The sequence below is a fragment of the Epinephelus lanceolatus genome, chromosome 9 (assembly GCF_041903045.1).
Source record: "Epinephelus lanceolatus isolate andai-2023 chromosome 9, ASM4190304v1, whole genome shotgun sequence".
Taxonomy (NCBI): Eukaryota; Metazoa; Chordata; class Actinopteri; order Perciformes; family Serranidae; genus Epinephelus; species Epinephelus lanceolatus.
In genome coordinates, this window is record NC_135742.1 from 26,736,464 (window position 1) to 26,794,713 (window position 58,250).

The window sequence follows — 58,250 nt, forward strand, 5'->3', positions numbered from 1 at the left end:
TGGAGCACAGAGGCCAAGTGGCACACTGCCTTTCTTTTCTGGAATATTCTAATGTATAAAAATCCCAGCCAGTGTGTTACTGCAAATTCGTGCTCTCTGTGTTCAAGCCACAAGACTACCGCAGTTTCTCCCCAATACTTTAATTACTCAGACCAGGGGCTCTCTTTTCATTTCACTAATTCATGAAACATGTTAAGTTGAGCAGAAAAACACAGTGTTGAAGTCTAGTATTTCATTTTTCTTCTTCCAGCGCCAGCCAATGACTCGCAAGTGGTGAGTCAGTGAGTCGATTCATCGTCTGCCTCCCCTTTAGCTCTACCCTGACATATTTTATCCTATATATACAGATGACACTGATCCAGGGTACTCCATCATGAGATGTTTCTGGATATGACAACCCCCCACAATGAGCCCAGGTAATGAGGGAGATGGTAAAGGTGCCCTCTGAACCATCAATGCTTCAGACTTCAGCTACAGCACTGAAAGATGCCAAAGTACTCTCATGACTCAAAGTTATCACCGGTCATTGAAGTCAAGAACTATCAAAACCTGGATGCAGGGGCGTTGCAGTGGGAGGAAAAATGGAACTGATTACCCAAGGCCCCAATGGGAAGGTGGGCCCTCAAGAACCTTGATATAAAAAGTTTGGCTTTGTTTGCAGTTTTTATTTATTTATAATATAAGTTATTAGAGTAAATTAAAATAAGCTGGAGCTCCTTCTGACCCCTTAAAGACGAAAAATGGTTTAGTCCACTCTTGCAATAAGCCCTGTGAAATGCAGCTAGAGCCAAGTGAATGACTGCCTATGCTGCTGGAGCACCAACGTACACTGTCATTTCTGTCCCCAAGAAAGAGAAATCAGGGCTCCAAAAAGAAAAGAAAGAAAGAAAGCAAACTGACTTTGCAAAAAAGAGAGAGATGGAGAAGAGGAGGAGAGATGGATCAAGAGAGGAAGGGCGGGGAGCCCACAGAGAATGCCTAGGGCCCAGACAACCCGGTCTCACTCCGAAGTCGTCGAAATCTGGCGCTTGGGCAGTGACTTGCAGCGTTAGACACTGAAGAAAAAAGCCGTCTTATAACATCGCCATGATACACAGCCAGGTGCTGTTATAGTTTAGTGGCGCCCAGTGGCGTCAGGGGGAAATGCGGCATGACAAGAATGAAAGTTAAGGCAGCGAAGGTCTGAGTAGGGTGGGCAGAAGGGGTGGTGGATGCGTCCAACAAACACTGTCTTTCACCCGGCAGAGTGATGTTCCAGACCTGTAAGATTATAAAGCCAAACCCTGTTGTTTTTTCCTGAACCTAACCACATGCGTTAGACGTTGGAGGGAAAAAAAAAGTCATTTGCATTGTTGTACTGACGTAGTGCGTTTATTTTGAAAGAGACTGTATGTAAATGGTAAATTTCCTGTGAAAATGGAAGTGTATTTTGAAAGAAGACAATGCATGTAACAGGCAGAACTTGACACAGTGTCCCAGAACGTCAACAACCAACGCACCCAGGGTACCTTTCACGTCTTATCTGGACGTGGAAAGTCCATGACCAAAGGTTGATATATGACCAGGTTGGAGTGAGAATGTGTTGGCCCAGAATTTGGTCCTACACCCCTGCCTGAACGTACATATATATCAACAACAAATTGCAGATTAGTGCAATCACAGAAGCACTGTATAGGAAGACTTTATTTGTTGAGGAGACTCATTCAGGGCCCATCCAACCAATTACTCCGAGAAGCCATACTCAGTATCTTTTAAATTTTACATGGAGGGGTTCTGATGTTAGTTTAATGCTAAAGTCAGTGGAGGGGTTGGACCCATTGGTTCATATACATGCTGATTGCACCAACCTTGGCACAAATAAGTGTTTTTGTTATCTTAAAAGGTAACACCCACAAAGTGTATCACCCACTGTGTGTTATTCAAACACATTTGCACAATTGTTCTACAGAAAACAGCCTCGGCAAAGCAGTCTGCTTTATATAATAATATAATATATAATAATTTATGTCATAATATAATAATACTCCCCTCTGTTGTTACTCAACAGAGGGGAGTATTATTTTCATTGCACAGCCTCAAACCCTGTCATCAGCCGAGTGTGAAAATCGCCCCCTACAACGTCACCGTTATGTTGCGTCACTGCTGTTGCCGTCATTCAGCCAAAATGTGGAGGTCCAATAAATAAAATCAAGTGACACACATGTAGAGTAATTAGAAACATGTCTTTCCTGTTAAAGTTTCCATCTGTCTTATGAAGATGTTTATTCTCTAATTCCCTGCAGACCCGTGGCATTGTGTACAGTCTCTGATATAACTGATTATTCATGTTGTTATTTCTCAATTTGAGGTTACACCCATGAGTGTGGCTCTCAGATGGGCATCTGACAGAAACTAATGATTTCAAGCTCATTGGCATGTTTACATTGGCCAGATGTTCCTCTCCACGGCTCTGTGAATAGCACTGCTGTCATACGTGTTGTTGTGCCAGGACGCGCCTGGCGATGTCAACAACTGTGGGCACACGATGCATTAGTCCAACATGGATTATAACACTGCACTGCCTCTGCTTTTATGGAGACCAGCAAAGCAGATGAAACAGTTAAAGTCAGTTAAACTTAGTGCAGACTGAGAGAGATGTGTCCCTGCAAAGAGGATCACAGACTAATAAAGTGAGTTATGGTTATGAGGGTGGGTTGTGATGAATCAAAGATGTTTACAGAGACTGTTTTTGTGGAACAAGGAAAAAGCTAATTGCACTATATGATATTAAACTGCCTTCTACACTGCACTGTGGAAACTCTTTAAATTAAATGATCAAAGTCTGTTGCTACTCAATGTTATATAGCCTTTAGACTGAGAATGTATTGCAATTTAAAAGTGATTAACAGAGGATACAGAATGACCACATGACTCTGACATGATATCTTGCCTGCTATCCAAGAAAGGCAATATGCTATAAAGGTAGTTTAAAATGACTCCTGACAGCCATAAACTTCCCTTGCAGAAATAGAGGAGAAAGCCTGCAAAAACAGTCAGCTGTCTCCTGAGTGAGTCTTTTATTTTCAGAGCAGACCACTCCCTATTAATATCAGACTTATATGAGCTTATATGATTTCATCCTACAAAAAAAAGGAGCTGCAGGTGGATTCAAGAATAATTTCTAACCAGCTGGTGTAGAATAAATCTTACTGTCAGTGCTTACAATGTCATTCTTTTTCACTTTTGTTTAAATACACACTGTCACTATATTCTGAAAGATGCACCTGAGACTCGTTGAAAAAGTCATGTCCCACCCAGGTTTGCATTTCCCTCTTGCTACTAGCTGCTCGCTAATTCCTGCTATCAGCTGTTTCCTGTTTATCCACCGCCAGTGGGTCGCACGTGCTGCGTCATCAACAGCTCCTCCCACAAGTTTAAACTAAAAGGGTTACACCAATATGACTACCCTACGAGGTGGAAAATTGGGCACCTCGGATCGACTCATCAATCCGGCTCTTTGTGTCTAAATGCTCACAGCTTGCCGGCAAAACGGCCCAACATTTGCTGAAAATCTGGCAGTGTAAAAAGGGCTACAATTGTCAATCATGTTAATCATTGCCCCTGAAATGCGGTTGAAATGGTCAAATCAGGTAACGCCGATCAAATATGAATCAGGGTTTTGTTACTGCAATGCCTATTTCACCCCTCAAATGTTTTCAGAAACATCTTTAATTGTACTGTTTAGCTGTAAAATGAGAACATTTGCGACCTGGTCAACTGCAGTATTAGGCACCGCCCACTGGCCAGACCAGCTTTCTCATTTCACTGCTAAACAGTACACTAAAGTTTGTTTCTGACAGCATTTTAGGTGAGAAAGATGTGATGCCGTAACAGAATTTTGTCTCATATTTGATCAGTGCTGCCCAGTTTGACAGTTTGACCGCAGTTCATCGAGCAATTGACTTGCTAGACAACTGTGTTTGAGACTCCTCGGCTCTGATTAGTTGTTTTCATTCACGTGTGGTAAAGACATCAGAAACGAGACACTAGAACAGGCAGAGGAGTATATATGTATATATTTTTTCACAGATTATCTGTCTCATTTAGCACTGAGACAGTTTCAGCAAACATCAGCATTTATTTTCCATTAAAGTTGCCAACTACAGCTTTAATGGACGATGCACGTTTATTTGTCTTTGGTTTCCCAGAGGTGGAGCCTGAACTGAAAGCCTGATGAAGCAGTCTGGAGGAGAAACACTTTGCCAGAGAAAGAGAGGTGATGAAGCTTTACAAAAGAAATTTGTTGTCCACTTTGATCTCAACGTGTTCACTATTGTTTCCTGTGGCTCTGAGTGACGAAGCAGAGGAGTGCATGTCCCAGCTCATGTCTGTGGTTGTTACCTGCAGGTAATCACAATAATAATGCACAAGTATGTAATTTTGAAAAAAAGAATCGACATCAAAGTAATTATATAAAATGTGCTCTAAGTAAGTAAGCCCAAAGCCCAAAACTGGTTTGGATGTTTTGTATACGCCCTGAATTGCAAAATCGTAAATATCATGGGAATTTTGGAAGACAATGACTAAACCACGCTTTCACATGGATTTATGTGCCAAATGTGCGTGATCATCAAACAGTTACTAAGAAACTGTGAGTCTGTTTATGGTAGGTACAGAACCTGTACAAACCCAGCATGGCTTTAATGACACACCGATTGAGTTCTCACGCATCATTGATGACATTTGAGAGAAAGAGCATGTCGGTGCATCTGAAGCCAACGTTTCCTCTCATTCAGAATTTGAGAGCTGCAGCTACAAGAGTCTATAAACTCTTCATGATTGTATTTGGGGTTGTAATGACAGTGCTAGACACACATCTTGACCTCTGGTTGGGGTTCTTGTACAGCAGAGATGTTAAGTTTTTTATTTAAAGAACTGTGTATGAAGCAATTATGTAATTTGAGTGCTTAGCTTTGTCTTGACAGAAAAGCAAACACCAAACACTGCATTAACACATTAAATAGATGCATTTATTTTAATTGAATTGAATTGAATTTATTTTATCTATTTAAAGGTATTAACTCATACCCTGCACAGCAGCTGACATGCTGTTAAGACATTTTGTTGACCATTACCATGTCAGTATCGTCTTTTCAGAGTCATTCCTTTGAAAAACCACCAACAGTATTCCCCAGCACTTCAGCCATTGGAGTCCGGATGTTTCCACATACCTGCATATCAATACGTGCGGTGTCTATGTGTTCAGTGACAGAACCTCAACATGCTCACTATTGATGCCTTATAATACTGTACCTCATCAGCAGGCTTCACTCAGCTCTACAAGCGCAAGCTGTTACTGTATGTGTGTTGTTCCATCAACTGCACGGTTCCTATGGCAGCTCCGAGAGATGAAGTAAAGGAGAGCATGTCCCAGTTCATGTCTGGAAGCCTGCCTGTTGGACTCGGGTGGCCATCTGAGCTGCCAAAGTGGAAACAATCCCTGGTCTTCCTGGAAGTGATAGAGGAACTTAAAACTCTGATAGTCAGAGACGCTTCCCACAACGGACTCACACATGCATGATAAAATGTGGAATCCTTACATAGCCCTGCATTATGAGGCGCTGAGTCATATTAAAAGGTGATTAGATTAAAAGCAAAATGATTTTCATCTTCTTTTTACCTTCAATTAATCCAGGCAACAACAAGCAAAACAATTTAAATACAAGAATTAACAATTAAATGATTAGGCTACATAAAATGTGCTCTGTGTAAGACTGGGACTTAGGTAGAGGCCAAAACCGGTTTTGAGGATTTGCATACACCTTCCCTGCAGATTTGAACACATCATGAGATGATCAGAAGATAAAACGATGACTCAAACCAACCTGTTAAGACTGCCACACTTTCACATGAATTCAATGCCAACAGTTTACAAGAAACTGCTACTGTGCTCACAGACAAGTTAAGGACCTGTACAAACCCAATGTGGCTTCAATGACGTGATGGAGTACTCACTCATTATCGGTGACATTTGATAGCCAGAGCACGCCAGAGCATCCGAGGCCAAATTGTCACATTAAGAAAGCTTTGTCTCATTTGCCTTGGTATCAAGTCATATTTCAAAGCGTCTACATTTTGACTCAGGGTCATCATTAATTCAGATCACAGTAACTTTATATCTATTTCTACTGCAGACATATCCCTGCTGGCACAAACCTGAGGCTCTCCAGCTTTGTGGAACTGCCTTGTTATGCAGAAACAACTCTTGCCTTGGGCTAATGAGCATGGAGTGAGATGTCCTCTGAACAAACTGCAAATGCCACCTTCAAAGGAAACATGCAGTGCCCCAGTTTTCGTGGCCACAGGGAGCTGTCTGCCAGGACCAAGCTTCAAAATTTCTCTTGTTACCATAAAATTCATGGTAAAAGATTACATGTGGAAGGAGTTAAAGCAACCTAGAAGGCTGGGGTCTCAGGGTGCGACTAAACTATCGTACAGTGTACACGTTTAAACTATCCAGCGTCTAAAGTCAATCACACGCATTGTCGTCAGGCTCGCCGACCCAGACTTGCCCTACACGGAGGATATTGGTGTCTTTCAGCTTGCGACATTATTCTTGTCATTTGTTCCATCAAAGGCTGAAAACAAAGGTTGCACTTTCCTAATGAGGAAGTGAGGACAGAACAAAGGCTTTACAGTATGAATGTGATGTGAAGCGTTTTCAATCTATCATACTGTGGCCTTTGTAAGCCTCTAAAGAGGAGTTTGGGCTTGCGGCTGAAACCAGGAGCAGCCACAAGAGAGGACTTGCGCTATCAGTAAACTAAGACGCCACAAGCTCTTAAATAAATAAATAAGCAAGGAGCAAAATATGAGGTCACTGGGAGGTTGATCACTGAGACACAGCAGTGGTGTAATAATCCACTCTATCCATGTATTTTTCTCTCCTCTTTCTCTGTCTCCTTGTCATTATCACTCTGTCCAGGTATTTCTTTTCTTCTGTTAATCTTTCATTCCCTCCGACTCCAAAAACGTGTGGTGATTCAAACAGGCTCCACTGATCATTTAAAGGGTCAAGGTCTATTTGGACACTTCTAGTCCGCTCAGCAGGAGACAGCAGAGACTTTATTAGCCTGATTGCCTTTGAAGTCCACAAAATGACTGCAAGAGACTCTCCTGCCTGATCAAAGGAGGAAACAGACAGGAAATCAGAATAACGTGCTCGCCTGCTGGAACTGTGCAGCTGCTGGTGTATACTGCATAAATATACTGAGTTATTGTGGATATTATTGTCGTATCTTACAGTGTAGAGCTGCACAAGGAGCATTACAAATTTCCAGTTGCCTGCTGAAGGAACATGTGCAAATACATGAGCATGTCCTGAGCATTTGGTTTAACCTCAATGTAAACATCCTTATGGCTCATCTGAGAATTATTTCCATCATTGCTGCAGGAGGAAAAAAAAGGCATCAGGAAATTAAACTGAATGAGCTCAGTATTGTGCCAATCAGTGAGATCGACATGATCCCCGACTATCTGCATCCATCATACTCACCTCTTTATGACACAGCTGACATTTGCTGCAATTACTCCTGCAAAATTAATGATGCATGAAACACCACACCGTATTAGATGAGGTGTTTTGGATTAGATGTCTAAATTTCATGCCACCTCATGCTGTCACATCTTTGGCTGGTCCTCTTATCCCTGCAAAATTAAAGGTTCATGGAGAAAGGCTCCCTGCTGAGTCTCAAATGGAGCTCGGTTATGAAAGATGATCGACATTTTTGCATGAAAAATAACAGGGTCATAGCCGGGATTTTAGAAATACTGAGGTCTTGAGTCCGAAACCACAGAAAGTTTTGAACAAACACCAACTTTTCATATTTTATTAATTTGGTTAACTGTTAAATTAGATTGTCTGTGAATGTTAGTTTCCTCAATGAAGGCCGAGATGGTGTTTCAAATCCTTCTTCACACTGCCAGGAATACAAATCTCGTGGGTGGAATATTGATTCCCTATTAGTTGGCATAAAGGTAGTCAAATGTAAAGGGACAGTTCACTCTAAAATCAAAAGTACATATTTTTCCTCTTACCTCTAGGACTACATATTTATCAATCTCTTCTTTTTTGGTGCGAGTTGCTGAGTGTTGGAGATATCAGCCATCTCTCTAATATAATAGAACTAGATGGCACTTGGCTCGTGGTGCTCAAAGTGCCATTTTTTTTTTTTTTTTGTAAAACTCAATAGTCATGTGTCTTACCAGAAAACGTGACCTGGTAATCCACAGACTTTCGATTGAACTACACTCACCAACCGTATCACCACACAGAAGGAAGTGTGCATCTACTCTAGGGCTGCCCCTGAATTTTCCTAGTCGACCAATAGTAGTCATTTAGGGCCATAAGTCAACTAGTCACCTGCATGTTGACGATATTGATTTAATTATTAAATTATATATTTGGGGTGTGGCAACACAATGGTTTGAGTTGAAGGTGTGCGAAAGAATAGTATCAGTAACATTGTTAACACTGTGCTACATTACAGAGAAATACAAAACCAAACAAATGAACCTTCATTAATATAGGCCTATATTTTATCTACATGTGCACGTCACACACTGAGTGAGCCGCCTGTTAATGACGCTGTCAGCAAAGCAGTGATGATTGTGCTAAGTGGCTAATGGGCATGTAGCTACTGACATGTTTCAGATGATACGACATGTTTGTAGCCAATGAATGATAGGCAAATGTTTGCCTGCAGAGATTACATATCAGCTTGGGTTCGTCCTTCACCTTCTCAAAATGATCCTAGACTTTGGATTTCCTGCCTGACATATTATTAACTAGCCTGTGGAATAACCGCAGGTACCAGCTCTGTAAATTAGGGGCCGTGCAAATGCCACGTCTTTAACCACCTGGAAAACATGAGGTCGGGTGTGCCTTTTTTGGGCCAGCTTTCAAGAGCACAGTGGCAAGTTGCGTCAAGCACCATATAGCCTATTTACCTGAAATCCTGAGTGCAGAGCTGATCTTCTTCCAGGCGCTGTTTATAAGTGTGTAGGCCTATCGTTGGTGGGACAGATGTAAAGCTCTGGGTAGCCCTGCACTAACATGATCAACTTTTCCGTATTCATCAGACTGAATATTTACAGAAGAAGGGAAAGATATCTGTCGGCTGTGATTGGTTTGTAACCTGACTAATGTCTGCCTACAGAGTGTGGCCACTTTCTGTGTCTGTCCTTTCAGGTCAACTAACATTTTATCGACTATTAGGGGGCAGCCCTAATCTACTGCTAGCTCAACAGGCACCAGTGAGCTAGCTAATGTTACAGCTCAGCCTCTCATCCATGAGCAGATGCACGCTTCCTTTAGCATGGTGATACAGTTGTCAGGTCCAATTCAGTAGAGAGAAACTAGTTCCTACATTCACAACAAGGTCTGTGGATTATCTTGAGTAAGTGGATCATGACTTCTGGACAGAAACGTTGCTGCTGAGTTTTTAAAATTTTATTTATTTTTGGTACTTTGAGCACCACAAGTCAAGCGCCATCTAGTTCTATTATATTCAAGAGAAGGCAGACATCTCTACGGCCAATATCTCCAACACTCTACAACTCACACTAAAACGATCTAGATTGATAAATAGCAGTACAGGTAACAGGAAAGATATGTATTTTTGATATTGGGTTGAACTGTCCCTTTAAGTGTTGTTTTTAAATTGTGACAAATTAAACAGTAGTAAAAAAAGAAGACATATTTGACATGCACAGTGCACATCACACTTAATTGGGAAGACCATTTCAAAACCTGTGGGACCCATGAGCAAGAAACAAAAAGGATGAGGGTAATAACGACATGTGTAACAGTGTGCTGACACACTGAAAATAAAAGTCTATATGTCGTTAGCCATTTGGCATTCACTTCACTTTTTGATCAGCCAACTCAAACACAGAAATCAGGACGTGCATCCAGTCACTTCAGAAACGGCAGGAACAGTCCAAATGTTGTTTTAGGCGTGCAGTTGCTGACTCACCGCCAGACAGTCTTTGTCATTGCAACTGCGCCCAGAGTTTAAGGGAGATTAGGAAAATTCATTTTGATTCAAAAAGTAATCGAAGTTAGTCAGTTTGACTTTGTCCTCAAAAAGCCTCTAAGCAAGGCCGAGGACGCTGCAGTTTCCAACCACCTGTTTACTTTGTCATTATTTTGTAGGATTATTATTCATCACCGCACTAAAAATGACTCAATATTCTTAAGTTTGTTAATTTTGTGCAAATAACCAGACCGGTGATAACAGCTGCTATCATCAGCTGGAGTAAGTGACTTCAGGTCTTCCGTATCGTTTTCCTTTCATCATCACCCAAGACATTAGCTTGGTTCATTGACCCAGTCCCTCCAGTTCACCAGTATCTCTGTTTCCCAAGATAGCAGCAGATGACTGAGAGCCTCCTGCTCCTCTGTGTCTCCTGTATCTGCGTCACTGCCTGATAATCACAGCTTTACCGGCAGCCTTCACTTGATGCTTTATCTTAACCTGGGAGAGCCAAAACGGATGCACACCAATATGGGATCCACGTTCCCTAACAAGGGGCTGTGTGTGGGGGTGTTGGGATCTGGACACTCATCAGTGATCACAGTATCAGAGGTGAGTGTGTCAACAAGTCACCTCCTGTATTTAAATCTGTGCCACACACAAGACAGAAAAATGTATGTGGGATTGTTTTTATCCTGAATAACAGAGTGTTTACCTCTATGAGTTTCCTTCCAGCTCCTCATGACAAACCCATAATGCAGTTGTACTATTTCCTCAAAGAGCACATGTCAGATTTGATAAATTGGTCATTTTTTGTGGCTGACCATATAAATCAAGTCAGACATTATGTTCTGTAGTCAAAACTTGCCACAATGCTTTCATAGGAATCATATAATTTAAGCTTGTTAGATGTGGTGTTTGAAATAATGTCCCATTATCTGGAATTCTGCTTTTATGCTGCCACAGTTGTCCACAGTTAAAATATGAATTTGAGAGGATTTGTCATCTAAATTAGCAATTACACATGGTTGTAACGTTTCATAAACATTCCTCATGTCCTCCAGTCTCCTGAATTTCGTCCAATACTTCAAGGCATTACATCAATGGTCTGTAAACCCTGTTCTGAATTCGAATACAGCTTACGCTACAAGTGCACATAACAGGAAATAATACCAGACAGTATCTGGGGATGTCATGTTGTGTGGTACAATCAGCTAACAGCTCTGTGCAGGAAACCCTGTGAGGATGAGTGTTGACTGTGAGGTTATAGACGAGGTTATCGTAAACTCTTCACTGTCCAGCTCACTTCATGAGCACTACACTGCGGATGTGACCCAATGCACCGATAACTTAAAGGTCCAGTGTGTAGGATTTAAGGGGATATATTGGCAGAAACTGAGTATAATATACACAACTAGTTTTTCATCACCTGAAACCAAGAAGCCTTGGATTTTGTTACCTTAGAATGAGCCGTTTATGTCTACATTGGGTGCGAAGTCTGCCATGTTGCACCGCCATTTTTCTACAGTAGCCCAGAACGGACAAACAGATGAGACCTCTGCAGATAATCTGACTCCCTGTAAGAACATCCTGAATACCTGCATCTTAAGTTATCAGAGGAAAAAAAGGTGGGCACACATTAGCAGGTGCTGGGCTAGCCATCCATCTGAGACGCGCCGAACAGTGTCAGAAACACATTTGTAACATGTTTTTGATGTTTGTACCGATTCTGATCACCTCGCCCATTTGTTTTGAAGTGGAAGAGACCTCTGGATAATTTGGCTCCCAGTAAAAAACTTTCTGAACAATAATCACTGAAGGGATCCTAACTGTGAGTTCATGCTTGGCACATGGGAGTTTAGGCTGGCTGCAATCTGCAATCCTCACCACTAGATGTCACTAAATCCTACACACTGTTCCTTTAAGGTAGTTTCCTCTTAACCTAAAAATAATCAAGAAATACTTTGTCTAACTCTGCAGTAGCAGTCACATAAGTACGGTATGTGTAATCAAACCCTTAGAGAGAGAAGATTGACAAAAGTTTGACAGGTTATCATCATGTATTTTGCATGTTCAAAGTCATTATCAATGACACTTCATCTTACAGTGTAGCATTATGACAACAGACATAAACAGGTGTCGACAGCAAAAAATGACAAAAATCAGCCTTCTCAAACCAGATTTCCAAAAAGGTTCTTTAATAAATAGTGGCAAACTGACTGACTTTAAAAAACATCAGTAGCTCTCTGAGGCAATTATGCAGGACAAATATCCACCTGAAGAGCTACACTGTCACTTTTTTTGCTGTGGAATTTGATCACCATTTCTAGATACAACAAAGTGAACAGGTTACAAAGAGGGCGCTGAGATGATCTGAAGTCACACCTCATTATACCTCAGTTTACAAACAGCCTCCATGTGAGCGCAAAACAGTCATGAGCATTTATGAAGGTCCTTTTTTGGAGAGCATTTCAAAGTGTTCCATGCAATTGTGACAAACTCGAGGGGAAAACATATCAGTTTGAAATGCCTGGACAAACAATGTATTATTTTGATCCCACCAATGATGCCAGAATGTGACTTCTTTCCTTTAAACTAAATGGCAGATAACAGAAAGCATTGCCCCCCCAACACACACACTTGCATACATCCGGAGTAAACATTCCACATTAGCAAACAGAAGGACAGACCTGGGAAGTCCGTGGAGGGATCTAGACACACTCTGGGGCTATCAGCTCATCCCTCTCACTACACAAGACACATTCTCTCTCTCTCCGTGGCTCAATGAGTGGCGACGGGTCTCCGTTTTTACATTATCTAAGTGACAACCACCAGAAGTCCTGTTGTGCTTCTAGGATCGTACTGTCCATGCCTTGTTGTCTGTCCATTTCCCCGGTATTTCCTTTCGTCGTTCTCTTTGGACTGTTACTGTAGAAACAGTATACTAAAAGCCATGATGACACAGCAGCAAGCCACCCAGGGACTCTTCCGCTCACCTGGAGAAAAGAAAATATGTTAAGCTCAAGGCTACATCGTGAAGCAGCATATTGATCATATTATAAGAAAAAATATGACCTAATGTCAAAGAAAAGAAAATGGGGCATTCATAAGCTTACCTATTCTGGCACACTTCCAGAAAATTCCTAGAAGCCTAAAAGATAAAATAAAACAAAAAATTACACGCTTGAACAGTTGCCTCCATTTTTTAGTGCTTTGTAAAAGTTAATTGTCCTTTAACTGCAATAAAATACAAAGACAGAAATTACTCTTGTGGTGATATTAAAAGCTAAAATAAGGGCTGTGTTGATAAGTCAAGGTCGTAGCTATAGTAACTGTTAGTCTGACCTCTTATAATTTTACAAGAGTACTGTAATTGCTCTCCTGCAAAACTTAGGCAGCCATCAGATGTCCATTTCCATGCAAGGGGGTGCACACATTGGAAGAGAGGGGGACAGCAGGCACGTCTTATTATCTAATGACAGCTGAGGCGAATGTGGCATTCCAGGCCTTCACTTTTCTGATGTGTTTGTCGGCCTGTGTGAGGGTGTGTGTATATGTGTGTCTGCAAGTGTACATGTGTAAGAGCCAACTTTCTTCAAGTTTCAAACTGACCAGATGGTGTCAGCATCCCATTGTGAAATCATCTTTGATTGACTTATGATAGGTTTTAAAGTTGCATTTTCTACAGTTAGAGCAGACTATTTTTTTCCAACAAAATATTATTTTCAAACAACATACAGATGTTTTTTCTGTACAAAACACAAATTCTTCCCCTCAGATTTGAGGCCTATCCCTACCACACAAGAAGCATTTGCATAATATGTGGCACCAAATCAACACAAATAACAGCTCATGTCTCAGTCAACAAATCAATCAAGAGGGAAAACTATTAAATCATCCCATCTGCCACACTCACTCTCATGTGTTTGTCTGAAGAGGATGTCCCTCCCTGCTCTAATGGTGTGTGTGTGTGTGTGTGTGTGTGTGTGTGTGTGTGAGAGAGAGAGGAGTGTAAGTGTGTGAGAGTGTGTCTGGCTGTTCATGGGCTGTGCCAGACTTATTAGAAGTGAATCATGGAGTTTCTACATCCAAGAATAATAATGATCCAGTGATGATGAACATTTAGGCATTCTGCTACTTTGCTTGCCTCAATAAGGAGCCTTTCATTTGCTGAAAAAATAAGCAAGAGTCCCTCGTGGCTACAGAGAGTTACAGAGACCCCTTACCCTTATATACACACACTCCATTCTGATTCTACACTCCAGCAGAATCAGCTACATCACAGACATTTTTTGTTGGTAAAAAGTAGGTTTTCTACCACAGAAACTAAGCAAACAGCTCCAATAAAAGTTGCAATACAGAAGTAAACTGCCTGGAATCAACTGGTGAAAGTGGAAAAGTTGATGGTGACAGCAAAGGAGCACAATGTACAGCGCTAACAGGAAACACAAATCATTTGTGTGTCTTAGAACTGCCTTAGCATTGTCAGTAATTGAGGTGCCACTACACAGTAGCAAGCTCTGACTGAAATTATAGGGACCATGAGATTGGGATGTGGTCTTTTCCAATGTCCTTTCCCACCCAATGTCCCACCCTGAGGCTTTGTCTTTGATGGTGAGTGTATTAACACTCCAATGATTTGTTAACGCAGTCTGATATAACATCGTGTCCCATTCAAAGAGACAATGGAAGGTATTTGAGGCGTCAATTAATCACTCGGAAGACCCCACTGGCAGCTTCATTGTAATAGTATCTGATCATACCCGGTCTTGTTCTTGTCTAGCAGGCTGGGAGCCAGTGCTCTGATGTAGGCACAGGTACAGATCAGGAGGAGGATCACTGTTAGCAGTGACTGGAAGTTGAAAATGGCCGACTGCAGGATGAAAGAGAATGATACATTTAGTACAGACACGATCTAGTGCAGCTTACAAGCAATACGTCAAAAAATATTAGAGATGCTGCCTTCACTGTAGTTAATTTAATAACACTGATGTTAAGCTACTTGTCACAAATAATGTTATTGTACAAGCTATTAATTCTGTGTGACAAAAAAGTGGGCTGGCAGTGAAGACCCAGTTAGTCACAGAACTGTCAAAGACTTTACAACAGATTGCAGATAGCATGTTTTTCCAGACTGACAGTCAAAATTATCTTACAATACTATACATACAATTTACAAGATCAACCACCTGCCTTAAAAAGGTACTGGTGCATAAGATAAATCACAATCTCATGCTGCCATGTAACAAAACAGAGACCTAAGATTGCCCTACATGGCTTTAAACTATGTGGCACATTTAAAAGCTGTAGGACCCCACTTTATTACACTCACAGCACATCAGACTGAATTGTAGATTTGTGATTTAGAGTTTGTTTTTTGTATTAAAAGCATATTGTTTCAGCTTTTTGGTAAGTAAATGGTGCGTAATTCTAAATGAGGATTATAGTGAAATCATAATTCATCCACTATATTGGCTAATTTATCCCTTCCCTGTTTGGGTATAAATGCGTGGCTCTGTTGTTACACAGATCGGTCATGTGAAGTTTTGAAGAGTGGTTAAAATGCTAGGTGGAAACATCACTGGACACCTCAGAGACAGAGACAAGGATGCTGATAGATTTTATCAACTACCTGTACAGGCACTCTGAAGCTACCAAGGGGCTTTGTAATGATTTGATGCAACCCCTTCTGGCATCTTCCCTTTCTACGTACAGAAATGTGTGATATCTTGTGACAAACATGCATTTTCGGAAGGATAATGCAATAAAATAAAAAAATAAAATGATATAAAGTAGAAAATAGTAATTACAGAAAAAATAATTTAAAAAAAGCAGCAAGGACATAAGATTTATATTGGTTTTGTCCCCATATAGCACTAATTCCACTACTGCCACAGCAAAATTATTACAACGATTTTAATGTTGGCACAACTGATGCATTACAACCATTTTGAACCTTAAGTGCATGTACTTTTGCATCATAATTTTGCAAAGTGAGATGTACATATGAGTTCTGCCTGCAGTGATTATCCAACTTCCTTTGCTGTGTTTGTTGTTGCTGCATGTTTTGATCAGGAATAACGTTCTAAAAAACTGTCAGCTTATCCTTTATTTTTCAGCTCAGTAAGGTAAATTATTAGGCGTAAGTTACCTACTGACTTATACACCTTTGTTTCAAATACTTCCGTTATTGCAAGCTTATAAACAACAACCTCATAATGCCAATCCACAGTATGTAGCCGCACGGCACACACATGCCAAAGCATGCTCCTTGAACTATAGTGCAGCTACGTGGCACACACCCCTAAACATTGCGATGCACGCATTCATCTTACTCATTAATTTATGATAATAACTTAAGCCTTAGTTATCACACGACTCGTGTTGATACACGACCGCAACTTACGTGATGATATAAAAGTATAATGCAATGATGTTAATGGGCAGAAATATGCATGTGATAGCTAAGTTGGCTAACCCTTTATCCTATTTCAGCTAGCCAATGCTAACAAGCTAGTTTAGCATTAACTCTACGTCCGGCTTTAAAACGAATGCAAGCATGTGTTGTTGCCATAGTGTTGTTCCGAGACAGATTAGATGTTGAATTAGTGTTATAGATATTGGTCAAAATACGCTGTGAAAGAGAAAAAGCACTTAATTAGTAAAAAAACACCGCTTACCATTTTTGTTGTGAGTCAAAGCCACATCACACTTCCTGCTCTCCGGAACATACGTAACGTCACCGAACAGTTTTACGTAACGTCATCACGCACTGCGTCGCGAAACCGCGTTTTCTGATTGGCTGAAAGCACAACAGTTGAATCTGTCAAAATGTGTCAACAGAGAGAGCTGCAATGATTTCAGTTTTAGACAAAAATGCCTTCGTTTGGACACCGCAGTAGTTAGCCCATACGTAACCGTAAGTGTTTTGAGGAAATATGTACGTTGAGTGTTGTACCCAAAGCAAACATAGAGTGAAATTAGTCCGACTGTAAGAGCTGCACGGACCCAAAGGCTCGGCACCTTTCTGTCAAAGGCGTGTTAATCTGACTGTACCGATAATTTACCATGCTTTGTTCCACTGTGGTGCACCAGAAAAGGTAGTTAGAGGATAGGTAGACAGCACTTGCAGAACCCAAAGTTGCTATAATGTTATATTAGGGTAATTAGGCTGTGAATAATAATAAAATCTAAGGGGTAGAAGAAGGAAGTGAACTTCCTTATCATAAGGCAATTGTAGGCTAGTGCTGAAAGTAACTGATAACTTGAGGTGGACACAGGCTATATTAAAAAATACTTAGTTTTAATCTTCTATATAAAAATCTTGTCTGATATTTTTAGGACTATAGATTAATAGATCCTAGTCTATTCTATGGTGACGTAAGACTGACATTTTTGTGGTCCACTTTTCCCTCAGAGTTTTCACAATGAAGTCTCCTCCCTCCAACCAGCCACGACAGCATCTTGATTGCATTGAAACCATGTTTCATAAATCCCCCTGAACCCTTCCTACTTGGTGACTCCTAGGGAGCTCTTCATGTAAGAAGAAATCTGTCAGATTGTAAACCACTCATAAATAATGTTTTGTGGATGAAATCTTGTAAAAAGAAGGGATGGAGAGTCTGGTTTCTTAGAGCAGGCGATGAGCAAGTGTACTTTAAACAGAGTCAAATTGCCTCTTAATGTGATTAAGTTTATCATTTACAGTGCACTGACCAATTTAGGCTACAGTAGGACATGCATGCCTGATCCCTGCAGTCAAATCAAGGCTTGACGTAGCCTCAGTGTGCAATATTTTTAGATTTATACGAGAATGGACATGGGGCCAAACTCAGAATAACAATTAAAGTTTAAAGCCAAGAGTAAAACTTTTGTCGGAGTAACTACGTTGTCACATGGTTGTGACCTTTAAAGAAAATATGACTTCGGTAAACTGCAGAGCAGATGAAAAGGAAAGTCAGGCTAATTACACCCCCATTGATGTTGTGCTGTCACAAGTTGTATCATGCCTGGGTCTTTATACTTGTACACAGCCATAATCAGTGAAAGTTGCCTTACATTTGTAACAGAGCTCAGCGTAGTTTTTCACTATTGTCACATACTCCTGTGTGAATACTGGAGATGTGAAAATGACCTGTTACAGTGCGGCAGAATCCAGACATAACAAGATGTTGTATACAACGTTATGAGAGCTGAGATCAGGAGGGCAGCCCTTGCAGACTAGCAATGTATGTGTGTTTAAAAGGACTGCACTCTTGTTGAAATTAGTCATCTCTGTAAGGCTTTGGGTGCAGAGCTGAAGTCGGTGTGATCGCTGTTCTTGTTTGGTCCAGTAGATTGCAGATTACTTTTTCTTCTTCTTCAAACAACCAGTGTTGCAGCTTCTATTCTGAAATGTGTTGTTAACTGAAGTTATGTTTATTCCTTGTGTGATTTCAGTGGAATTTAAATTACTGCATTACAATATCTAGCGTAGATTTTTCGGTGTATAACTTATTCAGCTAAATTAAGCTGCCAGCAGGAGTACTTTTGTGTTTAGTTTCTGCTCTCATTTAATTTTTTTGCCTAGTGTTTTAAAAGTGTCATCCCAGCTAGCAGTAGAGTTAAAATTATACCAGGGAGAATTTTCAGTCTAAGGAGTAGGGACACAAATGCATTGTAGTAGTGCTGTTTTGACCACATAATCCATTAAGAACACACATTGTCACTGATATAAGATATACAGTATGTCTGAAACTTGTTGTCACCGATCTCAAATGCCTTTGCAACCTTATGAGGATATGAAATCTTTAAATCTGCATGTAAGAGAGGGCGCATCCTGTTGTCATACAGGTTGAGAAAGAGCATGACCCAGACCCATCACCACTACATCACAGTCACCTTTACAGACAGCAAGAATATGAGTCATAAAAGTGTCCATGGTTAAATACACTAGTTTTTTAAACCTGGTCTTTATGTTGAGGCATGCGTGAGTCAATTTATGGCGACACACACACACCAGCCTTTAGCCCATGATTCATTGTATTGATTTATTGCATTGTAGATGACTGTGTTTTATTTGCTCATACTGTTTCTATTTGTCAAGTGGCTTAAGGTAGCCAATACCTGGAAAGAACAACGAATAAAAGGCAGTGTTGCAGTACTCCAAATCAGTCTTTGTCTCAAGACCAGTCTCAAGACCACACTTTGAAGATCTCGGTCTTGTCTTGGACTCAACTGAATCCTTACTCTGTCTCAACGTCTCGGAGTCTGCGAACACCTGGTATCAACATGCATTTTGGGTGCTCCAATCACAAGTGGACAGTGCTAAATACAAGTGTAAATGACCACCAAGACGCATTGTGATCCGATCACTTAAACCACTTGCTGAGGCGGTTTGGGATGTATGTGACCACATATCTTTTGTATTGCAAACACTAATCCATCCCCAACTAGGACTATGTCATCAGTGCAGCATGTGGTGGTTTGGCAACAGCGGCTAATGCTGTATTTTATGTTGAGTTGGACTAAGTGTTGCGTGACCATCCATAGTTTTGTCCCATGGAAGGACACTGCTGTACCAGCTGTACTGACACAACTGCTAACGTGACTAGCAAGCAAGCTACAGAGCAGCTAGCAAGTTTGTGGTTGTTATAACTGTGCACGGGGGTGTAACAAAATTGGAACACACATGGTCAGTTAGAGACGCATGATAGGCGCATGATAGGCACAGGTGTGAACAGCGATGTGTCTTGGCTTTCCACTTGTGTTTGGATAACCGAAGAAACTCATGTTAATACCAGGCCTTTCCAGGGTCTCAGTCTTGGAAAACAAAGGAATATTCTCACACACAAAAGTCACATCTGCAATGCCTTTTGATTATTTTATTAAGATTTTTCTTGTGGTACACTCAGAGTAAAGAGATGGATGAAGGGGAATCTACATTTTTTTTCTGTGGGTGTTTTTATGGGAATGTGGATGTTTCAGATCAATTTGAGGAGTGTCTATGGTTTGCATGTTCCACATTTTATCATAAGTGTGTCATGCAGTGTGGGACTCCCTCTCGTCTGGTCTTGGTCTTGACTTGGTCTCACCCTGCCTGTGTCTTGGTCTTGATTGGTCTCAAACCCTCAAAGTCTTGGTCTTGTCTTGGTCTTGATACGCTCTGGTCTTGGGTATGACTTTGGTTTTGGTGGTCTTTCTTGACTACAATACTGATAAAAGCCTATGGCAGAGCCTGCTGCTGTTTAAGGCAGCTCTGCTTTAGTCCCTGACTGATCATGATATTAGTGGACTTGCTAAAGAGTTCTCCTTTTCATCTTGAAACCACTGTTTTGGGGAAAGCGTGAGGGGAAAGTCCAGTGAAAGGACTGTGAGAGGACTGGCTTAATTGTCCAAGCCCATTAAAGAGACAGTTAACTGCTTTGGCTTTTTCTACTCTGCATGAACTCCTCATTTCGAGACACAAGATGCATAATTAGAGGCTTTCTTTGTGACTCATTTGCCTAGTACTTCCTGCACAGTTATGTCTTGCAGTTTTCATGTGCTGAAGAAATGACAATGAAAAGGTTGAGCAAAAAAAAATTACAGAGGGAGTTAGAGAAGAGGATAACGGCTGTGTGTCAGAACTGTATAGGGGAACTTTAGTCGATGATTTAAGCGTTCCAGTGATTGTTCACTGATCGAGTAACTGAACAGGAAGACTTTGGGAGTGACTTTTAAGGTTTTTGCGCGGCTCTCCATTCCTGACAGACAGCGCTGTTTATTTAATTGGAGTGTCCTTCTGTCATTACCACAGGGTCATCGTCCCTGCACAACAGATGTTACAGTAACTAATGAGTAGCTGGGCTCACTTTATGAGGTTAAAGTTGAACCTTTCAGCTCCCTCATCTCGTTCGGCCCCTTCGTCCAGCCACACCCCTTTTTGAAGCACAAAGGGTCAACTTGTCTGCTGCAGGGTGCTTTGTGCGTGTGCACATGTACGTGCTCTGGTGTGTGTGTGTGTGTGTGTGGAGAGTGCACATGTGTACGTGTGTCAGATCTCTGCTGTATGTCTCATTTTGAATAACCTTGACTACCTGCTCTGTCAGTGTGTATGGTGGGGGATGCAAAGAAAGAACAATAAAAAAAAGAAACAAAAAAACGTGCTGTCACGTCCTAACTTATAGCACGGTGTCTGAAAGCGCTCATTTTCATTTTTTCAAACATGTCCAGCTTGGCTAACTGCCAATTTAGCTGTCCTTTTCCCTCCATCTCCACACTCTTTGCCCTGTAGTTAAGCAGGGAAGATGTCCAACTCACCTCTCACTTCACGTGGAAGCAGTAATCACATGTTCTGGCCTGGACATCCGTAATCAAGTAAAAGTTTCTCAAGCCCTCTGAGAAGAAGAGGAAGAGACCAAAAAAACATGTGTAGTCAGTAAACCAAAAGAACATTTTAGTAACAATCATGGATCACATTGTAATCCTTAGATAACATCTTTGGTAACTGATCTGTTGAGTATTGGCTGCTTCTGGCAAGACACGTAACTTTAACTGCAGCAGTGAATCAGTTAGCCAAGACATCTGCCTGAGGGCAAGGTGACATTACTAAACAAGCTTGCTCAGCAAACTTATTGAGACAAGTAGTATCCGCGAATAATGATTTGTTTCTAAGGGAATGGATCCAACAGATTTTGCTTTGGCTATTGTGCTCTGGCATTGACACGGATGGATTAGTTTAAGATGTGTCAGGCTGTGGAAATAGGTAAATGGCAGTTCACTCCTCAATGCAGAGCTGCAGGGCTGTCCATGGTCTTTACTTCTTATTTTCAAACATGCTCTTGGCTCATGGCTCTTCTGGAGATGTTATATTTCACCCAAACTGTCCACGAAGACCTAAATAACTTTGAGGTGATAAAATAGTAGTAGTAGAAGTGAGGACTGTATAAGAGTGTAAGACAAATTAATTAATTTCCCTTCATTTCCTGAATCAACCGATGTTAATGCTATTCATTCAAGTTGCAGGAGAGCACCATGAAGAACCAATGTTACATTGCTGAGCACCAGTTGTAGAAAATTATAGATAATTTCATTTATTTACAAAAACTACTGGTCAACAAAAAGCAAATTACAGTATGCAAAACGCGCAGGTCGAAAATTACAAATAGAGACGCAACAACTTCCAGCAAACTTTTTCAACTAATTAATAGGCTACAGATTTTTAAAAGCATCCATGTTTAACTCAGTTGTTAAAATGGCGTTAAATTAGGTAAAGAGCACAAAACTCAAAAGTTTAGGACCTGCGACTTGACTCAGGACTTGCTTGTCTTGACTTGGGACTTGATGTGGGACTTGAGTGCCAAGACTTGAGGGATTTGTGACTGCAAAACACTGACTTGGTTCCACCTCTGACAAAGAGTCCATGCAGCTGCAAAACCATGGTTCATTTTTGTTCTACAGTGTAACGTTTGTGAGGTTAAGGAACTCATCAAAGCTTAATTCATTCTCGAGTGGACGTTTCCAGTTTTAGATCTCATTGTACAAACTCATGTTTGGCTGTGTGAGGCTTCAATATTCAGACTCACTTTCAGAACTCAAAGTACTGTAGATCTTTGAGTAAATGTACACTGTACTAAAATCAGGCAACAACTGGGCCTTTTTGGTAATATTCTTCTATTTATCTTTAACAGTGTGTAATTACCTTGCTGGTGGTCAGGGAGCCCACACTCCCACACAGAAATCTGCCAAAATCTCTGTGTGGTTCCACTGACTCAGAGAGACCCCCATTAAAGACACACACAGGGATGTTTATTACCAAATCCAAGAAGTAAAACAATGAGGTTCATTGATGCAACTGGGAGATTAACACAACCTTACAACATCAAAATGGTTTTATCACTGGAGGGCTGTTTTCAAAAGAGGTGCTAGGACCAGTAGATTCTATGAAATATCCTGAATACAATACATGAGCTTGTTGCTGGAAAAATGAATCATACACGGCACCTTGTAACGTGTATCTTAATTCCTATCTTTGATTTTCTGCAGGTCATGAGTGGTGCAGTCCAACAGATCACTGTAGTTACTGATCCAGACACCCCTTACTTCCTGCGAGTGGACTGGGCCGAGGACTTGGGTGCTGGGTTCACATTGGCTCTCACTGATGGCAACTCAGCATGGATTGGAGAAGGTAAAGATTTCAGATATGCAGACAGTACAAAACAACCAACCTGGTCTCACTCTGAAGTCGTCGAATACTGGCGCTCGGTCAGTGACTTCTGGCATCAGACACCCATGCAAAAAGTTTCATGTCGGTATGACATGCAGCCGGTCATCATTATGGTTTAACACCGCCCAGCGGGGCAGGAGGGGTGGTGGATGGTTCCAACAGCCATCGACTTTCACCCAGGAGGCCAGTGTCTGCTTCCTGGTAGACTGTAAAGCCAAACCCTGTTCTCTTTTCTAAACCCAATCATGTGCTTGTGTTGGCTAAACGAAACCATGTGCGTTTGTTGTTGAAGGAAAAAAAAAACATCAATTTGTGGTGTTGTACCAACGTAGTGCGTTTATTTTGAAAGAGACTGTATGCAAACTGTGCATTTCCTGTAAAAACAAAAGTGTATTTGAAATCAGACGGTGCATGTAACAGGCTGAAGTTGACACGGCATCTCAGGGCATCAGCAACCAACGCACCCAGGGTACCTTGCACATTATATGAAAGTCCGTGACCAAACGTTGATACGTGATAAGGTCGGAGTGAGAATGTGTTGACACGACAGTCTCAGGTCAGGCTTGTCGTGATAGAACCCACAATTTCAGCCTATGTGTCTACAAAGAGTAACCTCTTTTGACCATTGGGTTGTCACTAGGTCTCCCAGTCATCAGACCATCCGAAGTGTGTATAGGCACCTGGCTGAACCCAACCTCACAATATTGTAACTGTTGGTCCTTCAACAAGAGGGACAGCAGTGACCTTGTTTCATCATTCTTCTTCACTCCTGCTGCAGCTTACAGGTGTAGAAGGCAGATTAAACTCTACAAGGCTTGTCTTTGTATGTGCAAGTCAGTGTTCAGTGTGTGTGTGTGTGTGTGTGTGTGTGTAGGTAGTTACATATGAGTGAGTACATTTTCTCTGGAAGGACACCTGGAACATAACTGCTCCCTAGTTTTCTATTGCTGTCCATCTGCAGAGTTGACAGGCAGCGATGAGGTTGTGACAGCTATGTGCGGGCTTCTGGGTCATCAGTGTTCCTCTGTTTGATGTGTTAATTGGGACCCTCAGCCCCGTGTGAGCAGCTGTGCAACAGCTGATGACATTCCCCTCGGTTACCCTGCATGCTTCCTTTTAAATACGCTTTCACGTGCATCCATGCATTGCTACATAATTAATGTTTGTAGTTTTGCTCTGCAGTCTGCCATCACCTCTTTGGCCTTCTCTCAACTGCACAACTTAAAAATGATATAAAAATTAGAAAAATGCCATCTTTGTGTCCAGTTTCAGAAGATGAGGTGTCAAGGGAAGCCAGCGATATGGGAGTCACAAGGGAAAGATATGTTGAGGATCTTCTTCAAGCCCTAACAGGAGGTGATGGAGGAAGAGGAAGAAGAGAGGGCGACAAGGAGGTGTATTCTTTCCACGTCACTCCTGATCACTGTCATCTCTCATATCAGAAGCCCTGTGGTGACATCTCGGTGAGCAAAAGCTTTGGTTTGATTTAATTATTACACTCTGTTGCGAAATCCTCACTGTTTAGTGAAGTCTCAGATATTTTCAGGTTTTAAAGGTAATATAACAAACTTTAAACAGACTCATAAGTAACCACTTCAAGGCCGTGTTTGGACAGACAACAGTGCTGCATTAACAAATGCAGCCTCCTCATTTATTTCAGCAGGACTGCTGTCATTGCACAGCATAGACAAGAAGAAGATATACTTTATTAATCCCTGAGGGGAAATTCAATTTATTTTTCACTGTGTTGTCCTATACACACAGGCCTGAAATACACACACATACACAAACTGGACCTATACATGCATTAAATGGAGAGATGTCAAGGTGGGTAGTGTTTTGGTGCACTGAGTCCCTGTAGAGCAAGGGTGACAATTCTCTCTTGAAAAGTCAATGGACTGTGGTATTTTAGTAGCAGAACAATGTGCTACATACCTCAACAGAGGGGTAACATTAAAGGAGCTATATGTAAGAAATCTAAAGCAAATAGGCGTAAAATCCTCCTAATATGTCACAGAGACTAAGGAATAATGTTCGCATTCAGTAGAGTCTCAGCATCAGTTACAGTTACGACTGAGCTACAGCAGCACGGCAAGCAGCATTAGCAGTGTCCCGGTACATAGCATTAGCAGCCAGCTCCTCATGAGCTGTATCCCGGCAGCAGCGTTAGCAGCAGAGAAGCCGGACTTGCGGTCTGCTGGAAAACCGAAGATCAAGGACGCGGCGACACAGCCCTGCCACGGCAGCCGCCCGTGGGCAAACAAATTAGTCTCCAGCGTGCTGCTGTCCAGCAACCTCGAATCTGTAGGGGAGGGGGGACGAACATGACTCGCGGCAGTATTTTGAATTTGAGTGCAGTAACCGTTTTGGCCACGTTCTTACATACAGCGCCTTTAAAACAGGATGCAGTGGAGTGGTTCTATTCATACCATCCACAACTTGGCAGACATAAGGCACAAGGGTGGACTGGAACTGCAAATCTGAACAGCTGGAACTAAGGCTCTGTAGTTGGATAATACTTTCGGAAGTCAGATACTCTGCATCATTGCTTAGGGACATGTTTAGTAATGAACTATCTAAAGAAGTCTTACAAACTCATTAACTGAAGTAGGTAGTTGGAAACCCAAGTGTTGAAGAATCATTTGTTGAGGTTCAATTTTAGAAAGTTTCTTAATTATGTCAACCAGTCAGTGGTTCACCTTTGAATTCCACATCATGCACTTCCCTGTTGTCACTGTCCCCTGAGGATAAATGCATCTAACGACATACAACAAAATAGAAAGGAAGTCTTAATTTTTTACAGGGGGCTGTTAAATAGATAAGGTTTATAGTGTCCCCACATTAAAGCAGATTTAAAGTGGTTTCCTTCAGGCCACTGTGGAAAAAGCCAGACGAATTATTCACTCATCCAACAGCAACAATTTAAAGCAGTTGTCTAACGGCCTTGGCTCATAAACGTTTGGGGAAAAAGGTTTGCTGATTGAAGGTTTCTTGAATAGTAAGGTAGAGCTAGATTGCATTAATGTAAACAATCAGTTCTCTTTTAAAATGTATACAGCAGTCACTGACAGAGACATGTATTTTGCTGTGCTGAGGTGATTCTCACATAGTTCACACTGAGTGACAGGTTTGATGGAGAACAGGTCACGGTGCTTTCAGTGGATCTTGTGGTTATTCCTCCAAACTGTGAGAGGATGCTGTTGCCTCCAGGGAGCAGGTCACTTGGGGTCCTGGGACTGCTGTGCAGGTAGAGGAGAGCAGAGGGAGAAGGCCTGAGGGTTTGGGACAATGTAGAGAGTGAGACCATAAAGCCTGATTTATGGACAGGGCTGTCCCCATATAACAATGTCAAACAACAGTTTATTAGAGCCTTGTTCTTTTCTCTCTCCCACTCCCCCTGGCTTTCTTTGTCTTGGAGTGTGGGCCGTGTATACAAGTGTGTTTAAGTGCGCATTTGTCTGTCTGGACGTGCAGACATACTGTTGGTTTTAGATGAGGCAGCCAGGCTGTCAGGCTTTGACATGCTTGACAAAACGTTATTTATTTAACGTTATTTTTCCTGTGTGGGACTTGTCTCATGTAACTACATCTCACATTTCAATAGTGAAATAAAATTAAATGAAATGAAAAAAAAAAAAAAAGTTTGTGACTTAGCCACCATGTTGGAGAGTTAACGTAGCTTAAAGTATCAAGCACTGCTCACTGACCACTGGCCGGGCCAACGTTCTCATTTTACAGATAAACAGTACACTAAAATGTGTTTCTGAAAACATTTGAAAAGAGAAATAGGCAATGCAGTAACAATATCTTGGTTCATATTTGGTCAACGCTAGTTTGACAGATTAACCGAAGTTCACAAGCAGTGATTGACATGACTGACAGCTGCGTTAGAGACTCTTTAGCTCTGATTGGTTGTTTTCCTTCACATGCAGTAAGGCCATTACGCCTCGTTTCCACTTACGTATGTGACTAGTGTCTGTAGATCCGTAACTATACGGATGATGCCTCTAGTGTCCAATGCAAGGAAGTGCATTTCTTTACAGATGGATAGACATCTGATAGAAACTACCTGTAGCCGCAGGGGGAGAGGCTAATTTTGTCTGTTTTTTTTTTGGAACATTATCGGGACAAAAACAGGAACGACCAGGTACGTGGCATGTTTTGTGAAATATTTAATTAAAAAGACGTATGAACGGCTGAACTATGACCTGACTGTAAATAATGTATAACCATATTTTAGCAGAATAACATTACTCACAGATTCACAGTGACTAGATAAACAAGTTCTTTTCAATCATACAAACTCGCTTGACAATCAACACAGGCAACTGAATTTAAGGAAATAGTCTGTTAGCCAGTTAGCAGCCTGTTAGCAAAGCTAGCATACAGTCTCTCAAAAATCCACTGCGAAATTTCAGTTTTTTTAATGTACTCGGACTGAAATATTACAGAGGGGAAGAGTTTCGCAGGCACATCGGACATCACAGAGATTCCCCTAAGAATGAATGGACTTCTGGTTGGAAGTCTGGTTAGGCTGATCTATGGACACCAGTCACAGGTTATATGTCTCATTTAGTGCTGTGTGAATGTAGCGACAATTGAAGTAAATACGAAGTTACCAACTACAGCTTAAATGGAATAATAGATCATCGATTTTGACAGTAATTCACAGTGTGTTTCTGATGACTTGATTATTGTAACTCTTTGTGCCTGAGTACACTCCATCAAATCACTGACACTTCCTCCAAATGCATGTCATCACCAGGGAGTGAACCACAAGAGAGACAAACAAATAAACAGCAGCCATCATTTGACTTTTGTATTCCCAAATGAAACAATTTCACTGGTATAAAAATGACATAACTCTCATTTGTGTAGGTGGGATTTGTTTTGTAGCGCAGGGAAAAGTTGCTGCCAAAAGGAGCAACTAGACCACACAAAATGATTGACAGCGGGCCCAAATCTGTCCGGCCCCAAGTGTGCTTTTTAAACTGTAATCCATGCTCGCATTGTTGCTGACAGTAATCACCACTGTGTGCGGTATGTGTGTGGTAGACACAAATGAAAGAATCCTGGGGGGCTATTTGCATTAAGTGCTAACTACCACTCTTGTCTAACACCTGCTTCTCCCCCCCCCCCCCCCTCGCTCTCCCTCGTTTGCCTTTTCTACAACACGTCAGAGGTTGAAAAGTGGAACATATTTTCCCAGCTGGATAATTTCAGGGTGCAGAAATGACCAAAAACGAGGGAAGTTTCCTTTGGGAATAGAAGAAAGGAGGCTAGAGACAAAACAGGTGGTGAACTTAACCTGACATTAATATTTTATGAATATGACCCCAGAAGTTGTAATGATGAATGTAATTTGGGTGTTTGTAGTTAAACTGCTACTAAGCAGGTGTTTTACATGGCTAAGTCGGACATTAACTCCTCCTTAATGTCTGTTTAAGTACCCATCTGTCAGTGATGGAAGAATAAATATTCTAGTGCTGACACTTGCTGATACAGACACTTAATGTTCTCGCAGATTCAGACCTTTAGAACTTTCAAGTTTGAATTAGATGATCCTGAATAAACTTATGAGCTAACTATCTATTTTTTATGTAGTTGATTACACAACTATAGTACGTTACTTTAGTTTCTAGCATGGCAAAATTGTCACTCTCTCTAAAAGTTCCACTTTCCGCTCAGCTCTTACTTCAGACCAGCTCTGGATCCAGAGAGATTGAGACTCTTGTTGCTGACAGTTGTGGTAATTGAAGCCGCAGGATTCTGGATGAGTCTGTGTGGATGCATGTGACACTGATTGTCGATGTTTTATGTTTGTCGAATAGAACTTGTGTTATGGTTCACTGGGGACCGGAGTTGCACAGCATGACGCCAGTAGTTCATGTTTTGTCTTATTCTGATTGAATCATCCCAAATTCTGAAGTGTGAAATGATACAATATGTGCCTGCACATAATGAGTGTGTTTGTACATTCACGGCCTGTGTTTGTCAACATTAGTTACAAACGCTAACAATTATGATGCGTGATCATTTTAAGGTGTGGGGGCCAAAAGCAAAAACTTTGCAGATAAAATAATGACAGTGCATTAGTAGGTGACCTGTTTCTGTCCTAGCAGCTTTTTAGCAACTTTCATTGTCATTCATAGGTTTGTTTTTTCATTATTTGCTGATCATCTCATCTGTCTTTTTATGTCCACTAGGTGTAAGCCTAGAGGGGATCATGCATTTGGTTTTGTGTGTGTTTGTGTTAAGCCCCCTACAGACTGTAGATATATTCGCAGTCTTTTAAGTTTACTGCAAGCTACACTGTGCGACATGTATCTAATAAACTTGGGTACGACATTAAGTTTGTTAAGTATGTTAGCAGACTATATGATGACAGCGCCTACCGAATCGCCATGATGTATGATGTAATAGCTTCCCATACTGAGCTGACCTCCATGGCAAGCTGCTGTCTGTGTCTTTGTTTGGGTTTAGCACCAGGGTGTCATTTCATGCTGCATTTCTATTGGCTGGATAGTAGACGTGGTCATAACAGCAGTCACACAGTGAGATGGTCATCCCAAATTTCTTTTATTCCTGGCTGTCTTTGATCGCAAGACCATGATGACGACCATCCTTGAATCTTTCTCACTGTGCGACGTAGGATCACAGTTTGACTGACTACTGTCTCCTCGCTCCTCTTAACTGACCAGTGGGGGGCACTTTCTTTAAATCGCCTTGTCTAAATACAGCAAGCCTCACCCAGTGTGTTGCAGGCCACATTTTGGCCTTCATCATAGTTCGTCGTGACATCCAGAGATGAGATGATTTTGTCCCTGTTTTTGTTATCTTAACTTGGTAAGATAAGGGAGCCAGGAGGGGCAGTTACACTGGCCGCAGCTCTCTGCAGTCTAATTGTGACCCCGTTTTGCTCCGTCCACCTTATGGCATCATATCACACTGGTAACATTTCAGAAGCCAACTTTTTGCCTGCCTGATTTGGTAGACTCGCAGATTTTGTTAATTTTGTCTTTTTTTTTTAATATTTGTGCTTCCATAAGTAAGTAGGAAGGTTAGTTAATGTTTTTTTTTAATTTTTTTTTTAATCTTTTTTAACATGTTTATTTTTGTTATTTCCTACTTATTGTGCTGTAGCCTACAGACAAGGTTAATACCATTAAAAGTCTGGTTACAAACGACATGGATCAAAGATTTGCAGCATATTTTCGTTAATAAAATATATTAATCCTCATAATTGCATTGTAGGCTATCTATAGTTCACATTTACTGTTCGCAGGAGAAATCAAACTGCTCTGTGCAAGGCCTTGCTGTTTCGTCACCAAGTGTGTTATTGATTGATTTGTTTTAAGCTTCTGTGAAGTTTTTCCTCCATGCTTGGTGGCAGATCTAAAAGCTGTTTAATTTTTATTTTTTTCTTTCTCTATTTTTGTGTCCTACACCAAACATCATCAAGCCATGTATCTAATAACAACCTCTACAGTTTTTAAATACAAACATCTAGTTCACTGATTGTGCATATAATTTGCTATAATAACATGTTGGAAAACAACTAGAGAAACTGCAAACTGGAGATAAATGACAGGACAGAAGAGCCTTCATAAGGGTTACTTTTGGTTTTACAAAAGAAGTATTCCCAGTGTGATGATGTTCAGCCTTTGATTCCCCAGGAATTATTAAGCTACTCTTTGCTTAATTGACACAGTTGTGATACTGGCATGTAGGGTTTTAGCTAATGAGTATTTTTCATCATTGATTCATTTATGTATTCTTTTAAAAAAAAAATAATTTAGTGTATAAATTGTTATAGAATAGTAAATACCAATTATGACTTCCCAGGGCCCAAGATAATGGCTTCAAATTGTTTGTTTTGTCCGAGCAAAAGTCACAAAACTCCAAAGATAAACAATTCAATGAAGTAAATCACAGAAAAGCGTCAAATCCTGACATTTAGGAAGCTGCCACCAGAGAGTGTTTGTCATTGTTGCTTAATAAATGACTCAAATGATTCATCGATTATCTAAATAGTTTCAGACGAATGTTCCTTCAATGTTCTTTTGATTTTTGTCTTCCATATTTTGGCCAACAAAATTCCCACTAAACCCATTGTTGGTGATGCAATTTCAAATCTGTGAAGCGGCCAAAAAGCTTTTCTTGTGGTTTCTGAAAAAAAAACAAAACAAACAAACTCTGTAATCATCTGCGATTATGTGTTTAACTTTTACACTTCTAGTTAAGTTTTTGTTCTGCGTTTAGTGTGTTGGAAATTTTGGTAGCGCTGGAAGCCAGATTTTTGTCCTTTGAAGAGGCTGATCCACCGACGCATCTCTCCTGCTGCGAGCTCCACATCACAGTAGTTTGTCTCTCTCGTTGAGTGTGACTCTTAATAATGACTTCCTGCCTTGCTTTAAACATCTCTGCACCCAGTTCTAGGCCGATACCTAAAGGAAATTAAGTACTTGAACTATTTTCTCCCACTATCTGCTATAGTGCCATAGCATGCCCTATGTTTATGGGAACAGTCATGTTATCGGGAAGCGCAGTTGCCCCTCACTTCCTGCTCTTTATCTGTCCTCACGCCTCTGCAGGGCAGACGAGGGAGCTGATGGGACGAGCTGATGGCCGCTCCGTGCCCACACTTCCCATACTGAGCACCCTTGCCCAACCTTGAACACTGTCTCTTTGTCATCGGGCACACAGGGCTCACCCACTCACTTCCCCGTCCCCCCTGGACACACCAATTAGTTTGAAATGGAAAAAGAGACGTAATCACTACATGTTTGTCCTCATGTGACATATAATATAGTCATTGTGAAAAAGTATCATTATGAAGTGTACTTTTTGTTTGCAAATTAATGTGCTAGATATCTTTAATCTATGAATTTCAATGATGGTAACCTACAGTGATATTATTGATCACTGTTTATTTTTATTTTTTATTTATTTATTTAATCACCTCTGATCTATGGGAATAAATAGTGGGTTTGGTCTCCAGCGATGTGTTGGACGGTGTGATAAGGGAAGCTTTGTGTCCTCTGTGCCCACAGTGTGTTATGGTATCTTTTTCACTGGGACTGTGTTCTTTCGGCTTTGTCCTCCACACCTACGTCCCCCCTTCTCCACGGGTTTGACCTTACGGTCTGGCTAGCTGTCTGGAGACACACACGCAAACAAACAGTGAGACCACACACACATCAGACTGTGTGCAAATGAACAAACATCCTGAAACCTAAAATATATTACATTTACATTTTTTGCTAAATCTTTTCTTCTTTTTTGATGATGTTAAATACGCTATGTTTCATCCCAAAATGGAGATTTTTACGAGTTTTCCAGGTCGGGATATTTATTGCAAAGAAATGAGGAAGCATTTCATCTCATTGTAGAGGGCTTTTAGTTTTCCATCTGTCTTGTCGTTATCTTTTAATGTCATAAATCACCCCACTGTCATATTAAAGCCATGTGTCTAATGCTGTTAGAGGCTGAAACAACAGCTACACACAATGTATTCTTTTTATTGTTGTTTTAGTTAATTAACGCAGTGGAAAAATGTGGCAGTGGGTCGTGGATCACAGTCTGACCTCCCACACCTTGGCAGAGGCTGGCAGCAGTGTGCAGACTGACCTTTAGCTTTATCTCTGTGTCTCAGGAGGGAGGCAGAGGCTCAAGAAAATAAATGGAGCTTTTTAGCCCTTCTCTGTCCTTCAACAAGGAACTTAAAAGAATGAAAAAAATCATGCATTACCACTAACAAAGCATGCCGCTTCATAACATTTCCAGATTTATATTTTGCTTAGTGCATTCTTCCTTTTTCCGTGTTGCACAGTACGCTGAAGGTAAACTTCTGGTGATCTGGAATTCGCATGTTTACTTGCAGAAACCCTGAAAGTAAAGACACATCCTTTGGTTTTTTAAAGGAAGGAGCAGAATAAATAAACAGCAGCTGCAGTTTCATTTCCAATGTTAATCCAGTTAATTAGGGTTGTGCTTCCAGCAGTTTAAATGTCTGTATCTGGTGTCTTAAACTGGTAATACCATGGTAACTCGCCGGTCAGGAAGATTCATGGGCTCGAACGACGTCGTCGGGTAAAACTTTGATGACAAATTTTGACATTTGACTTTATAATGGAGTAAAACTTGTACGGTAAATGTAGGTCATTCTGGCACTTTAAAGTGTTAAAATATTAGTGTACTCAGTGTGTCAGAGTCCAAAGCCTTCACATTATCCTTTCTAATGTGGCTGATTTATTGCCAAATGGCTTCCCTCTGGAAGCACAGCGAAGATTTAAGGGCAGGTAGAGAGAGGTGGAGGAAGGGTTTGAGGTCAGATTAAAGCTTTCACAGCTTTTACACCTCACACATTGTGCAGCTCTGCATGCATGCAGGGCTGTATTCAATGTCAGTTTTTTACATGAGAAGCTTCTACTGAGGTTTTTGAATGTCTATTGTCATATTTAATGACATCATCACCCCTTAAAAAAATCCTCAAACTAAATTCTCAGTTTGAATAAAGGGAGTCCTTGGAACTTTCTTTAACAACTGAACTTAATTTGGGGATGCTGTTGCTGTTAGATTGCCACTAAACCACCTTTAAATACAGGTGTGTACCCTGCTTTGTGTACAAGTCTAAAAGCCAACAAATATGAGTTGAAGCAGAATATTTTGTGAGATAAAACATATTGTAAATTTTGGAAAAATTTGACCTTTGGACTTAATAGAACTCACACAAGTCGTAAAAAATCCTACGCTGCTGCTACTAAAATCTAGTTCTACAAATAGAAGAATACTAATAATATGAGTGTAGCCTAATCTTTATCTGCCGGGCTTAAATAGAATGTATAGACATGCTCTCATGGACAAACATCAGCTATTCTTACTGGGCGTCTTCCTACACTAGTCTCACCCTTTCTTATTAATGGTTGACCATCTTGCACAACACTGCATCACAATGGCGTCTTGCCAATTCCTTACAAAGCTCAGTGTCACAGATGTCCTCTTAATCCCCGAGAGGAGCCTGCACTGTATCACTGTGACATCCTGATGTTCTAGATTTTTACGAGCTCTTTGGGAACCTCATCCGCCTTAGATCCTGGGTGGTCTCTTCTGTGTCCCCATCCTATTAAGGTGACTTTTGTTAAATCGCTGATTTCCTTGTTTTGATCAAACTAGCAGCACTGGCACTGAATAAGCGTGTCACTATTCAAAGAGATTTTTATAGAATTATCTCTTCATCTATATTCAGTTAACTTTGGATTGGCACTGAATGGAGCCGTTATCTTTGAGGAAATCAATAATATTTGAATTCACTGAGGAGTGTTTTTGACCAGACAAGCAGTCTGTTTTCTTATCTCATGCTCCCAATGCACTCAAAGATGTACATGGCCCTTGTGCTCATGGCGTGCATTTTGTATCTTGCAGAGGAAGGTAATGTATTAAAGATTGGTGGCTTTCAAGCCCCAAAACAAAAACAAGATCCCATGTAAACAAGACTAAGTCTAGGCCTACATACATGTTTTATTTTTTAAATGCATAATTGCTACATTTTAGCCTAACGTCCATACTACTCCATTTTGTAATCCGTAAAATGGTCTCTTAAAATGCTGCTGACCCTGTTATGGTTTAAAAACTCTGGGGTTGCGTTTCAGTCAGGACAGGAGGAAACTGAAACTATTGGAAGCGATAACGCAGACACCCACGTTGGCTTCCTAACTTATCAGTGACGACGTGCCAAGCCAATGCCAGGGTTTCCTCTGGTGACGGATAAAGCTCCTGGATGGTACCGCTCCAATATGTCACTGTATTAGCTTTGCAGTGACTCCCTCATTTCTTTTCCATCGCCTTGACTTCCTTATACTCGTGTTATTTTCAGTAACAATTCTGGCTCCAAGCAAAGAAATCTCTGGTCTCACTTTTTGCCATCTGCGTAGTATTTTCTGTAAGTAAGCAACCAAGTGCAGGATAGACAATCTGCTTCCTGTTACACTGACACGTGCATGCCTCCTTGTACACGTAAATGGACATCTGATATGTGTTTTCAGGCGTGAAAGTATGAGAGATTATTTCTGAAATGTTGCTAAAACACTTGTGTGTACGCCGATTGTTGAATAAAAACATATCAAAGTGAATGTGGCCTTAGAGTCTGCAGTCACACTAGTGGCTCAGTGAGAGTGTACGTAGGGACAGTGGTACTTTGAGCTAACTGCTAGCTTTACCATGCTCACAGCAACGATGCTAAAATGCTGATTTTTAGCAGTTGTATTGTTTAGCTTGTTTACCATTTTAGTTTAGCCTGTTAGCATGCTAAGATCTGCTAATAAGCACGAAACAGGTAGTACTGCTCAGGCTGATGGGACTGTCATTCTTTTTGCAGATATTTGGTTGTAAATGGAAGATTAGAATTCTGAGCTGATGCGCATAGAGAGAAGTGAGGGATCGGTGATAAGGATACATGGTCTCAGAACATTCAGAAGTTTGTGCCAATCCATCTGCGTCGTAGATGTTTAGACGTTTCACTGGATTAGTGAAAAGTTTGATCTGCAGGTGGCCTTAGAGGAAAAGTCAGGGGATCTCTAAAGATATTGGTTATTAATTCAGGCATCAAAAAGGATTTGACAGGTTTCATTCAATAGCAATAGTGTATTTAATTTACAAAACATTGCAGAAAAGTTAGTTTTGTTAGAGACAAAGTGAGAGGGAGGGGAGAAAACATAGAGAAGGAAGTCTGACATTGTCAAAAAGAAACTTCCAAAGCCGAGATGATAAGGCTGAGGTAGTGAAACTGTGGGAGCGATGTGAAGTGAATGTCCACTCAACGTGTGCAGGTTCACCAGTGGAGGGGAAAACAGCTGTGTGGCCTGCCAGGACAGCATCGGCCCAGGACAAAAATGACAAGTATTTTATGAGAGCTTTTGAAGATGGCGGCTTTATTACAGTGGGTCTGTGGCCTCGACACAGCCCAGTGAAGATTTAGCACCTCATCACCTTCTGGTTTCCCAGCGCATCATGAGCTGTACCTCTGTGTGTGCATGGGAGAATCTCCAAGGCAACAAGCAAACAAAGATTGGGCAGGTATTTGAAAATATGTCTGGTGTGGCAGCTTTAATGAGTGCACTCCAGGTTGACCTATGTTCCCGTGCTTCTGGGTATTCTGCGTTTTTTTTTGTCACCCTCTGCAATGCTTCAGTGACCAAGTGCCAAATGCAAACCAAATGAGGAATGTTTTATTACATCTGAAGTATGTCTGTGATTCCAGAGAGTCACAGAGAAGAAGCAACAGAGAGGAAACTGTGTGCTCACTTGCATATTTTACTGGTGACCAATGAATTCATCCTGTATTCCTCCCAGACAGAAGAAAACACCTCAACTTCATAAAAAATCTCTCACATCAGAGAAAATGTGATGTAATGGTTTGTTGCACCTCTATATTGCGGAGCTTCTCAGGATAAGGTGCGAATGCTTACTCATTTTTTTTTTCTGTAAGCATGTTTTGGAAGCTGCTTGAAATGTGATGTCATTGCTTTAATCCATTCATCTGTGCATCCGTTTGTAATTGTAGCGCCAGATGTGCTTTTCTTACTTCCAACTTCCCCCAGCTTTTCCTTACAGAGGATCACTTGGCAGCTGGGAGATGTAGTTTTGAATTGGTCCTGTTGTCTCCTCCCAGTCGGTCATACTCAAAGGCAGCTAGAAGTTATGCTTACCGTGTGGCATGAACTATCTTAACCACCACCTGTCAGTGCAGAGTACTAAGATCCTCCCATATACTGTTCATGAATGATGAGGCCAGCCAACCTGCAGAGAAACATTTATTGCCTTAGATATAAATGCTTGTGCAGTTTGTAGTCTTATTTGATCTTGCTTTCCTTTTCCTTTTCTTTTCTACTCCTCTTTCTGCAGGTGCACTTGGGTTCGGTGGAGCTCCAGCCAGCTCCAGATCCTCTAGAGCTGAACCGGGAGATGATTGGCCAGTCCCTGAAGCGCAGTGCAGATCTGGAGTCAAAAAACTACCAGCTGTTGGAGGAGAACCGTAGACTGAAACGGGAGCACCAGAGGATACTCAGAGAGTAAGGATTTGGAGGAACGCAGCTCAGTGTTTTGTGCCGATGGATTGAAATGTGTGTTTTTGAGAAAATATGTGATGCAGAGCAAAGGTCAAGTCTGAATGGAAAATACCCCGACAGAATGAAATTATTTCCTTAAGATGTTCCTTGCTGGTATTTGTTTGCTGCTTGTCTTGTTTGCATGCAAGCTCTCTTTGCTTTTTAAGTCGTGCTGCCAGCTGTTTATATGCACAGCAATCAACCAGTATGACATCATCACTGGTCGCCCTTTCAAGAGCATTAAGAGTTCCACCCAGTGTTGCAAACTGGGCTTGTGATTTCTGGGAACTGACTTCAAATGATTCACTTGTATGTCTTTCATTTCAAATATAACGTTTTTTTTTCAAATAGCCTTTTGTTTGTGTAAGTGTTTATCAGCTTGTTAGTTCCTGTTGATGCCAATGACTGGAGCATTGCCAGAGACGCAGGATGGGGGTGACTTATGTCTGCACTGGGTGGAGGCGTCAGCATCATCCCTCTTAGCAAATTACTCTCAGAGGGCAAAAGAAACAAGAAACAACAGCTGCAAAAACATGCACTGGTCTGTCTGTGTTTGCATGTGCACGTGTGTTAATGTGCGAGCGCATACGTACAAGTAAAAGTCCATTTGCTTGAATGCATGTTTTTGCACATACATGGGTGCGTTTCTCTCACCAGGTTGGAGAAGCATGTTAAGGATAAGGAGATGTCGGAGGGGGCGCTGTACTCACGTTTCGTCATGGTGTTGAATGAGAAGAAGGCAAAGATCAGAGGCCTGCAGGGGGCTGTCCGCCAGCTCCAACAGACTAATGAGGAGCGGAGACAGAGGTCAGCAGATTGATTTTGCATGACTTTCACTAATTCTGTGATGCTCTGGTGTAAGTGGCTAGCTTTGTTACTCGTGTTTCTCACATATTTTAATTTTTGAATACATCTGTTTATGAACCTCTGGGTCTGATGAAGACCTAGCTACCAGGTCAAACCTTTAAGTGTGGACCTACAGCACTGATTTGTTGTCTATTGCATTGGGGGATTTATGTCAAATATTCACAAGACACAATGTGATTGACTAATTAACATTTCAACCCATATGACTATGATTACGAAGCATACCAAAAAATTATGCTAGCTTAAAATCCAAAAAGGAAAACCAAACAAACAAGCAAACAAAAAAACAACAACAAAGCAACAGATTTGATGGATAAGGCTGCAGCTAACAGTTGCTAACAGTTATTATAATTATCGATTAATCTGCCGATTATTTTCTCGATTCTTCATTTGGCAAAATATTTGAAAACTCAGAAACAGAGAGCAGATGAGAGGACAGGAGCAGCACGACCTGAAATGACTGCAAAACATGTCTCAGCATGTTTTATTTCTGTTTATTAGGTGGTTAGGCACTATGAAAATAATCCTAAGGAGCTGTGCCTGTGTCTTATTATGGTAGGGAAAACCCTGTGGTTTATTCTGGCATCATGTTGGCTAAAATGTTGTTGACATTATGTAAACAAACGTGCATGTAAACACAAGGACAATATTATACGATAATTTTTGCCGATCATGATAATTTGATTACGTATTTAGCGTGACTGGCCAAATCACAACTTTGTAGAGCCCATCGTAATGTCATAAGAAATCTTGTTTTTTCTGACCCACAGCCTGAAATAAAAAATATTCAGTTTACTGTAAGGCAATGCAAGAAACAGCATCTAGTTCTTTTATGAAAACTGACATGAATCAGAAAAGATGCTGATGAATTTTCTGTGGATCGACTGGTTGTTTTCTTGCAGGTACACATTATTTGTTTGAAATTTTATGAGAAACGCTTAAAGCAGTGGTTCCCAGCTGGTGGGTTGCGAGTCCATTCTGAATGGACTGCAAGTGACTCGCAAACATGTCAAGTTTGTAAAAAACACACTTTATTTTTAAGTACAGTGAACTTCCGGCACAGAGCTTTTATTTTGAAGGGCCGTTTGCTGCTATAAAGTGAGCGATTAATGGACAACTACTTATTAGAGACAGCAAACTAGCTCGATGACATGGCAAAATGCAAGTGTGATGCTGAATATATCAAACTGGGTGGACCTTGAATCAGTGACCAAGGAGAAATCTGGACCTCATGGCTGGACCAGTTGGGAACCACTGACTTAAAGCATGGAAATCAATCTAGCTTATTTACTGTGTAGCACTTAAAACTTTTGTATAAAGAGTAGTCATTGTTTCACACTTGCAAGTTTTGTTTCCAGGCGGGTCAGAGCACAGCGCTGTCAGATCTGTATATGTTGCCACACCTTTGGCTTTTGTAGAACAGAGATGGTGTCTAATTTGTTTCTTTATAAGCCTGTGTTATTATATTTGTCACCATAGTGGACCACAGTATAAAGATGGAAGATTTTACTAATGCAGTAATCGCTGCTCATGTGTCTGGCTTTGTCACCGTCCCCTGTGGTCAGTAATGTAAAATATTAAAAGATGATTATCTAAAGGTTTTGCCAGCATAGTAAAATGAGATACTGTATTTCCCAGAGCATTAATGCGCATTAACTTTTCTTTTCTGTTTTTTCACGCTCACACACACACACACACACACACACACACACACACACTGATTGTTCTACATAAACCATTTGTGTCCTTTCCTTCAGTGACAATGACACAACTCATGGTGAAGATGACAGTCAGGACAGAAGAGAGGAGACAGTTCAGAGCTTCCATCCATCTCAGGAGCCAACTATTCTCATCTCAGGTGTGTGTGTGTGCGTGCGTGTGTGTGTGTGTGTGTGTGTGTGTGTGTGTGTGTGTGTGTATGTGTGGTGTATGAAGTGTTTTGCTTTTCAGAGGGAAAACTGCGCCAAAGCCAATTAAATAAACAATTCTCTGCCAACTCAGAATGAATAATTGGGTATTACAGATGAATTATATGAAAAAGAAAAAAAAAAATCAATTGTTTTAATCTTTGCCTGCGTCAGAATATGTTGCAACAGCAATATCAATGATAATAACCAGACTGAAACATCTCCTTGCCCTCCAATTACTCAGAAAGAAATAACAAAGGCTTTTCTCTTGGGGTAAGGCCGAGCCTAACCAATGCAATTCATAACATGAAGAAGAAGAATTGGCAGTTAGCTGTGTATTTGTGTTAACATGCACAAATGTGAGCTGGAGAAAGCTGAAGTGATATTTGGGTTCAGGTGACAGGGTTATGATGATAGTGCTGCACATTTAAGCATAAAATGCAAAGCTGCCAGACAACACATGTAAGTTAGAGAGGGTGGAGGATGGGGCCACATACAGTAGGCTTAATACACACTAGGATGTTTCAGAAGTAATTTAAAGGGACATGTCACCCTAAAGCCTAGTCCAGACCAATGATTTGTGACGAGATGAACTATTTTAGAACGTTGCAGAGAAAGTTGCAGCGGTAGAACTGGCCGTCAAGGCTCGACTCAAGCTGGCTGATGGTGTCACCTGCAACTCCGCTGGTCAAATTGCTGGTGGCTGGTTTTAGAATGTGGAGTACTTCGCCTGTTTGTACAGCCAATCGGCTTGTAGTGAAGTCAAAATGACCGCAGACAGTGTGTTCGCTTGCTGCACCAGGTGCTCTGTCCCCTCTGAGCCCTCTGTTTCCGTCCTCACGGTGCTGCTGCTCGCTGTATGTTCTTATGCACCTTCACACACACATTCTTATTGACTAATTAATTGGCGCTGGTTATTCATATTACTGTGGAGTATTCATTATGAATACTGTCCATCTGTATTCACATTTTAAGAAGCTACAAATCAGATTCAGCCACAAAAAAAGCCTGAAAAGCTGGAAATCAGAACAGAAGTACAGAGAATTGTTGCAGAGATGATACACCATCTCATCTAGTTGACTTGGTGTGAACCACCAGGTTTTTAGAACATTGCAGATCGGTGCATTGCAGGAAGTTGTCTGTTTCAGCTCATCTTGTTGCAAATCTTTGGTCTGAACTGGGCTTGAAATCAAAACTATATTTTTCCTTGATTGTTTTGTTGTGAGTGTTGGAGATATCGGCCACAGAGATGGATGCATTCTCTCAAATATAATAGAACTAGTTAGCACTCAGCTTGTGGTGCTAAAAGCAGCAATAAAACCTCAACAGTAATGTCTCTTTCCAGAAATCATGACCTGGTTACTAAAGATAATTCACTGACTTTGTTGTGAGCAGTTTCATATAGGAACTACTTTCTCTCCACCAAACCACACCCACCAACCGTATCACCACACAGAAGGTAGTGTGCATCTACTCATAAACAAGGGGCTTGTGACAGTGTGAGATGTAAACAGTGATGTGTCGTCTTCAGCTGAGTCTTAATGTTAGCTAATTTGCAGGTACTATGTGAGCTAGCAGTAGATGCACACATCCTTCTGCGCAGTGACATGGTTGGCGGATGTAGTTCAGTAAAAAAGAAAATAGTTCCTCCATGAAACTGCTCACAGCAAGGTCTCTGGATTATCTTGAGTAACCTGTTTGTTTTTGCAGAGTGCCATCTAGTTCCATTTCATTCAAGAGAAGGCAGACACCATTATGGCCGTCATCTTGAACACTCTGTAAAATATGTATTTAAAATGTGGGATGAACTGTCCCTTTAAAACCTTGTCCTCAGAGGCTTCATTATTTGGGACTCCTTCATAGGTCACCATTATAGAAATTTACTGTTACAAAAACACACCAACAACTCATCATGCCCCAGTGTTCCTCATACATACATGCACCATGATTTGGTGGAGCAGGGTGTGCAGGCATTAACGATGGCAATTTTTCGCCCATTCCCGGTACTCCTTGTGATGTCATAGGTCACGATGTGACTCAGTATTGATGCAGACTTAAAGTGAAACTCTTGAGCTTTAGCTTTCCTTGAACTGATTTTACTGTCTAATAAACTTGACAGTTGAGCGTAATTGATTATGTAAGCAGGGGGTTTGAATGTAAACTTAAAAGCACACACAAGTTGAGAATATACCCTCGGGTAGCCGGGTTCTGGGAAACACTTGTCAGTGAGTCATAAACCCACCCAGCAAAGTCTGCTGTGATTGCTTCAACACGGCCAGCCGTGAGGTGGTCTTCCCCTTCCTGCATCACGCAGAGCGGGCGTGATGTCACATCATGCTGAGTCATACCCCACGTACTATGAGTTACAATCTGCTGGGTAACCTGCTGACCGCTCTCTCAAAAGACGTGTGTGTCCAAAGCCAAACTCATACCCCTCCAGTTGCAAAACACATTGATGCTATGGCGACATCAGCAGGTTCTGTTTGGCTCTCATTTTCTGCACACACACTCACACACACACACACACACACACACACACACACACACACACACGGACACACACCCCCTTCAATGAAGATGGATGGAGGTTGTAGATTGCGCAGTCGGGTCTTGGCTCAAGCACTTTATTGTTAGCAGTCCAGAACTGTTTTACAATGCTTTGTTGTGTTTTTAGTCGGCACTTACCTCTTATCTTCATGCCCTCATGAATTTGGCCCCATATTCTCTCTGTGTCCACAGTTTTTTAACAATATGGGTGTGTTTCCTAAACTTGTTGTAGTATTTACACTAACTCAGCTGTCCAACAAATCCATCTCTGGGCGTTTCTCTCTTGGTCATCACTTGGCCGTGGTGGAAACAAGCCATAAATCCATGTCAATGGCTGTTACAATATGCTAATGGCTGCCTAATGCATTGTTATTCCTTCTTGTTTATATTGCACAGCCTTAGTCTGGTAACCCCAGCAACCAATCAGTCCATAGCCACCTTTGCAACGATCTGAGGACGTGAAACAGACAGTATGAGACACAACAATCTTTTGTGTTTACAGATTCACTAAACACATACAGTAAGTAGATTCAGTAAACTATGGTGAATTTGAGACCTCACTGGCATGTGTTGTGTTCAACTTGGGTCCCCACCCATTTGGCTGTTGCAAAGTTTGACCCAGATCAGAAATTGTATGCACAACAGCAGAATGATGTTTCCTTTGCATTTAGAAATCTACCCAAACGTAACTGACATAGTGGGCTACTCAGTTTCCCTTTGACATGCTTGGCCCCAGTTAACCCTTGTGCCTCGAGGTGTGTTTTCATATAGCCAAGGCCTGATAAGAGAGTAATGACAGAGTAGGACTGGACACAAAAGAAGAAACTCTCTCTTTGACCTATCCCCTTCGGTTTAGCATCTGATGGTAACACAGGAAACATATCACTCACAATGGGGTGACCAGAGATAAAAGAGATAGAGATGGAGGAAGGGGAGTAAATGGAAAGGAGTGAGGCAGTGTGACTGAAGGGATGAGGGAGTGTCGGAGAGGGAAGAAAGGAATGGATAGAAATGTTAGAAGGGGCTTTTTAACTGTCAGATGGACTGTAATATCAGACTCACTCTCTATATTCACTGTGGATATTAACGGTTGCTTTAACTTCACTATCCACAGTTTTATCTCCTAATCAGAAAGCTAATCAAGTCATCCAAGCTTTTCTTTTTATGCAACACAACTGCTCAATCTATCAATCTAGCAGTAGTGGTGTGAAAGGGCAAACAGGTGTGTTTGAGTGTCCGTCCAAATAGAAACGATTGTATCTGACCGTGCCTGCATGGAATGCCAGATCTCTATTCTTGATAGGGACTTTAGGTGTGGAGCTGACCAAGGTTAACAGAGGTTATCTGAGGCAGTATGCCCCCAGACTGCCACAGAAGTGCCACAAATGACACTAATGGACGATCGAGTTAAACGATGAAGATGGACAATTTGGGCTTTGGTAATGAGACCAAAAATCCCAAAAATGCAGAACAAGACAAGACATAAGCATGCAGACACTTTGGGGCATTTGTCTCCAGGGGATGCTTAACATGACTCAGGAAGGACTCAGCCAGACATCTCTCCCTTCTCAGCTATAAGATGGTCAGCACAAGGCCACAACATGTCTTTCAGTTTGATTAAAGGCAGTAATTTTTAAGGATCCTGTTATTCACTCACATCTAACATAATATGCACTATGATTCAGTGTTTCAGTGCCATATAAAATAATTTATTTTCTTTGCCTTCAGTTGGGCAGCTTGTGACAACTTTTCTTATCATGGATAAATTATAGACTGACATAAATACTCATAATAAAAGGCTCTGAATCTGACACAACGCCTGACAAAGCGCTGTGAAACAGAAGTGCAGAAACAGCATATTAGCTCCAACAAATTTAAGATGTGACATTTATGTTCATAAAATTTATATTTATTTAGAATCTCTTTGTCATTCCTTGAAAAATTCAACAAATATTTTAATTCCGAAATTCAAAACCTAATGGACGAGTATATGAATAGTTGAATATTCTGGTCCAGCCTTAGAAGAAATGTTATTATCATCTAGTACCTTTGATTTACAGAGCCATAATTTTTTGAAATTAATGAGGTGCTTTAGTGACATCATTAATCAGAGATGCATAGAAACTGTAAAGAAAGTTATGGTATAGTGAGGCCCATGGTATCAGAGGTGGTTTCTGAACAGTTCTGTGTTTGTGTGTGTCTCTGTGTGTGTTGTTCATACTGTATGCAGGTCATAATCTGGTGAGCCAGGGCATCTCTTTGGACCGGACTTTTTCTGATGACGAAGATGAACAACCGAGACGGAAGCGTAGGTTTCTTCCCACCCCGAGCCCAGAGGCTTCTGATCAGGACTAAAACAGCAGGTCAGTCAAATGCAGTGCCAACACTTTGTCACCTTATTTGGTATCAGTTGTTTTTGCCACAGCTTCCCCTACTTAACCTTTTTGAGTTTATTAATACCCTTTTTGCACCAAAATTAGCCTGTGTATGTTGGTTTTTAAATGTAGGAAAACACATTAAAAATAGGTGATTGACTGCTTTCCCATTGCCAGTAGACCAGAGCCGTGTACATGACTGTGGTAGAGGGACGGGCTGGAAGACAGGTTAGTAAACAGTAGAAAGCAGCGTAGAAGCCATGCACTCTCTCTTTCAAACTCGGAGCTGACTACACTTTGAAGATGTTCAAGAAGTATTTGTATAGGGACGGACGATAGTTTGTGGCAGCCCGTCATTGCATCATGCCGACAACCGAACCAAAATTAGCACATGCGACCTGGTGACGTATTTCCATCACTGCAGATCGAAGCCAATCAGAGATAGAGCTGATAATACCCGAGGCTATTGTGGAGTCATTTGTCCTGGGAGTGATTACAGATTGTAACCTTTCCCGTTGAATACAAAAGCCAGATGGTAGTGGGTATCAGTGGGTTATTTTCAAGTGGAATTTTGTGGAGCTTCTCTTCACATACAGTAGTAGAACAAGGACAAAACTTATCATTGGAGGAGTTTAGATAGGAAAGCGAGATTACATGTTGCAGATTTTCAAGTAGCTCATATTAAGATAGTGTCAACATGACACAATCTCTCAGCTCCTCTTTCAATTGAAGAATAAGCTTTTCCATGTGGCCTCAAACCAGATTTTAACAACAATACAAGGAAATCATTCCAAGCTTTTTTGTTTTATGGCCCTGTGAAACATTTCTCTTTTCCCCTAAACTATCATTTTTTTTTTCATTTTCTGCACTCAGACAAACTTCTGAAAAACCACCACAGTAACTGATGTGGGGTGCCCTACCGAATTTTTATCCCCCATTCCTTCCTCTGCTCCCATTAAAGGCGGTTGAATCATCATTTTGTCGTCATCATTGGTGTTACAGAAAAGCCCACACATGCACGCTTCCCAGCATCCAACAGTTTAAGCTTTGAGTTCTTGCACATTTCTGCACAATTATGGTTTTATTCATCTTACACCTTATAGCATTAATTGCCTTACTGACTGGAAGATGAAGTACTCCTCCTGCCGCCTCTGACCACAGCAGAAGAATAGTCTCTCCAAGTAGGAAGGGTTAAATGCCATAATATGCTCAGCTAAAAAGAAAATAAGTATTAATATATTGTTTATGGCATTTAATGTCTTACACTTTATGAGTTTCCTTTGGGAGCATGAGTTGAATTTAGAGTTCATCTCTATGGGTGTGAACATCTCAACAACATGACTTTTGGAAAGATGGACTTACTGGTCTGACAGAGTTGCAGATATGAATCAGCTTCTGTTAATATTTGGATTTTCAGAGGTGTCTCCCAAACATCCGGCTCATACATACAATGTTGTGAGGTCTTTCCACATTCAACAGCTGCATGTTTTCTCATACTGACGCACTGCAATAGAACGACCGGAGGTTATTGGACTGCTGCCTTTTAACAGAATAGCTGGGCTCAGACTAACATTGCATGTTGTTTGTACATTACGCTTCAGCTGCAAAAAAGTCTAAAAGCAACATCTTCTGTATATTCAGAAAATGCACAAATAACTTAGAAGTATTTTTAACACTGCAGTAGCTTCTTCAGATTCACTGGTTGCAGTCGGGCAGTACCTGTCCTACATTTGCTGTAGTGATACTTCTTTGAAAGGGTCTGTATGTGACATTCAGAGCATTAATATGGCAGCAAACAACTATTTGCTATGTCAAAATACAGTTAAGTAATGGCGTTTTGAGCAGATAATGAAGTCATGCTCCCTCTCTTTGTGTCGTAATCTGAGCTTCTCTGTTTTTTGTTTTGGCAGCCAGTGTGGCTACATGTGCATGTTAGTGCATGTGAAGCTAATCACTGATGCTCTACACTGTGCTTATATGGTGGTTACCGTCCTGTCCCATGATGGCAGAAGCATAATGCCCACCCTGTTGCCCCTCCCCACTGTTAGCACCGTTAGCTGCCAGCCGCCAGCTCAGCCACCTCCATGTTGAGAGCCGTGTGCAGACAATCCCAGCCTAGATTCTGAGTCATAGACATGCGCTGAATGTTGCATACAGCTCCTTTAAATCTAAAACCCTCAGAACATTCTCCCACCGCTTACATTTGGGTGTTGGCTGGCAAATAAACACGACAGAAAATTACTGCAGTGTGTAGTGTCGCTTGGTCCAACTGTGCACTGACAGCAGTGGCTTTTTCGTTCCAGTGAAAACATGCACATCTTCTGTCATTTGCACCCTCGCCTCTGCATTGTATCTGATTTCTTTTGTTGCACACATCTTTTTCTTGAACTTCTTGGGTGAAATACACAGAAACATTATTCAGCCTTGGTTCATATTCAGATATTAAACTGTATTTCCCAAAATGCACCTCCATCTTGAGGACTGAAAAATTGAATTTGAAATGTGATGTTTGTTTTATTAGTGCAAATTATATACACCCTCACTTTTTCCCCCTCTGTCTATTCTCGTTTCCCCTTCTGTCTTTGCCTCTCTGTCTCTCTGTCTTGGCTTCACCCTCTCCAATGAAAAGATGACATCCGGGACTCATCATGAACATGATTAAAGCCCTGAATCTAAGGCTTTTCTGATGAACAGGTTTTCTTGATCCCTCTCCAGCTATGTGGCAAGCTACTTTCGGCCAGTCAACCCTATTCTCAATACACACAACCAAAACAGTTACAACCAGGCAACAGTGTCCTGGAGGTGTCCCCAGATTTGATGCCAGATTTCGTCCCAGATTGAGAAAGCAATTCTCAGAAAGCCAGAGCATGTCACTGCCATCTGGTTTGCTTTAACTGTGACAATTACCTGCCACAGCTCTCATGGGAGACTTGCTGCTTGTCTCTTGTCTTCAATAAATCAAAAGATGAATAATTAATGACCCTATCTTTCACAAACTGCGTCCTCCATTTGGAGCTGCTGTTAAGACTTTGCCTACATGCGTTAGCAGTCATGTGATAACAGGCACTTAACGCCCTCCAGTGCTTCCTCAGGAACTGCTGGTGCTGCTAATGACTTGGAGATCATGGTAGAGAAACTGGACCAGGAGTATGGAAGCAATTTCTCAAGGGTTTGACTTCGCCCTGAGCTCGAATTTGGCTGCCAGGCCCCTCGGCCTTGGCTCTGTGTGAGACCAGAGAAAGAGTAACAACTACTGAGGGACAACAGGCTACACCCAGAAAACAGGGTGTCACCAACAACGAACTGAAGCTGCTTTGTTGCTGCTTATTCATCATGTCTTGCTGATGTTTTCCTCCCTCTTTTCATTACGAAAATAAACTATGCGCCATCTCTTTCATTTCCACTTTCTAAACTAGCATTTTGCGAACAATAATTTGACCTCCCCCTCGTCTCTCCTTTTCATCTGCTCTTTTATTCCGTAGATGTTCTGTGGCTCAAACTACCTGAGGGGTGTTTTTGCAGAGGGTTAATAGGGTTATGTTGTCACTCTGTCCTCACCTCCTCACCTCTTCCTTTACCTCTGCTACCAGCTTTAGGTCCTGAGGTCATCACAGTGTGTCTTCACACTGACAGTAATGAACCTATGGAGACCTATTCAGGATCTTCATCTGACCATTCTACCTTTGACATCTGGACCTTTCTGCTGTCTTTTATGATTCTGATGATACCTAAATGTCTGCTGAAGACCACGGGTGGCTGCCTGGATAATCCCACAACACGCGCTTGCTGCTTTAGTAATCCCCACAGGAATGTCACACTCTCTCCTCTATACATCCCATAAATAAGGTGTACTTTAAAGGGAAGCCCAGATCAGTTTCTGAGGATAATTTACAGATGAGTGCATGACGTCGTCTGATGGGGGGTGAAACAAAGTGTGAAAGAGTAGGAAACTATCCTGAATATTTCAGTCAGTGGTTTCATCTAGAATATTACAATAACATGCTTAGTTATTGAATGCAGAATATTCTTAAAAGGCTTATTTGTATATGTGTTGTTTCCTTATTTTTTTACATTTTTTTTCTCATTTTAAAGACAATCAGTTGTTATAAGAATAAATATTTATTTTGATTTTACACACAATAAATGCTCCCCTAGAAATGTATTAAAAATACACGAAGGAGAAAATGATTAATAATTATTAATTATTTTAATGTGCAAACCATTGTAAATGTTTTTCAAACATTATCTGGGTAAATGTCTGTTGTGAAGTGTCTCACAAGACGAGGCACGTTAATTTCAACTTGATCTAAATAAAGATTTTACTTTGCAAAATATTTGCCTGATCAGTGTTTTTTATCATACGTTATTCCCCAAGAGACAAACAGCATGCAGCTTTGAGGATCATCCATTTTGTGATTAGGAGTAATCACATGATTTGAGCTGCAAACCATGAGGTGTCATTGATTTTACATGGGACGAGTTTCTGTGATGAGAGGTTTTACACAAGCGGCTGAAACATACAGCCTTCGCCAAAGTGCCAAAAACTGCAGTTCCTCTAATGGCTACTTGAGACTGGCTCCAAAAGCAAGTCATCCCCATAGACCCCCATGTTAAAATACCCAATTTTGCAGCAGAAATAAACGTGTTTACAACCTGGTAAAAACAGTTTTGTTCTCTATAGCTAATTTTAACGTTCATGACAACTGTATAGAGGGTGACCTTTTATACAACTCCCCTGTTAATATTTTGTTAAGGCTTAAAATTACACATAATTCAGGGTGTGCTTGCTGTCTGTAGATAGCGTCCTTGGGCTCTCAGTCAGATCCACCCCTCGGTCCTCCACAGCTGCACTCTCTTGTCCACATATGGTCGCTAATGGCTCCAAAATTCCAAGATTGTGACGGCCAGCATGCCAAACTCAGTGCTTCAGATTGGGAGTCCACAAACCGTTGGTTGACGTCACGGTGACTGTCAATTATTTTATACAGTCTGGTTTTATACAGTGAAATCATGAACTGTAGAAATTTAAGGGTAAATCATAAGATAATAAATATGTTTTTAATATAATAATGTACAATACAAGTCTTTATTATTGAGACAGTGTTGCCTGAAAGATATTGATCCTAAAAAGGAAGTAATAATTAAGAATTATGAAAGTATTTCCTCATAAAATAAGATGTCAGTTTGCTGAATTTCAATAGATAAAAACCTTAATTATCCTTCATGGGCTTCCAGTTAATCAGCACTATAATGAAGTAACATGTCAGGCTATTGCAGTGCAAGATTCTGTTGTGTTGGAGCCATAAAATAATTGTACTTTAATTTCCTTTTCTTTTTTTCCTTTTACTTTGTGTTGGCTCGTCATACGAGCTTCAATTAAATTTCAGCTAATCAACAATTAAAAGTTGGTAAATGTTGAATTCCTGCAATGTCTATTGATCTTTGCGTCTGATAGCATTTCAGAATAAAAATGTCAGGTTCCAACCACATGGCCTTCTAGCAAGGACAGTCTAGATCAACGGGGCTACACAGCCGTCCCCGCAGCTGAAAGGGTTAGCACTGTTTGTGAGAGAGCGATGATGGCTGTGCCAGGCTGAAATTAAATGTTCAGTCACTTGCTTATCATCGTCATTCACTTACTGCGTGCACCTGTAGGATTCCCATCATCCAGGGAAATGACAGAAGTCTTCCTGCTTTCCCGCCATGGAACTGGAGTGAGACAGAGTGGGCTTTGTGTGTTGTCAAGCCGTGCTGCGCTCTCACTGCTCACCGCCTTACACTGTAATGTCTGAACAACTTGGCCTTACCCAAACAGCTATGAGAACTTAAGATGACAACCTCTTGAGAATACATAATCAGAAATTTGTCATGAGTAACTGTTTCCTCACCCCTCAGACATGTTTTTCACTTTTGATTACTGCACTGCAGCATCCCGGCTGCATCAATCAACCAAATTTTCCCGTTCAAGAAAAGATGAACACTTAACAATTTCAAAACTCATCGTTATCCAGTGATTTCTTTTTAAAACTCAGAAATATGAGTTTTATTGCACCAGTCGTGTCAGACTGCATTATCTGTTACTCCTTTTGCTCACAGTGGGCAGTACCGCTGTTTCTGCTGGGGGCGGCACACATATGGAAGTAAAGCAGTGGGCAGGCTGTTTAAAGCTGAGGGAATATATTTCAGGGCAATACAAAACCAGCAGTGAGCCTTCCTGCTGGACCACTTTGAATTAAATGTGTAAGCTTCTGATCTGTGTGTAAACCAGGTGTGAGACCCAAGAGCTAGGTCATACATATTAACAGTACACATACATTTGACTCCTTGCACAGCCTCTATCTAATATTACAGTCAACACATACACAAACTTTCCAGATGTTGAATACCATTGATGGTGTGCTAAAGTATACAGTGTAAGGTGCATCCACTGCTTACACATATACCATAAAAGCCACATATACTGCATGCTACAGGTGAAACTTAACTCAGTGGCTGAACCTAACCAAAATCCCCACACCACATTTAGTGCAGACTTGTCTTCCAGTCACTGAGTCTTTTCTGCAGTGGTCTGTAAGTTTTGCCAGTGGCAAAGAGTATCCGCTTTGTTTCAACCTAGTCATTAAAACAGCCTTTTGATCATTACAAATAATGAGTGGTTTCTCTAGAGATGCTGGTGCAAACTGATTGGCCTCATTATTTGAATTAAACCAAATGTTCTGCAGGTTTTTAAAGAGGATGGTAGTTGAACATTTAGTGTGTGGTAATGACAACCCGACTGCACTGTGCTCCAGGCAGACTTTCTCTTTTTTCACATTGTGGAGTAGTTTGTAATTTTCTTGCGAAAGGCTCTACATAAATATGCAATTCTTTTTTCTTCTCAAGTAATTCATGCATAGATAAAACTATTCATCCAAGCTTTAACGATAACATTTACCACTGTTTTTTTATTACCCTTTAAAGTGGAAACAGACAGCTTTCCCTCGCTAGTGTTTCCAAGTATTAGTGTTGGGGCCACTGTCGCAAAGACAACTGCTTTCTGTTGTCCTCAGAGCCTGGCATATAATACAGTTATATCTGGGTTTCAATTATAAATGGCATCACACTTACAGTAAAGCATTTACAAACAACAAAGGGAGCACAGGTGAATGGCGAAAAATGTGAGAGGAAAAACACCGTCCTCTAAATCATTGGTTCCTAACTGGTCCAGCCACAGAGTCCAGATTTCTCCTTAGTCGTTAGTTCAAGGTCCACACAGCATCATACTTGCAGTTGGCCATGTCGTCAAAAAGAGGTCCCTTACTCCTCACTCTGCAGCAGGAAACAGCACTTCAAAATTAAAGCTCTGTGCCGGAAATTCACTGTATTTAAAAATAAAGTGCATTTTCCTTACAAACTTGACATGTTTGTGAGTCACTTGCGGTCCATTGAGAATGCGACCTGTAACCCACCAGTTGGGAACCACTGCTCTAAGTATCAACCACAGCAAACAAACCTGAAACTAAACCTTGTGTTGCCCACTTGCTACCATGGCAGCTCCGATGACATCACTTAGGTGGGAAAGTACCACTATCAGAACAAAGCAAACAAACTTGTAATGTAATAGACAGGCAAATGTATTACACAACGATGGAGGCTTTCTAATGTACATTGATACTCTGTGGTAACTGGGGATGGCTACCAATAAGTATCAAGTTGCGCAATGGATGACACACTTCCTTTGTGCTGTAAATCAAGCCTTAAATTTCCCAGGGGATCGTACCAGTGGCTGACATGGTGTCATTATTCTATAGCCATTACATTGTGCAATCAACGTTTACTTCATTATGATAAGTTAAAGCACAAAATGTGTCTATTTACCCATTGAATAAAAAAAGGCTGCTGAAAATGAATTGTGATGTTTGCAAGTGTGCTGGTGGCTTGTGTCACCGTCACATATTTTTTAAATGTTTTTACATCTGTGAGCGCTGCTCATAAATATACAGTAATGTATAGTGACCACTAAGCCACTTTAAATGTCAGTGTATATGCCACCCAAGTATTTTAATTGATGACCGAAACAGATTTTTATTGCAGCTTTACCAAAACATCCTTTAAAATGGTAATTGGAACCAAAGAAACCAAAATGACTTTCTACAGTTGACTTGATTTTCTCTCATGGCTGGGAATGCATTATGTGATTATCCCGGCTTCCTGTTGGTCAGGGACCAAAGGATCGACAGGCCGTCCACATTGCCTTCTCTCGTGTATAGGCCTAATTGCTGCCTGGTTTAATAACTGACTGTCTCATACACCCATTTTTTTTCTGTGGTTGAAGTACAGTAAGAGGCATGACTCCTTTGGGAATTCTTACCATAGGGACTTACGCAAATAGATCACATATTTTTGAATACGTCTGTGTTAAATTGTCAAATATGACACAAACTTCATGTGAAATATTGTAAGCCGGAGTCCCCAGAGGTCATGTATAGGGTGATTGCAACAGAAGGGATGAGGTTAGAGAATTAAATGGTTCCCACAATTCTGCATTATGTTAACTGCAATTGGCAAAGATCTGTGACGTGGGAATGGTCTGGTTCTGGTTATCATCCCTCCCACTCCCACCCACCACCACCTCTCTCCCTCTCTCACTCACTTCCTCTGTCTTTGTTCCTCTGCCATCCTCTCAGATTAAAGTGGTTTGCTAGAAGGTGGCAGATGCGGTGATTCATGAGGTTCCAGTCGGCTGGGCCTCTCAAACAGTCACCATCAGAGCTCGATCCTTTCAACGCTGAGGTTTGGGTTGGGTGGTTGAATAACAATCTGATGAAATCTTGTAACCAATTTGCCAGAGTTTCACAGAAAAATGTGTTTACGTGTATTACATTTTACAGGCAGGCCTTGTTGTCCTAATGATTCAGCCTCACCACAGCTCATGTGCTGTGATGTACCTCTCACTTCTCAGGGTGACGGTTTATGTACTTTAAACAGATCTGTGTTACATTTTACCTGTGCTTATTGAATTGACTTGGAGACACAGAGACACTTGTCAACCTGCAAGTTGATCTTCACTAGGATCCAATGTACTGACTCTGTAGTGGAGCTGGTGTAGGAAATAGAGACTTTGGCCTAATTCCAATACATCCCTTGCCTCTACCACTTAGCCCTTACCCCTCTGTTGTACATGTTCATGTTTAGAGGTAGGGTGCCCAACTCTTGTTGGAATAGAAGGGTAGGGCGAAGTGCTAGGGCTACATAGCCCTCCAAACTGAAGTTTTTAAGAGGCACACTTCAAACCAAGTGTTATGAGAAATCATTGTCAAGATGGCTGTGCGAGCAACAAAATAAACCCACTAATGTATTTTCTTTGTTAATAAAGATTAAAAAACTATGATAACCAACAAATTTTCTTAGTTTAATGTAGTTTTAATGTATTTTGGTCCTTCTTTATATAACAAACATAACAAAATAAATTGCTAGCATGCTGAGGTCTTGGTAGCAAACTAGCCAGCTAGCTAACATTAACTTACATCGTTATTGATGATTTGTAAGTGACAATCCTTAGATTTAACTCGATACTCGCCATTGATGAGATTTTCCATCATTTATGACTCAACGCTTTCCCGCCATTGACAAGATATTCAAGAAGACAAGAAAATCCGTTGCAAACCGTAAGAAGATGTTTACAGAAATGTAGCAGCTTGTAAACTGCACGAAAATGCCGGTGCCAATGGAAAAGTTTATGGCTGTGCAAGCCGTGGAGATGCTGATGGACTCAGACTCTGACATTTCCTGTTGTGATCAACATTCTGAATCCGATTTGGACGAAGAAGCAAACAAGTTTGGTGGCACGAAACAGGGATCTCCATGACAGTGACCATGAAAGACCACTACAGAGGACAACAGAACGCTGAGCAATCACTGAACGTGGCAATGTGTTCCACTATACCTTTGAAGAGAATATTATTTTTGTTAATTCAGTTCAAACTGAAGAAAGGAAATGAGAAAAAAAAATGTAAATGTGAAACTGATTTTATACTTGAAAATGTCTGTCTTTGACAAAAAAATCTTTGATAAAAAAGGAATGGAACAGTGGTATGGTGGTTAGTTCAGGGTTCCTGGTTCGATCCCAGGAGGGAGCCCTTCTGTGTGGAGTTTGCATGTTCTCCCCATGTCAGTGTGGGTTTTCTCAGGGTACTCCGGCTTCCTCCCACACTCCAAAGACATGCAGGTTAATTGGTGACTCTAAATTACCCACAGGTGTGAATGTGAGTGTAAATGGTTGTCTGTCTCTATGTGTTAGCCCTGTGAAAGTCTGGCAACCTGTCCAGGGTGGACACCGCCTCTTGCCCAATGTCAGCTGGGATAGGCTCCAGCCCCCCTGCGACCGTCAAGAGGATAAGCGGTTACGAAAATGGGTGGATGAAAAAACAGAAGGTCTCTTATTTAGTGTCATGTAGATACTGTTTACGTATTCATAGAACAAATCATTCTGTGGATCTTAAAAGATTAGTAAATATGATCGAAAATGCTGCCGTTGGCTGGCACCTTAAAAATGATATTCTGGTGGGGAAAGTGTTAACTAAAGACCAGCAGCAAAGTTGCTGCGCTTGTTACCGCTCCTCTATTATTGGTACAGATTGGCAGGGTAGGAGCACGGTTTGCTAACGTCAGCCTACAGAGCACTGCTAGTTGCCTTGTAATGAAGCAGTGTTTCTTCTTATGTCATGACTTGTTTGATTGATAGTGTGAAACTTAAGCTGTTGATGAATCATGAGCGCCCTGACAACCACAAAAGGATGCCTTTAGCTCAGGCAAGAGAAATCTCCAGTGCAGAAGATGGCATATTCACAATGTCCAGCAATACTTGTTGCGTCTGTTGATGTAAATCCCAGCATACTGATAGTGTATCAGGGTCTTGAAGGGTTAGTCTGAGAGGCAAGGTGGCACTCGAAAACAAGAAGTAGGGGTAAAAATATCAATTGAGATTGATCTGGTTTTGTAGCATATGAAGTTTGCCAAAACCACAGGACTGAAGAGTAGAGCAGGGTTCCCATAAGTCTTTGAAAGCAATCTTTTTTTTTTTAATTTAAGGGGAGGTAAAAAAAATAATCAAGGCCTTGAAAGTTTTTTATAATTGACATAAATAGACATGGGTCATCGAAAGTGCTTCAATTTATATATTTTGTGCAAGAATAGAAATTTCCTGTCTCTATTGCCCAACTTACACACTATATATTGTTTTGCTGTGCTGTGTTAGAGAAAGCAAGACACTACATACTCTGTCATCACTGTAACACAGCATGAATGAAGAGTGTTTATCCATTTATGTCCCTCTCTCTCAATAATTGTTTACTTTGAGCTTCAGTAAAGCCTGCTAGTTCTCATTATGTAAATCCTCAGTTGTAACAGCAATAAACCTTGACTCAAAGTATGTCTAGTTAAGTCCTTGAATCTGAGGGAAATGGGGCCTGAAAAGTCCTTTAGTTTGATGTTTGACAAGGTTTTGGAGCCCTGGTAAAGAGATGTGAGGTTGTAAAGACAGACGAGTGGAGATAAAAAAAGAAGCACCAGATTAATAAAGAAATAAAAGGTAGAGCAGGTTGCTGGCTCTCGCTAGAGGTACTTATTAGTGGACAGCAGGGCAAACCTGTCCCTGTAACACCTGTCAAATGGACTGACGGTCCACCAGCTGTCACCGCCATGACTGACACCTGCCTGTTGATTGACACCTGGCACAGAGGACTACAGACAGTTGTATCACCGGTGCAGTCGTCCTCACAATGACAGTGTGAAGCTTTTCTTTCTTTTTTCTTTCAGTTGTTCTTAGGATGTTCGGACATTCTCACTCTGATCTCGTCACATATTGACGTCTAGGTCATGGACTTTCCACATCCAGATACGACTTGCAAGGTACCCTGGGTGCGTTGGTTGTTGACATTCTGGGACACTGTGTCAGGTTCTGACTGTTAAATGCATTGTCTTCTTTCAAGATACACTTTCGTTTTCACAGGAAATTTACGTCAGTACAACACCACGAATTGACGTTTTTTTCCTTCAACAACAAAAACACGTGATTAGGTTTAGACAACAAAAGGAAGTGGTTAGGTTTAAGAAAACACACAGGGTTTGGCTTTAGAATCTTACGGGACGCGAACACTACCCTCTTGGGTGAAGGTCTGTGCTTGCTGGACCCCTCTGCCACCCCTCCCACCTGCCCCATTCGGACTTTCGCTGCCTTAACTTTCGTCCTTGTCCAGCCACGTTTCCCCCTGACGCAGCTGGACACCGCTCAACTATAAGCACAACCAGCCGCGTATCATGCTGACGTTAAAGGACGCCTTTTTTCATTGGTTTCTGACGCCTTCAAGAAAGTCACTGCCCAAGCACTGGATTTCGACAACTTCGGAGTAAAACTTGGCTCATTCAGTTGATTGTATTCCTATTATAACACAGTTCATATTTTACTGTAACACTGCCAAGTCTAAAATTCTTGATGTAAAACACGTTAGACTTGGCAAGCAAGGTTAGGTGCCATCCGTTTTGTGCCGATGTACCTAACATTTTCCTTTGGGACATGAATAACCAATAAGACAACATTACATTTCAGATTTCATTGACCATCAGCACAGAAACAGCCTGTAATTGAACCTGGCTGATTTATTACCACGCCAATTAGACTGCTCATCTTTATGTTGGCCCGTATATGAATAGAAATTGCAGAGGAGAAATCTTTCATATGCAGTTTTTAGTATTTGACCTTTTTACCCCCAGTTCAAGTTTAATATTACTATCTTTTGCTGTTTGTTTTAACTTATTATTATTGGTTTACTGTTAATAATGTACACTCAGCTTACTGCTAATGCCACCTTTATTTAGGGTTTATTATCATAAACTTTCTTTGTCACAATCTTATAATAACCAAATTTTAGGGCTCAATGCCACAAAATGAATATTAGATGATATATCTTATCTCTGTCCCCCTCAAATACTAATTCCAGCATCAGCCTCACAAATCCCAAATCAGTCTGACTGTAGCTTGTGTGCACAGTTAATTATTAATCAGACTTCCATTACGGTACTTCTTCCTTAGACAATATCCCTAAATATGGTTTTAGAAAAAACAAGCAAAACCTGATTTCGGTCCTAATAAACATGATTAAAATCAGTTTCTGTGCTGTCGCTCACCTCGCTTGGCCTCTTACTAAAGCTGCATGGATCAGCTTTGGTGGTCTGGGCCTCCACACTTGGCTCCAAAGGATCAAGGTTCC

The 58,250-nt window shown here is 41.1% G+C and overlaps 2 protein-coding genes across 3 annotated transcripts; one reads left to right on the forward strand and one right to left on the reverse strand.

Annotated features, from left to right (window-relative positions):
* Window positions 1-12,197: 12,197 nt before the first annotated feature.
* tmem167a (transmembrane protein 167A) lies at window positions 12,198-16,795 on the reverse strand. Its single transcript, XM_033618807.2, has 4 exons — window positions 16,697-16,795; window positions 14,780-14,889; window positions 13,133-13,167; window positions 12,198-13,012 (listed from the first exon to the last, which is right to left on the reverse strand). Exons 1-4 carry the CDS (start codon window positions 16,697-16,699, stop codon window positions 12,942-12,944), a joined length of 219 nt encoding a protein of 72 aa, XP_033474698.1. The 5' UTR covers window positions 16,700-16,795; the 3' UTR covers window positions 12,198-12,941.
* Window positions 16,796-16,818: 23 nt separating this feature from the next.
* On the forward strand, window positions 16,819-49,335 carry LOC117252334 (DNA repair protein XRCC4-like). Of its 2 annotated transcripts, XM_078170780.1 has the most exons (9): window positions 16,819-16,935; window positions 17,434-17,555; window positions 23,022-23,163; window positions 24,469-24,665; window positions 37,105-37,271; window positions 37,965-38,114; window positions 39,932-40,032; window positions 44,859-44,991; window positions 48,594-49,335. In XM_078170780.1, the coding sequence occupies exons 3-8, from the start codon at window positions 23,025-23,027 to the stop codon at window positions 44,981-44,983; spliced, it is 879 nt and encodes a 292-aa protein (XP_078026906.1). In that variant the 5' UTR covers window positions 16,819-16,935; window positions 17,434-17,555; window positions 23,022-23,024; the 3' UTR covers window positions 44,984-44,991; window positions 48,594-49,335. The 2 variants fall into 2 exon arrangements, with proteins under 2 accessions (XP_078026906.1, XP_033475029.1); XM_033619138.2 differs by lacking the exon at window positions 17,434-17,555 and having other exon boundaries at window positions 16,823-16,935.
* Window positions 49,336-58,250: the final 8,915 nt, after the last annotated feature.

Bases quoted from the DNA above. Each gene is read 5' to 3' on its own strand.
- tmem167a (XM_033618807.2), bottom strand. The intron at 13,168-14,779 runs GTATGATCAGAT...TTTATCTTTTAG, and splicing joins CTAGACAAGAACAAGACCGG to GCTTCTAGGAATTTTCTGGA. The intron at 13,013-13,132 runs GTAAGCTTATGA...TCTTTTCTCCAG, and splicing joins CTGGAAGTGTGCCAGAATAG to GTGAGCGGAAGAGTCCCTGG.
- LOC117252334 (XM_078170780.1), top strand. From the start codon at position 23,025: ATGAGTGGTGCAGTCCAACAGATCACTGTAGTTACTGATCCAGACACC. The intron at 24,666-37,104 runs GTGAGCAAAAGC...CTCTTTCTGCAG, and splicing joins AGCCCTGTGGTGACATCTCG to GTGCACTTGGGTTCGGTGGA. The intron at 38,115-39,931 runs GTCAGCAGATTG...CCTTTCCTTCAG, and splicing joins AATGAGGAGCGGAGACAGAG to TGACAATGACACAACTCATG.